The sequence below is a fragment of the Hyperolius riggenbachi genome, chromosome 4 (genome assembly GCF_040937935.1).
Source record: "Hyperolius riggenbachi isolate aHypRig1 chromosome 4, aHypRig1.pri, whole genome shotgun sequence".
NCBI lineage: Eukaryota > Metazoa > Chordata > Amphibia > Anura > Hyperoliidae > Hyperolius > Hyperolius riggenbachi.
In genome coordinates this window covers 127,045,859-127,117,947 of record NC_090649.1, presented here as the reverse complement: position 1 = coordinate 127,117,947, position 72,089 = coordinate 127,045,859, and the positions used below count along the sequence as shown (strand labels likewise).

At 44.6% G+C, this 72,089-nt stretch overlaps 1 protein-coding gene across 1 annotated transcript; it reads left to right on the top strand.

Moving 5' to 3' along the window:
• The first annotated feature begins 15,206 nt into the window (after positions 1 to 15,206).
• Positions 15,207 to 70,613, top strand: AP1S3 (adaptor related protein complex 1 subunit sigma 3). The gene is made up of 5 exons (XM_068279192.1): positions 15,207 to 15,301; positions 33,961 to 34,139; positions 58,570 to 58,678; positions 62,975 to 63,112; positions 70,086 to 70,613. The coding sequence occupies exons 1-5, from the start codon at positions 15,299 to 15,301 to the stop codon at positions 70,119 to 70,121; spliced, it is 465 nt and encodes a 154-aa protein (XP_068135293.1). The 5' UTR covers positions 15,207 to 15,298; the 3' UTR covers positions 70,122 to 70,613.
• The last annotated feature ends 1,476 nt before the right edge of the window (positions 70,614 to 72,089 follow it).

Sequence of the window (72,089 nt, the reverse complement as noted above, 5' to 3'; positions counted from 1 at the left end):
GCTGACAAGTTCTATAATAACCCTGGTGTTTACAATCCACAAACGTGCCCCACACCTATGCAACAAAGGGAGGCTTGCCAGCTGCCAACAATCCAAGTTGTAAGGTTTTTAGTACACCGTATTACACAAACCCTCTTAATGGTTGACGGACCACTTGCTAAATATTCCTCCTGCACGAGAATCACATAGCCGTGCTCCTCTTCACACACTCTCCACACGTAGATTGAAGCAGAATCATACTGTAGTACACTGTTTGTTATAAAAATCTCAAAAGTCGCTAAGATTGATAAAAAAAAAAAAGCCAAACTCACATCAGGGTCCCGTAGTATCACTGGGTACTTCAATCCTACCTGACCGGTTTCGCTTACTAGATACATACTGGATTAATTCTGCATCTGTACTTGCAGTCTCTTCTGTAGTCTGTATAGTTATAATTTAAAGGGAACCAGAGACGAAGCACACTCATGTATTTTACCATATATATCAGTGGGAACATTAGAGAAAACACCTACCCTGCTCTCTGTTTCATTTACTGTTCAGATTGCTTCCTATCAGCCCAGATAAAATCCCTGACTGAGAATTCAGTCTGGCTTTGCAATAATGACTCAGCAACAGTATAAGGATTCCTGAGCAGAGCCACAAGAGGGCAGGCTTGGGCTTGAAAAGACAGCACAGAAGACAGACTCACTCAGCTATAAAGATGTTTTCTCTAATGTTCCCTCTGATATATATGGTAAAATACACGAGGATGCTTCGTCTCTGGTTCACTTTAAGTAACTACGGCTTGGCTATATACCATTGAGGGTTTTTATTTTTCAAATAAAAATAAAGGCCTATTTAGGCTTATGAGCAGATGTAAATAAATATTAAGTTAGCAACTGTATTCTTTACATATACACAAAGAAATCCAGTCTAAAAATCCTTGCGTTAAAGTAAAAGAGGCAACAGGTTATCCTTCTTGACAGTTTTAGGGGCCGCTGCAGTAAATACCAGCTGAGCCCCGTTAATCATTTTCTAGAGCTTATCAATTAACATGAACTTTAGTGATTGTTCAGCTCTTCTAGTGCACACTGTTGCCTGGCAACTGGAAAAATAATGTATCCAATCAATTAAAGTCTATCTGCCAACTAGGCCACACAATTAAATTAGTATAAGCGACTAATAAAAAGTGTTCCGTTTAGTGTCAAGTTCTGCAAAAAGAGAGGAAATACAAGTGCCACAATCGTCTGTGTGGAACATTGCACTGCAGGCTTTCTCGGTCAGAGTTCCGTGCAGTGGCGTAGCTTAGGAGCTGTGGGCCCCAATGCAAGTTTTACCTTGGGGCCCCCAAGCACTCTATACATAACAATTGATACGGCGCACCAAAACCTGCAAAGGACAACTAAAGTGTCAGAGGTGCAAGAAGGGGATGGGGAGCAGCTTGTTAATGATTACCACTATTCAAAGTATCTGTAGAAGTGATTATTATGAGCACAGGATCAATAGAGGGCTAATACTGAAGTTCAGGGAGGGCCCTAGGGGGCCCCTCTGGCACAAGGGCCTTGATGCAGTCACAACCTCTGCACCCCCTATTGCTATGCCACTGGTTCCGTGGACGTTCTAGGTCGGGTAGCAGGGTGAGAAAGTTCAACATGTACCCTCTTGGCGCCTATGTCTCCTCTTCACTCATGCCATCCCAGGTTCTCTCCCTGCTTGTTCACCACTGACACAGTGATCACCTGATTTGGCACATTACTATCATGCTGTGGCGATCAACAACAAAGACCAGAGCAGAGGACAGCAGCAGATGTAGAGGGAATACAGAAGTCAAGCAGGTAAGTATAACCAATGTGCTCCTGCCATTCTATGCAGCATGATCAATATTGACATTAATTGTGCTAAGCCTTACATTATGGTCCAAAAATGTTATCAAATTACCAATAACCTCTATAGTTGTATGAATAAAGGATGTCGGTATTTTAGATGGAGAACAATGTTTTGAAATACTCTACAGATATTTGTTTGACCCAAACATAAGCTAGAAATACACTAGTGGATAAGGTAAAGATCTAGATCTACCTATTGATAATTTGCCACCTTGCTCTACTGTACATTAGATATCAGGGCAGCACGGTGGCATAGTGGTTAGCGCTCTTGCCTTGCAACGCTGGGTTCCTGGTTCGAATCCCAGCCAGGTCAACATCTGCAAGGAGTTTGTATGTACTCCCCGTGTCTGTGTGGGTTTTCTCTGGGCACTCCGGTTTCCTCCCACATCCCAAAAACATACAGAGAAGTTAATTGGCTTCTCCCTAAATTTGCCCTAGACTACGATACATACACTACATGATACATGCATAGACATATGACTATGGTAGGGACTAGATTGTGAGCCCCTCTGAGGGACAGTTAGTTACAAGACAATAAACTCTGTACAGCGCTGCGTAATATGTCGGCGCTATATAAATACTTGAATAAATACTGTAAATATCGGCAGAGATCTCCTCTAACACCATTCACACCACTGCAGCCACTAGCCCGATACTGCTCAATGTAGTAACAAGCAACACACACACGGATCCCAATTCAATTGAAATGAGCTTTTTTGGCATGACCAAAATATATACAGGTTTTGCCAAAGCAAAGACAAGACTTGAGGGTATAGGGTTGGCTGATGAGGGATCGAGATCTACCAAAGAATGGCTTTTGCCAATCAATACTTGATTGACAAAAGACTATGCATGTATTGAAGGTGATTTTGTACTATAAAGATGACTATATAGATTACTTAGATGCATTTTTTTTTTATGAATCGAATGTCTGATCTGTTAAGGATACCAAATGATGTATGCCTATCATTACTTAGCTGTATACTCTTCATAGGCCATCTCATTCTGCTAAAAGCTGAATGGAATGGAGGTATTGTCAGATCCAGGATGTATTTGGAATAAACTGGGCATTCATTTGATCCATATGCTCTGCAATTTTTATGTAGATAGGACTATTCTGTATTTGGGGGAACAGTTTATTAGCTACAGATTGAGACAGATTGTCTCTAAGGGCCCTTTTCCACTAGCAGTGATACAATCTGAATCACAAAACGCATGCAGTATGCGAATCGCAGTAGTAGGCAATGTAAAATAGAAATTGTGGAACACTATGGGCCTGTTTCCACTACATGCAGATTGGATGCAGAATGGACGCAGAAAAACGGACTACAATTAATGCCTATGAGAAAATCTGCATCAGAAAAATCGCGTTTAGTGGAAACAGGCCCACAGACATTCATTGGAGTCAGTTTTTCTGCTTCCATTCTGCATCCAATCTGCGTGTAGTGGAAACAGGCCCGATTTCCACTGATGCGTTTCGTTTTAGTTAGAAACACAATCACTTTCTTGTGTGATACCGTTGCGATTAATTCAAATATATAACGTGGGTGCCTTTGGGCTGACTGCTAGGGTCATCATTGCTGGATCTAGTCCAGCATGGCATCAGCCTATGTGGATAAATGTGTAGGAAAAAGTCCAAAATTTGATTCCCTTCTGTATCACGCCACATAATACCATAATTACACTGGCATAGGTGGCAGAGCTTCAATGCGTGAGCTGACCCGGCCCCCCCCCCCCATCCTCACTGATGCTGGGTTGCCTCCTTGCTCTTGTGTGAGGGAGTAGAGACCCTCTGAGATCCCTTCCACTCAACACTCTCGCAATCACCCATGGTCCCCCCCCCTCCCCACCCTGTAAAAAGTACGTGCTGGGGGGGGGGGGGGGACTTGGCTGATTGCAATTAAATGAATTGAAAAGAGTTAAGTTTTCTATAGTTGTAGCCTTCCATCAACTCCAAGTTTTCTTACCTCACCCAATTATGGTTTGTATAAGTAGGACACAAACCAAACTTTACTGGTTCCTCAGTGACACACACTGGTTCCTCAGTGTGTGTCATGGAACGTGACAATCCAGACAACGCTCAAGATACCATGACTTTCTTAATTTGTCTTACTATTGTGTGTGCATCTTGTCAGAGAAACTTGCCTAAGTAACCCTCACTTGAAAGGTAGTGGTAAGGATGGCTAGTGGTGAAGGTAATGGAAACCCTGATTGCATGCTACCGGAATGAAGCAGGTCATTTCCATCATAGCACTAGTGAAATGCTGCGCACCCCGCGCAAGAGTAATTCGGGGATCAGAGGTGGAATGGTATTTAACGCCGCCGGGGATTTGAGCAGCAGCATGGTGAGCGGCCATTCGGCTCACCCTGCGCCCAGATCACCATAATTTATAATACAAAGTTAAATAAAAAAAAAAAAAGTGGGGGGGAAAAGGCTGCTTGTCCCTAAACACATGTTGCAATTGAATGGTTAATAGCACAGGCATACACTGCCTCTATCAGACTGAAAAATGCATGCCCTGCATCCTAGACAAGTGCTAACATTTATTAAACTAGTATGAACTTTAGCTTCCAATATGGTTTGCATGCAAAGTATATTATACTAGACACTTGTGCCACGGTGAGGCAAACCTCCGGGCAAGTGTAACTATGTAACTGTCAGGTTAGCTGCTCCCAGTCCCTCCTCCTGAGTTTCCTGTTTGTATAATAAGTAGTAGCAGATTTGCATATGATTTGCATCTGGATTGAATGCAAAGTGTGCAGAAAATCTATTTACGTGCTTCACACTGAGCTGGTGGTCATTTCAGATGCAGCCTTAGTGGTATGCGCTGGCGTTCTCCTCGCTGTTCAACAAAATGTAAGTTACACATTTTTTTTGCTTAGCTGCTCCCAAGGTTTTAAATTTAGGTTAGGTCACTTGCCCGGAGGTTTGCCTCACCGTGGCGCAAGTGTCTAGTATAATATACTTTCCATGCAAACCATATTGGAAGCTAAAGTTCCTCCTAGTTTAATGTTAGCACTTGTCTAGGATGCAGGGCATGCATTTTTCAGTCTGACAGAGGCGGTGTATGCCTGTGCGATTAACCATTCAATTGCAACATGTGTTTAGGGACGCGCAGCCTTTCCCCCCACCTTTTTTTTTAACTTTGTAACTATGTAACTGTCAGGTTAGCTGCTCCTAGCCCCTCCTCCTGAGTTTCCTGTTTGCATAATAAGTAGTAGCAGATTTGCATATGATTTGCATCTGGATTGAATGCAAAGTGTGCAGAAAATCTATTTAGGTGCTTCACGCTGAGCTGGTGGTCATTTCAGATGCAGCCTTAGTGGTATGCGCTGGCGTTCTCCTCGCCATAATTTATAATACGTACGCTACAGAAAGCCCAGCATGTAGGAAGACTTGCATATGGTTTACAACACATTTGTATTGGACCTTATAATATGGGTCTTATGACAGCCGGTAAGCCTTTGTTATATCGGTGATGGGCAAATAATTGTATGCATTACACGTCATGGTGTTTGAGAAGCCTTGTTATATGCGCCGAGGAACATGTATCTGATGTTATCATGTTATCTGATGTCGGTCTTCTGTGGCTTACACTGTAGCTTCAGCTGAGCACCTTTTGGTAGAAGTTGCTCTGAAACTACTATACAGCAATGGAATAGCAGCTTTGTACATTGCCTACTCACATATGTGTTTTGCTTCCTGATAGATCCTTCTAAAGATTTCTGTTACGTTTTCCTGCTGAATTTAATATGGTTCTTCTCCTTTGTGTACTCTGTAAAATAATAACCCTTAGTGCTTGGAGAGATCGTGTGGAACTTGTTTGGCAGGATTGATTGAGGAGGATAAACAAGCTTGCTGTGCCTGACGCACGGTGACATCATCACTGTCACAAACCATGCAGCCAATTTACCTGAGCTAAAAATAATACAATTTCGAGCACAGACAGTGAATAGGAGGCTTGAGAACACATCACACAGTTGGAGATTCAACAGAAAAAGAAAAGAAAGGCTGACATGATTTTTGGAATCTTATTTCTGGGTCTGTAGACGTAGCAAGGAAATTGTTCAGCATGCCATCTGGATATTCCTTTTTTCCTGAAATGGCATCATAGCAAAAAAAACAAACACATTTTTCGCCATTTCTACCCTTTATCAAGTTCTGAGCTCTTGATTACGGACAGGTGTCTTCTAATGTTGCGAGTTATTTAATATGACACTGAATTGATTGAATAAAGGAATTGTTCCACATATCCATGCTGAATTATTGGAAATCTTTCTTGCTTCTCTTGAAATGAGACCCAATGTGGTTCTGGGGGTTTAATTAAAACTGTCATCAATAAGGACTAGCAGTAGTCTATTACATGCGAATACATACTTATTATTATTTAGTATTTATATAGTGCTGACATCTTCAGCAGCGTTTATTCAGGGGCGTAACTAGAAATCACGGGGCCCCCCTGTGAAAATTTGGATGCCCCCCCCCCTCCATGGGCCGGCTCCGGTCCATTTTGGGTGGCAGAAGGGGTCGCAGCATGAGGGGAGAGCATGGCCACCTACATCGCCAGGGAGGGGGGGCACTCCTCCCCCCCCCCACCTCAGGCTCTCCCTTCAGCGCTCCCCCTCCAGCATTAATAGGTGGCAGCAGGGCCGGGCCGAGGCATAGGCTGGAGAGGCTCCAGCCTCAGGGCGCAGTGTAGGAGGGGGCGCACAATTCATTCAGCTGTCATTCCTAATTGTGTATGAAGCAGAAAGAAATAAGAAAAGGGGATACATAGCAGTGACTGCAAGCCAGATAACTAGATATTAAGGTGTTGGAGAGGTTGTGGGCCCTGTGGCCCTCTTAGTCTAATAGCAATCAGTGTGTGACAGCTGGGGTGGGAGGGATGGAGGGGTGCACTTTAGTGTCTCACCCTTGGGTGCTGGAGGACCTTGTCCCTGCTCTGGGTGGCAGCAGCGGCGGGCAACAACACAGGCATACCTCTGTGTTCCACCGTGGAGATCCGATCTCTAAGTGCCACACGCTACTTCCTGATAAACAGAAAGTAGCATCAGACGCTTAGAGAGTGGAACATCTGGCGGTGGAACGCATGGAAGTATGTCTTAGTTCCTGCCCGCTGCTGCTGCCGCCACCTACTAATGCTGGACGGGGAGCGCTGAGGGGAGAGCCCGAGGTGAGGGAGGGGGTGAGTGCCCCCCCCTACCGATGTAGGTGGCCATGCTCTCCCCTCATGCTGCGACCCCCCTCCGCTCCCCAAAATGGCCCTGTGTGGGCCTTACACCTGCTGCCCCTATTGTTACGCCACTGTATATATTGTCTTGTCACTTAACTGTTCCTCAGAGGGGATCACAATGTAATCCCTACCATAGTCCAATGTCTATGTATGTATCGTGTAGTGTATGTATTGTAGTCTAGGGGAAATTTTAGGGGGAAGCCAGTTATCTTATCTGTATGTTTTTGGTATGTGGGAGGAAACCGAAATGCCCGTAGGAAACCCACACAGATACAGGGAGAACATACAAACTTTGTGCAGGTAGTTCCCTGGATGGGATTCGAACCGGGGACTCATCGCTGCAACCACTACACCACCATGCTGCCCAGAAGCAGGGATAGCCATATGGGGCTATCACACTGATTGTGGTGTGGCAGCTCCCGACGCAGTAATGCACTGAATACAATGTTAACGGTACGGCGTGCGTGTTTACAAGTGAGGCATACTTTCATGGTACTGTATGCCTCAATGTATGGTCGCACTGCAACGTTATGGTGCAATGCAAACTTCTGGGACAATTGTGGTGCTACTGAAGTACAATTGCATTGTACTTCAGAAGAAGTGTGAAAGGATCCTAAACCTATTACCTGCTCTACACCAAGTGATCATCTGTATCAATCAACTCAGAATGGTGATACTATGCACCACTCTAGGCTGGCCAGCGAGGGGCTCTGCTGCCTGAACAATACCAGCTGACATAGCACATGACATGGAGGGGCACCCAAAAGACGGCACCCAAATTACTTTAAAAAAGAGTAATTTGGCTGCCAGCAATAGCTGGCAGTCGAATTACATCGTTCCCCTGAGCCCATGGTTGCCTGGAGGGGGAATAGTAATTAATCTAAGCTGAACACCCCACACTACGGGATATCAACCTGTGTATCTACAATATGTATGTAGTGCTCGTCTCACCTTTCTATAGATATATCAAACAATTTGGTAGACCAAAGGGAGCTCATAGCAAAAGAATATAAATTTATTAATACACAAAGCAATGAATAGCAATGAATGCAGAACTGTCAACAATAAAAACACCCTCCCTAAAACCAAACCAGATCAATGGGGTAAATAGCATGTGTCCCTAATAGGAGTGCACTTCCTATATACTGGAGATTCAAGCATGCATAATATCTTCAGGCCCAATTGAACTGTAAAGTGATGGTGTGCAGCTGATCAGCCTCATAAGTGTGGACGATCTTCAGATTCCCCCCGTGTGCAGATAAGCACGCCTCTGTGTTAAACACTTACGCAGCCATTACTGACACAGGCAGTGTCAAACCTCCCCAGCGTCAGAGGAAATTCAAGCCAGCTATATGCAGTAGTGTTGGTCCACTCACGTGTGCAGCCTCGGGGCCCCGGCTGCCATTCAATTCCTCACTTCCCAGGCGGGACTCGTGGTGTGGCAGCTCTCTCCTCCGTAGGTTGCGGGGTGCGGCGAGTGTAGCCGTATGCGACCCGACCCTGGACCTTGGACCTTTGGAGGAAGGTTGCGGAGGCACGGGGGAAGCCACGCCTACCGGCCGAGGAGCGTCACCACCACGTAGCACGTGACGCGTTTCATCCAATCAGGATTTCATCAGACGTCTGATGAAATCCTGATTGGATGAAACGCGTCACGTGCTACGTGGTGGTGACGCTCCTCGGCCGGTAGGCGTGGCTTCCCCCCGTGCCTCCGCAACCTTCCTCCAAACAGCGGCAGCATCCAAGGTCCAGGGTCGGGTCGCATACGGCTACACTCGCCGCACCCCGCAACCTACGGAGGAGAGAGCTGCCACACCACGAGTCCCGCCTGGGAAGTGAGGAATTGAATGGCAGCCGGGGCCCCGAGGCTGCACACGTGAGTGGACCAACACTACTGCATATAGCTGGCTTGAATTTCCTCTGACGCTGGGGAGGTTTGACACTGCCTGTGTCAGTAATGGCTGCGTAAGTGTTTAACACAGAGGCGTGCTTATCTGCACACGGGGGGAATCTGAAGATCGTCCACACTTATGAGGCTGATCAGCTGCACACCATCACTTTACAGTTCAATTGGGCCTGAAGATATTATGCATGCTTGAATCTCCAGTATATAGGAAGTGCACTCCTATTAGGGACACATGCTATTTACCCCATTGATCTGGTTTGGTTTTAGGGAGGGTGTTTTTATTGTTGACAGTTCTGCATTCATTGCTATTCATTGCTTTGTGTATTAATAAATGTATATTCTTTTGCTATGAGCTCCCTTTGGTCTACCAAATTGTTTGAATAGTAATTAATGTCGCCGTTTTTCAGCTTCACCCTGCACCCAAACTTCCCAGTGCCATTTTTGCACGTATGCGGTAGACTTTGGGAAGGTAGGGGTGACCTATTGTCAATTCTGGAAGCCCCTCAACCTTCTTTATGGGTAACAAAAAATGAGTCCAAGTCATTTTAGATTACCTTTGTAGAATAAGGAATACTTCACCTCTTTTCACATATGCATTGCTTTACGGGAAGACTTTCAAACAGCGTGCTAGTAGGCCTGGGTCAACTGATTTCCCTAAAGTCCCACAGAATAACTAGGTGGAATATTGCACTTTTCAATGACGTGCGTGTGTGCGCACACGCGGCCATTTGTATTTCGTGCCTGGAGTACATTTCTAAAGCAGATTGGATAGATTATGTTCACAACACTTATGATAAGCCTGCATTTGTAGTTCTCTTTCTCAAGCTTTGTATTTTTCTAGATGCATTTGGTTCTGTTACTCATCTGAAGTGTCCTCTGACTCTACTGAATTTAAAGGCTAACTTTGAGCTAAGACTATGCGAGCAGAACTGAAATGCTATTCAAAGGCAAATTAAACAAATCTATTGAGACCCTTATAAATACTTTTACAATAACAGATGAGATATGTTATATTCAAATGCACTTTATTTTTCCCTGCAAAGGAAATGACTTGAGGACTGTGATTTGAATCCAATCTAGTTACTGCGGGTCACAATTTTTATGAAGCATTGCATAGAATTTCCTGAATTAGGTACTGTGTAACACATTTTCAAAAACAATTTGCATACATCATACCCATTCATAAGAAGAAGAGAGGGCAAAAGAATATCAATAGAGCTTCATTTTACTGATCTCAGGAACTTATACATGCAATAAGCCCAGTGTATAAACCTCGCCCAGTCCATCAAAAAAACAAAACAAAAAAAAACCCCATACAGACAACACCAAATGCCATTATCTATAATCATAACCCCTAATAACCCCTAACAATGCAATAGGCTAAAAGTTTTTTTTTTTTTATAGATATATATTTGCACAGAGGGAGATACAGGTTGTTTGGTAGTTGGAAATGGCCATTATTTCCCACAACGTAACAAGGCTCCCACAGTGTGATGTCAGGACCTAGGTCCTGACATCACACTGTGGGAGGGGTTTTACCACAATACCAGCCATACAAATGTCCCTGATGATCTATTCTAGAAAAGGTAAAGATTTCTCATGGCAAAAGGGCGATCTGCTACTGATTGGGATGAAATTCAATCTTTGGTTACAGTTCCTCTTTAATTCTGTTATTTCTACACATGTAGCAGACACTGATTCTAGTATATTATCTGTATGTGCTATTATTATACAACACTTAAATGCAATTAATTGTAATATCTCCATCTAAGATGAAATGGAAACCTTTTTCAGGAGACACAAACCTTTCCGCATTTGTCAAAACCACATCTAGTGCACAGCTAATTATATAACCCCTCTCCGCTTCTGCAAACACAGATTTACCCCTATCATAGTCCTTTTTTCATGCATACTCTTTGAACCTCCCACTGGGGCTCCCCATTGGTTCACTTCTGCACTGATTGGAATTTTCCCCAGGGAGCATTCTCATTGGTCCATGGACCCATAAGGAGCCCCAGCGGGAGGTTCAGCGAGTGACTGAGCGACCTCAAGTGGCCTTAACCACTTGCCGACCGCGCACTCATACCGCGCGTCGGCAAAGTGGCAGCTGCAGGACCAGCGACGCAGTATTGCGTCGCCAGCTGCAGGCTGATTAATCAGGAAGCAGCCGCTCGCGAGAGCGGCTGCTTCCTGTCAATTCACGCCGGGGGGCTCCGTGAATAGCCTGCGGGCCGCCGATGGCGGCTCGCAGGCTAAATGTAAACACAAGCGGAAATAATCCGCTTTGTTTACATTGTACGGCGCTGCTGCGCAGCAGCGCCATAAGGCAGATCGGCGATCCCTGGCCAATCAGCGGCCGGGGATCGCCGCCATGTGACAGGGGACGTCCTGTCACTGGCTGCACAGGACGGATAGCGTCCTGTGCAGCCCTGATCTCCGGGGGGGAGCAGGTAGGAGAGGGAGGGGGGAATTTCGCCGCGGAGGGGGGCTTTGAGGTGCCCCCCCCCGCCAGCCACATGCAGGCAGGAGAGATCGGACCCCCCCAGCACATCATCCCTCTAGTGGGGAAAAAAGGGGGGTGATCTGATCTCTCTGCCTGCTACATGATCTGTGCTGGGGCTGCAGAGCCCACCCAGCACAGATCACTCAACACAGCGCTGGTCCTTAAGGGGGGGTAAAGGGTGGGTCCTCAAGTGGTTAAGCCCCAGGTAAGAATAGAACCTGAGGTGGCTTTCATCTCAGCAGGTTCACTTTAAAGTGCACATGCTCAAAGGGGAAAAAGAGCTTCACTTACCTGGGGCTTCTACCAGACTTCCCCATCCCCTAACCTTAACCCTTCACCTTCTTAACTCTTAACCTTAACCCTTAATGTCCCCCTAATCTCCCCCCTTCCCCCTCCTTAACCCCTAAACTTAACCTTTAACATCCCTCCTCCTTAACCTGCCCTTAACCTCCCCTCTTAACCTTAACTCCTAACCCTTAACCCCTAACCGTAACCTCCACCTCCTTAACACCAAACATTAACCTTAACCATCACCTCCCCCCTCAACTTCTAACCTTAACCTCCCCCCTCCTTAACTCCTAACCTTAACCTCCTCCTCCTTAACTCCTAACCTTAACCCTTCACCTCCCCCTCAATTCCTAACCTTAACCCTTAAACTCCCCCCTCCTTAACCCATAACCTTAACTTCCCCCTCATTAACCCCTAACCTTAACCCTAACCTTTCACCTCCCCCCTCAACTCCTAACCTTAACCTCCCCTCTCCTTAACTCGTAACCTTAATCCTAACCCTTAACCTCCCCCTCCTTAACCTCCTTGTCCTCCTCCTTAATGCCTTTACCTTAACCCTAACCCTTAAGCCTCCTCCTTAACTCCTAACCCTTAACTCCCCCCCCCCCTTTACTCCTAACCTTATCCTCTCTACCCCCTCCTTAACCCTAACCCTTAATACCACCTCCTTAACTCCTAACCTTTATCCTAATCCCACCTCCTCCAAGGTTATGGAGGGGGAGGGTTAAGGTTAGGAGTTAAGGAGGGGGTTAAGGTTGGAGGTTAATGAGGGGGAGTTGCTTAAGGGTTAATGTTAGGGGTTAAGGAGGGTTAGGGTTAAGGTTGGGAGTTGAGGTTAGGAGTTAAAGAGGGGGGAGAGGTTAAGGTTAGGGGTTAAGGAGGGGGAGGGTTAAGGTTAAGAGTTAAGGAGGGGGTTAAGGTTAGGGGTTAATGAGGGGGAGTTGCTTAAGGGTTAATGTTAGGGGTTAAGGAGGGTTAGGGTTAAGGTTGGGAGTTGAGGTTAGGAGTTAGAGGGGGGAGAGGTTAAGGTTAGGGGTTAAGGAGGGGGAGGGTTAGGGTTAAGGTTGGGAGTTGAGGAGGGTATTAAGGTTAGGAGTTAAAGAGGGGCGGAGAGGTTAAGGTTAGGGGTTAAGGAGGGGGGCGGTTAAGGCTAAAGTTAGGAGTTAAGGGGGGAGGTTAAGGAGGAGGGAGGTTAAGGAGGGGAAGAGGGGTGGTTAAAGTAAAGATTTAAGGAGGCGGGATTAAGGGTTAGGGTTAAGATTAGGAGTTAAGGATGGTGGAGGTGAAGGGTTTGGGTTCACCACTTGAGGACCAGTGGTTTATACCCCCTAGTGACTAGGCCATTTTTTACAATTCATCACTTTGCCAATTTAACAATTAATTTCTTGGTCATACAACTTAGCACCCAAATGAATTTTACCTCCTTTTCTTGCCACTAATAGAGCTTTCTTTTGATGGTCTCTGATTACTGGTGTGATTTTTTTTTTTTTGTATTACCGGTAATTACAATTGAATATTTTTTTTAAATAAAAATACCTATTCCTTTTACTTTACCCTTCCCCCCTAAATTGGCCCCAGACAGCGATCCATACACTACACTACACATACACAGGCATCAACCTAGGTATGTGGTTAGATTGGGAGCCGTTAGGAGGAACAGTTAAGTGACAGGGTTGTCCCCTGTACAGCACTGTGCTAGATTGCAGCACTGTACACGTTTATTAGTTGTTGTTTTTTTCTTTATTTAACCCTGCCAGCTCTGATTGCGGCTGGCAGGCTGATGATGGATCCCCGCCGTGTTTACTGGCAGGGAACAGGGGAGCGCTCGGTTCCTGCTAACTCCGCCCACCACACTTGACGCCAGTAGGCGTTAGGCAGTCCCCAGAGAGCCATGCTCCCACAGCCCATCGGCGTCGGGAGCTGGTTAAGGTTACGGGTTAAGGAGGGGGGTTAAAGGAAACCAGAGACGAGTTAAGTTAAAAGTTTAATACATACCTGTGGCTCCCTCCAGCCCCATCCTCACGGATTGCTCCCATGCCGCCGTCCTTAGTCTTCTCCAGCTCCAGTACCGGGTCCCATAACTTCGGCCAGTCTGAGCAAGCGCAATGCCCTCTCTCCGTCTCTCTCCGACGGAGAATAGTACTGCGTAGACGCAGAATTTCTAGCTGCCAGAGAGAGATGGAGGGAGCGCTTGCTCAGACTGGCCGCGGAGGATTATGGGCGATGCGTGCGGATGGGGCTGGAGGAAGCCCCAGGTATGTATAAAACCTTTAACTTAACTCGTCTCAGGTACACTTTAAAGGTTACTAATTTTACTAAACAATTTAAAAAAATGTTTCCTGTGTTTTTAGTTATGTACAGTAATTTATTAAGTAAGTAAATGTGTCCATTTTGCACCTGATAGTCACAACTGAAAGAGATTATTGGCAGTAATCTCAGACATTGATGCTGCAGGGATTGAAACATTTTGTGTACACTTGCTGATGCTGAAGGGATTGAAATAATGTAACTTTTCCTTAACTGCCTGGACGGCATAAAGCATCTAGCGAAAAATCGTTCGAGCGATCAGAAATTCTGATTGGATTGGTTGTAAATAATCTCCATTGGTGTACACAATCGATTATGAACGAGAAAAAAATGTCGCCCGAATGAATTTTTGTCGAACGAAAATTTGGATTTTCTTGGTCGTGATAGATAGGAAGCAATGATTGGTTAGTTGATGGTGTAGTGAACAATTTTTCGTCCGATCAGAATTTCTGATTGCTCGAACGATTTTTTCGCTAGAAATTGGACCGTTAGTGGCCACCTTAAGTTTTCAAATTGAATGGTGGCTGTTAATGTCTTGATGTGTAGACCAAAGCAATTTTCCCAGTTTTCAATAATTTTTCTTTATAAGGTGGGAAAAACTGAACACCTGTGTGCTACATTGGTCACATTTTTTTTCAAATGTTACAATCAATCGGAAAAAATGATTGCAATTCTTGAACTGAAAAGAAATGTAAAAGTAAAACATTGTATAGTGTGTGGCCACTTTGGTGACAAGGAAAGGTTAGTGCGAGTGGAGACAGGAAAAGCAATGTAATAATGTATGGCAGTTCCAGAGGTATGACATACACTTCTATCTCATCACTGAACTGTCATAATGATCGGCATGAGATAAAGCGCAGCGAGTGAACCCAACACATAAACAGTGGGTGTAGCGGAGCACCAGCGTGCTTGGTACCGAGGGGCGGAGCACTTTTCCCGGCTCCTAGAATGTGGGCGAGGCCGCTCCAGCTTGTTGCTAAGAGCCAGGTAGATAAGGTCACGCACTGTTGCTAGGGTCACGTTGTCGGTGGGCTGAGACACATCTAGGCGTGTATGTCTTGGGCGTGACCAGCGGCGACAGGTGCATTAGTGGGCGGAGCGTAGTGGAGTTGGGCGGGGCGGCGGTGGTGAAGTGGCTCTTGCCGTCTCCCCTCTGTCGCTGTCACCTGTCTCTTCCCTTTCCGCCGGAACAGAGATGGTAAGGAGAGGCTTTGGGGGTACCTGTCACTGAGCTGTCACTGGGGGCACGCGGGTGGTGGAGGGAGGGCGGCTGTGATTGGTGGACAGGCGTACAGGGGGGAATGATCAGACTGGGGATCTGATGGATAAGTGGTAACCTGCGCTTTCTCTATTCAGCTCCACTGAGCTGAGGACTTGCATTCTCCCACCTGTGTGCCTGACTATAGGCATGCTCCATGCTAGCAGAGGCTGCACCTTGTGTGCCATTCAGGCCAGCTCGTACCTTTTTAGTGGCTGTCACAGCCCTCTGCCAGACTGACTATAGGGAAGCTTCAGCGAGGCTGCTGGAAGGTTACAATAGGACAGTGTTCTCTGCCTGTTTTCACTATAAAATAGGATTTACCATAATAGTGCTGCTGTGGCAGTTTTTGCATTTTCAATACTGTAAGGGCTGGTTCACACTAAGGCTCCCTGCACACTGCAAATCTGTTTTGCATTTCCGATTCCGATTTTCAATTCCGATTTTCCCTGAATGCAATCAATAGAAAAACAGAGGAAAAACCGCAGCATGCAGTAACGATTAAAAATTTGAATTGGATGTAAAAACCGATTAAAAATCGGAATTGGAAACACATGCGGTGTGCAGGGAGCCTAAGGGCGTGTTTGCCCTTTTTTCAAGTGCAGGCGATTTTCAAAATCGCCCTAAAAACGCTTGTGCAATGACTCCCTATCAGAGAGTTCACATCTGTGCAGTTTGTTTCCGTTCTGCTCAGCAAAGTGATGCCTGTACAATTTTTGAGGCGATTTTGCCTCAATGGAAGGTATAGGAAAAACACAAACGCTCACAAGATTGCTTTGTGCAGCGATTGCGTTTTTAAGAATAAATACATTATATTTATTTTTTTCCAGGTCAAAGAGTTCACTTCCCGAATTTAAAAACTGCACTGGAAAAGCGCTTAAAAAAGTGCGTTTATCAAAAATGCAGCGCGCAGTGGATTGGGAGGGGGATAAAACCCCTGCCGCACAAACTTGCAAACCGTTTGCGATTTTAGATGTGAACGAGGCCTAATTGAATGCACCCAAAGGACTATAGCTTTTCAAATTCCTGCGCTGTGATGTCAATAATTAGAATGTTCGCTCTTGTCGCATGGTTTAGTGAAGGGGATATTGGCTACCTTTAGCACTGCCTTCCACTAAACTCCCAGCTGTTGTATACTGGCTAAGCCTAAGCTTACTATACTGTCTAAAGCTGGCCACTAATGGGCCAATTTCTAGTGAAAAATCATTAGAGCGATCAGAAATTCTGATCGGATGAAAAATCGTTCACTACGCCATCAACTAACCAATCATTGCTTCCTATCTATCACGACCACCAAGAAAATCCAAATTTTCGTTCGACGAAAATTCGGGCGACATTTTTTTCACTCGTTCATAATCGATTGTGTCCACCAATGGAGATTATTTACAACTAATCCGATCAGAATTTCTGATTGCTCGAACGATTTTTCTCTAGAAATTGGACCGTTAGTGGCCAGCTTAAGTGATTGACAAAGCCTCAAGCTATGGACAAATGACAGATTTTGCCGTATCGGATGACAATGGTGTAAGAAAAAATAAAGTCACTGATATCGGGCATTTTTCCTGATCCATCTGGCGGAACAACTCAGACAATTGTAGATATTGTGCAGCCGGCCCCATGTGTACAATCTCAGTTAAATGACCTTTGTTCTATAGAATTTGCGCATGTTGTGCATAATGTCACTTCCCCTTATGCATCCAGTCAGAGCAGGATCATCCACCAGGCAATCTAGGCAGGTGATTGGGGTCTAGTAAATGTCAAGGGGCCCACCTGCCACCTTCTCTGACCCCTCTCTACTTCAGCTTACCAAAAGGACCACAATGGGGCTCCAAATCTACTACCTTGCCTAGGGCCCCATTACATATTAATCCATCTCTGCATGCAGTATTTGAATGAGTTGGTCGTTTGCAATATTGGTGTGCAGACAACGCCATTGCAAAGCCTCCTTGTTTTGTGTGTGTCGCTGTTAAAGTAGTTTCAGTGATGAGGCCCTGAGAAGCCATTTTCTGCTAGGAAAGTGTTTTATAGTTGGGATTTCTTATCAGCGAGGGTCACACTGTAGTCACTTCCTGTCTGAGTCAGGACTGAATCAACCACTTGCATACCTGATATTTAACTATTTCAGGCAGAGAAAGGGAAAAAAAGGAACACGGCATAGTTATTTGTGTGCAAGGCACTGTACATACCCATGTCTATCTCGTCATGTCACATGTCACCTCGGGTATCCTTTAACTACAAGCCCAAAGATGGTGGTATCCTCAGCAAAATGTGATGACCTTGACAGAGTTTGCCATGGATATGAGTTATTTGTGTAGAGGGAGAACAGGATTGGTGACAAGACGCAGCCTTGTGGGGTTTCAGTATTGGTGATCCTTGGTGGAGAGGAGATGTCACCCAGCTTGATCGCTTGGGACCTATTGGTGAGGAGTCTGTGATCCATAGGCGAAGGGTGGGATGGACATCAAGTTCTGCAAGTTTGTCTTGTAGTGGGCGAGGGTGGAGGGAAAAAACTAAAGTCCAGAAGGAGGATTCCAGTGTACAAGTCTAATCTATCGAGATGGTCAGTGACGAGTTCCAGGCAGATATCGATGATGTCAGTGGACCGGTTTGCTCTATGCTCGGTATCTCACTGCCCATCTCTAGTAACAACTGTTATTCCAACTCTATTGTTGGAAATACAACAGCCATGAAATACTGGTGTCAGAATGTCTAGAGGTTTGCATGAGATGAGGTAACAGCTGAGACACTGAAGAAACCCTGATGACCTCATTATTTAGCTCATTATAAGTCAAAAGGGACACTTAACTATGCTGACCATAACATGTGGCTGTCTCATTTTTCGCCTGCAGATTTAAACTGATACTCCACCAGCTGAAAAAATAATCAGTCCCTCCAGTTCATCTCTATACATTGCTAGGATTCATAGCAGACATTATTACAAAACTGCGTAGCTTTCTCCAAGTATATGATCACCCAATAGGGATGGTCAGTGAGATGCTGATCATTGATGTTAAGTTTGAATTCAAAATATTGAATTCAGAACACTGTAATACTGCAGTACAGGAGACTGCAGGACCATTTTAGTACCAAACAAGTGGACAGGGTCAAGAGGTGACAGCAATAGCAGACTGAGCTTCAATGACCAATGGTTCCATGGCAGGAGCGATAAGGACGATGGGGTGGAGCCTAGAAGTATACATTATTTGGGCAGGTAACTATTTTAATGTAAGCACTCCCCACCTTCCTCCCTCTGGTCTATGTCAGTGACAATACTGTGGACCTATAGGTGGAACAGGCCAAATGTAACCTATTCCAGAGCTGTGTTTCCTCTCTACAGCTAGTACCGTGGGCTTTCTGCACTTGTCTTCTGTTGATTAGTTCAAGTGACACTGAAGATAGTGAAATGACAGTCTTTGCCTGTTGTCAGGAATCATGAAAAGTTAATCCATGCTTAGGTGTTTAATTTGTCACTGGAGCTCACATGTCCGTTATGGCATAGCTGCATGTTGTTCCTTAGTGTGTTATGCACTTGGATACGTTTTATTCTCTTGTGGGCACCTTCCCTATTTTCTTGGTGATCACACACTCCAAAAATAACTCATAAATAAGACATGCTTCCCTTCACATAAAGCGGTTGGAGGGTTTTCTGGTCCATTTAGCACAGCACAGAAGCTAGTGATGGCCAAAAACAACACCTTTCCAGTGAATAAACTCAGACCTTACACCACTGCTAAGCTCATTTACACTTGGCTCTGGACACTTATCTCTGTTAAATAATTCTCAGTTTAAGGCTGGTTTCACACCAGGACGTTGCGTTTTAGGGGATGTTATGGTCGCATAACGTGCCCCTAACGCAACACCTGGTGCTCTCTAAGGTGGACGTCAGAGTGAGCCGCGTTGTGCAGCTCACTCTGGCGTCCGTGATGCGTACTCTTGGACGCATGCGGCATCACGTGGTCCCGCCCGGCCAATCGCCGCACAGAGCGGCCGCTCCAGGAAGTAAACACTGCATGTCACTGAGTGCAGTGAATATTAATTACCATGTGCTTGGCCGCTCTCTGCTCCTCCCCAACATTACTGCGCATGTCCAAGCAGTCTAACGCGGCTCTGCCGCTTACAAAGTACTGCATGCAGTACGTTGTGTAATGGCGCAGCGTTACTGTGTAACGCAACGTGGGCACTGTGAACGGCCCATTGATTTTTCATTGCTGTGCGGTGGGGTGCGTTACAGGCTGCTCTAACGTGTGCCTGTAACGTCCCACTGTGAAACCAGCCTAAAGCAGAACCAAAATCAAATGAAAAAGGCAATCCCAGGAAATAGCTAAGTCACCATGGTAAGAATGTTTACAGCTTGTCTCTCAAGCCTTGTACACACCCTAGATCGCACATACAAGATTCTGAGCTATGGGCCAAATCTGGCCTGCAGAGGCATCAAATTTACCACTCAAGTGGTTTCCCCACTTTGCATTACGTTTGGCCCACTCTAGACCACCAGGGAAACTATATTAGTGGTAAAGCCCTAGATTACCAGGGAAGACATAAGTGGGAGGGAGGAGGAAGCACTAGGTTAGCGCTGACTAGTTCAGCACTGCCATACGTCTCTTCCTCTTCAGCTCTTGTCTAAATATGAAAAAATGTGCAGTGTCTGCAAAAAGGTACCATACCGTTCTTCCTTCCTGCCATGTACAGAAAAGCTGTAGAGGATGGATACCAGCTATTGCTTGACTGACATAGGTTGGCAGATCTGATACATTGTTTTATGTGCAGCAAAATAGCCATGTGTAGTGGAAGGGGGCTAGTGTACACTTGAGAAGTAGGTATTGTTGTTGGTAACACCATTCTAAAATCTCGTTCACACAATGGATAAACTGCGGAGTTGAGTATAATTACTATTATTGTTTTATTTTTCCATGGGACACCATGGTTTGAATCCTAGCTGTAGGTAGTACCTAACTGGTAGGGAGTCCTTGAACAAGACTCCCTGCTCCAGATTGATCTACTGATTGTTCTAAGTGGCAGCAGCTCTCCAGCACTTTGAGTCCATCAGGAGAAAGGGGCTATACAGATGTTAGCATTTCATTTTGTTAAGTTTTATAGCGGGCTTTGTTGGAGCGCTTGCACGGCTTTGGTTTAGTGTTGCACAGTAATGTAGGAGTTTATTAGTGTAAACCTGTTGTGTTTCTCCTCTGGCTGACTTTGCTGCCTAGGTCAGCCTGTCATTGGCAGGATTATGTTTAGAAGTGTTTGTATTTAAATACTGGCGATAATATCATGTTAGTACATGACACATGCCAATTGAAGCTTTTAGTTGTGTGATAAATTTAACTTTTACACAAAAACATTTACGGTAACATCAAGCACTTTCCATCTGTTTATGTTTTGGCCAATTTTACATTGTACTACCGGCCATTAAAGAGCACCTAAAGTAAAAAAGACACTGCTATGCTGGACTCTATCCTAATTTCCAACAATCTTGAGAAAGACACCCGCAGGTGTCGAAACATGTCGATTTTTGATTGAGTGGGGCGCCCCTTTAATCAATTGGAATCTTGCTGCCTGGGATCCTGAAACTATAGCTTCTTGCCATAGCGGTGTGTGGAGAACTTTATGTGGAGAAGAGCTACATTGTGTGCGACACAGGCAGCTGGAACGCAGGACTATAGGAAGTGGAAGCAACTGGGACGCACGGAGGTGACGTCAGACACCTCAACCAGCCGACACGCGGAAGCTCGCAATACGGCTGCTTACACTACGAGCAGCGTGAGTCAGTAGCCGCTGCAACACAGAAACGGACCCCCGTGTGGACATATTCCGGTCGTGAGGGACTGGTTCTTTCTGGGGATACGTGAGTAATCGGCTAACTAGTTGTAAAGAGCTTCCAAGCATAGGAACTGCGCCCTTAAAAGTTCTGGTGTGAGGTCTGACTCTGTGGAAAGGACTCCATCCTGACATAGAGGTGATACTGTCACGGATATACGAGGGGACAAGGTCCCTATACATGTGGAGGAAAATCTTTTGAGTACCGGTTCATTGGAACGAGTTTTTTATTGCTTTTTATATCCTGGAAATTGTAATCGTTTTCATATATACATATGTGCATATATTTTTATAATTTTTATAGGTATATATATATATTTTTTTCACATTTTTTCTAAATCCCCAAAGGGTCATCAGAGGGTTTGGTATGAATATGGATGTGATAGATTGAATGAATGTATGGAGCATCGCTATTCATCCCCTTTGTGGTGTGCGCTCTTGATTGCGTGAAGATATAGATATTGGCAGATTTATGTGGTTGTATGTACGTGCATATATATATACTTTTTATATATCCTTTTAAATTTGGTTCCAATCAGGAATAAAATAAAGTAAAAGAAAAAAGAAAAAATTATTTAACCCTATATCTTGCGCTCCTCTATTTGTATTTTGATCTGATTTTCTTTTTGTGGGGGTAGGAGGTACTCCCACAATCTGAGGCAGCAGCAGGAAGTAATCTCTATCTCTCTTTTTGAGATTTGCATACATTTTTTGTTAATATACAGCGCCCCTTAGATTTTCTTTCTCTATCCTAATGATCGGATATGGTCGGAAATGTCCATTTCCAATTCCACAGAAATTTTCACCAATGTCAATTTCCAGTTGGCATTTTTTTTCAATTTCTGAGGAGTAATTTTTATTTGTCACTTTTTTTGCATCAAACAATTAAAAAAAATGACAAAATCGGAAAACCGATTTTCGTGATTGATCTAAAATTAACACAGTAATTTTTTTTTTCTTTTTTGAGCAGAAAAATTCTGCATTCTCTGGTTGGTCCAAAGCTTCCAATCATCTGTGATTTGACTAAAATTACTGAGTTGCGGTGAGTTCTGTGGAATTCTGATCTCCGAATCCTGATCGGAAATTTCCAGTCAGAAACATCGGCAGAGGCTCTGGCCTTCCCCACCTACATTGCCACGGGACGCCCCCAGTTCAGCAGCCTAATTATATATACACTCACTCACTCACTCACTCACTCACTCACTCACTCACTCACTCACTCACTCACTCCTGGTCAAGACAATCTACTGAACTCCAAAATGAATGTCAGAATGGGAAAGAGAGGTGATTTAAGCAATTTTGAGCGTGGCATGGTTGTTGGTGTCTGATGGGCCGGTCTGAGTATTTCACAATCTGCTCAGTTACTGGGATTTTCACGCACAACCATATCTAGGGTTTACAAAAAATGGTGTGAAAAGGGAAAAACATCCAGTATGCGGCAGTCCTGTGGGCGAAAATGCCTTGTTGATGCTAGAGGTCAGAGGAGAATGGGCCGACTGATTCAAGGTGATAGAAGAGCAACGTTGACTGAAATAACCACTCGTTACAACAGAGGTATGCAGCAAAGCATTTGTGAAGCCACAACACGCACAACCTTGAGGCGGATGGGCTACAACAGCAGAAGACCCCACCGGGTACCACTCATCTACACTACAAATAGGAAAAAAAGGCTACAGTTTGCACAAGCTCACCAAAATTGGACAGTTGAAGACTGGAAAAATGTTGCCTGGTCTGATGAGTCCTCGGTAGAGTCAGAATTTGGTGTAAACAGAATGAGAACATGGATCCATCATGCCTTGTTACCACTGTGCAGGCTGGTGGTGGTGTAATGGTGTGGGGGATGTTTTCTTGACACACTTTAGGCCCCTTGGTGCCAACTGGGCATCGTTTTATATGCCACGGGCTACCTGAGCATTGTTTCTGACCATGTCTATCCCTTCATGACCACCATGTACTCATCCTCTGATGGCTACTTCCAGCAGGATAATGCACCATGTCACACAGCTCGAATCATTTCAAATTGGTTTCTTGAACATGACAATGAGTTCACTGTACTAAAATGGCCCTCACAGTCCCCAGATCTCAACCCAATAGAGCATCTTTGGAATAGGCGCATTGTGCCCTGGATGTGCATCCCACAAATCTCCATCAACTGCAAGATGCTATCCTATTAATATGGGCCAACATTTCTAAAGAATGTTTTCAGCACCTTGGTGAATCAATGCCACATAGAATTAAGGCAGTTCTGAAGGCGAAAGGGGGTCAAACACTGTATTAGTATGGTGTCCCTAGTAATCCTTTAGGCGTGTGTGTGTGTGTGTGTGTGTATATACATATACATATACATATACATATACATTCTATCTCAATTTTTTTTTTTCTGTATCCTTGATTGCAGAACACCATCCACATCCGTCACTTCAGTCACTGTGCTGTGACTCGGCAGTAGAGAACATGAAATATTAATACGATATTGATTTGAGGTAGCAGGGATGTTTCTTCTAAAACTTTCCTGGGGGAAAAAAATCCTTATGTTTAAAAGACAGCATCACCAGCAGCACTGGACTCTGCAGTACCTACCAGAGATCACCACAGCTGTTGCCTGGAGGGCACAGCTCGGCATGGCCAGAAATCACTGCGTGGATCGCTGTTGCCTGGAGTACACAGCTCTGCATGGCCAGAAATCATTGTGTGAATTCCTGATGTGCCATCACAAGCAAGAGATTTTTCCCAATTGTGTTGTCACTGCTTAGTACTGCAATGACCAATCGAGTTATGACTGTTATAATGCAAGGCACAGTACCCTAGGTTTCTTGGAAACAGGCCCATGCGGACTGTGCGATTGCATTGAGTGCCATGCGAAGAGGCCAGTGGAGGGGGCACAGCAGCGGGGGAGAGCGGGCAGGTATAGCGCTACATCTCACCTTCAATCTCCTTCCTCCCAGGCATCTGTTTATAATAATCCGAACATTTGTATAGCGATATTCTCCTGTCGGACTCAAAGCGCTCAAGAGCTGCAGCCATTGGGACGCGCTCAAGAGGCCACCCTGCAATATTAGGGAGTCTTGCCTTGAACTCCTTACTGAATAGGTACTGACCCTAGCCAGGATTCGAAACCTGGTCTCCCATGTCAAAGGCAGTGCCCTTAACCAGTACTCTATTCAGCCACTTTTAGCCTAGAGACTGCCCTGCACAAGAATAAACTGTATTTTTTTTAAAGAGGATCTGTAAAGAACAAAAATACCTCTTGGAGGTACTCGCCTCGGGAGGGGGAAGCATCTGGATCCTATCGAGGCTTCCCCTGTCCCACGGCGGCAGCGATAGAGCTCCCCGAACAGCGGGATGTAAATATTTGCCTTCCCGGCTCCAGCGCAGGCGGACTAGCGGCTCTCCGCTCCAAAATATGCGGAAATAGCCGATCGCAGTCGGGTCTGCTCTACTGTGCAGGTGAAAGTCTCCTGTGCAGTAGAGCGGACCAGACTGCGATCGGGTATTTCCGCATATTTCCGAGCGGAGAGCCGCAACAGTGCCCCCACTGGAACGGAGAAAGGTAAATATTGCACAGCCTGACAAATTGCCGGCTGGGCATTCAGAGGGACTCTGCGAGACCACCGCGGGACACAGGAGGATGAGGAAGCCTCGATAGGATCCAGAGGTTTTCCCCTACCAAGGTGAGTACCCCGCAGGAGCACTTTTTTTTCTGTACAGAGTCTCTTAAATGTAATTGCTACTGTTATTTAACACAGTTTGAGGCCCTAATTAATGGAATACTATCGATTCACATATTTTTTTCAATTGACACAGGAATTGTTTGGGAAGTGCTGCTAAGTACTGGTGTATACATTTTAGTAGCAACTTCTTTGTTTACTGTTAGCAAAATACATTAAAAGTTTACTGACGCCAAAACTGACGGGAGACTGAGCCATGAGGAGAGGGGAAATTCCCCTCACACTTGATCAGTTAACTCTATGGCCCATATGCAATTCCAGTTTTCTCCTAGGAGATAATTTTTCATCTTCTATTTTAAATTTTCAACTGAAAAAGTACTGAGAAGTAAGTGCAAAAGTATTATCGAAATTATTTGGAGTATTTTCTTGCTTGCTGGTGGCTTAAAAGGCATTTTATTGACAAATTTAAAAATATCACCTAGGAGAAAACTCAGGTGAAAAAGTGAATTGCATATGGGCCTATGTGTAGCTCTGTGTGTGACAGAGAGAGACAGGACACAGGAGCAGCAGCTGTTGGGAGCTCTGTTTCTGACTGAAGTGTCTGAAGAGAGCAGAGGAAATGTAACTAATTGTCACAGCTTTTTCATATTGCTTTTGCTTTCAGAGTTTGATATGTTTGATATTTGCTTTCTGTAGTCTGATATGCAACTCTGGCTGTGCATTGAAGCATACACCCCTTCTGCAATTGATTTGTCCCAATATAGCTAAATCCTACCCACAATAAATTACAGCTTTTGCCTCTGATATTTAACATGAAAAGTAGGAAAATGTTTACACAGCTACTTAGACATTATTTGTACATTGTCTTTTTAGAACACTTGGGTATCGATAGTATTCCTTTAAGGCAAATGATTGTATTTCATAGACATTTAATCACAACAAAAAAAGTACATCTTAAATTGATATTGCATACAATTTTTTTTTTTTTTTTTTTTTTGTATAAAATGTTAAGGGGTGTTTTTTTTTTTTTTTTTTTTTTTTTTTTTTTTTTTTTTTTTTTCTTTGGTTTTTTTCCCTCCCCCCCCATCCACAAGCTGTTGGCAGTAGCAGGATCAAGTGTACATAGCATGCAGCCTGTCCACCTTCTTAGGGCTCATTCACACTAGAGGCGTTTTTATTTTGCGCTGGCGATTTTCAAAATTGCACTGAAAACGCGTGTGCAATGATTCTCTATGAGAGAGTTCACATCTGAGCGGTTCGTTTCCAATCCACTCAGCAAAGCGCTGCCTGTACCATTTTTGAGCCCTCAATGGAAGGTATAGGCAAAACGCTCACAAAACCGATTTGTGCAGCAATTGCGTTTTTTAGACTAAATACATTGTACTTCTGGGAGAGGGAAAAAAAAGCCTCTAAAAAAGCCCAACGTGGACGGACACGAGTGGAACGCAATGGGAACGAGGCCTCAAAGAGTATCCAAGGCAGATTGTATATAGATTATAGGACATAGAGGCATGTTCTCTGCCGAATGACATGCCTCTGTGTCCTTCTGGTGCGGCTGCCAGTCCCCCCTTGGCTCTTACCCTTACACGACCCACGCAGTATAACATTATTGCTATGGCGGTACCTAGTTTCAGAGCTTGGTGCTAAACGCTGTGCGCCAAAACCACCTGCTTTGCTTTTGCATGTGTACGACATTGTTAAAATTATCCATCATTAAAACCTTCATGACAAAGCTATGTAGCAGATTGATTCTAAAGTTTCTAAAGATGTTTATGTTGTGTGTTCACAGCTTACACACATGCAAGTTCAATTGGCCAAGGATGGGCCAATTTTTCCACCTCCATGTAGAATGAGGCCCAATAGATTTTGAATGCTTTGAGCAGGTAAACTCTCATATTACATGGAAAATTGGCCAATCAAAATTAGCTGTGTGTATACACCCTTTCACCTTAAGGTTCGTATACACGTCCGATAGAGATAGTTCAAAACAGGGGCCCAAAGTCCAATGAGTACCTTTAGGATTTCACAGGCCATTTTGCAACATTTGGTTTCAAGACTACTCCTCACGGTTTAGAGCCCCTAAAATGCCAGGGCAGTATAGGAACCCTACAAATGACCCCATTTTAGAAAGAAGACACCCCAAGGTATTCCGTTAGGTGTATGGTGAGTTCATAGAAGATTTTATTTTTTGTCACAAGTTAGTGAAAATGACACTGTGAAAAAATCAATAAAAATAAATTTCCGCTAACTTTTGACAAAAAATAAAATCTTCTATGAACTCGTCATACACCTAACAGAATACCTTGGGGTGTCTTTTTTCTAAAAAGGGGTCACTTGTGGGGTTCCTATACTGCCCTGGCATTTTACGGGCCCAAAACCGTGAGTAGTCTGGAAACCAAATGTCTCAAAATGACTGTTCAGGGGTATAAGCATCTGCAAATTTTGATGACAGGTGGTCTATGAGGGGGCAAATTTTGTGGAACCGGTCATAAGCAGGGTGGCCTTTTAGATGACAGGTTGTTTTGGGCCTGATCTGATGGATAGGAGTGCTAGGGGGTGACAGGAGGTGATTGATGGGTGTCTCAGGGGGTGGTTAGAGGGGAAAATAGATGCAATCAATGCACTGGGGAGGTGATCGGAAGGGGGTCTGAGGGGGATCTGAGGGTTTGGCCGAGTGATCATGAGCCCACACGGGGCAAATTAGGGCCTGATCTGATGGGTAGGTGTGCTAGGGGGTGACAGGAGGTGATTGATGGGTGTCTCAAGGTGTGATTAGAGGGGGGAATAGATGCAAGCAATGCACTGGCGAGGTGAACAGGGCCGGGGTCTGAGGGTGTTCTGAGAGTGTGGGCGGGTGATTGGGTGCCCTAGGAGCAGATAGGGGTCTAATCTGATGGGTAGCAGTGGCAGGTGGTGACAGGGGGTGATTGATGGGTAATAAGTGGGTGTTTAGAGGAGAGAACAGATGTAAACAATGCACTTGAGAGGTAATCTGACGTCGGATCTGCGGGCGATCTGATGGTGTGGGTGAACAGATTGCCCGCAAGGGGCGGGTTAGGGGCTGATTGATGGGTGGCAGTGACAGGGCGTGATTGATGGGTGATTGACAGGTGATCAGTGGGTTATTACAGGGGGGATAGAGGCATACAGTACACAGGGTGGGGGGTCTGGGGAGAATCTGAGGGGTGGGGGGGTGATCAGGAGGGAGCAGGGGGCAGTTTAGGGCATAAAAAAAATAGCTTTGACAGGGAGTGATTGATGGGTGATTAGGGGGGTGATTGGGTGCAAACAGTGGTCTGGGGGGTGGGCAGGGGGGGTCTGAGGGGTGCTGTGGGCGATCATAGGGAAGGGGGGGAGATCAGTGTGCTTGGGTGCAGACTAGGGTGGCTGCAGCCTGCCCTGGTGGTCCCCCGGACACTGGGACCACCAGGGCAGGAGGCAGCCTGTATAATAGGCTTTGTATACATTACAAAGCCTATTATACATAGGGGCAGCGGCGATCGGGCAGCTAGTAACCCGCCGGCGCTTGCGAACGGCCGGCGGGATACACCGCGAGGGGGGCGGAGCCTATCGCCGGCGGCTGATCGCGTCACGAATGACGCGATCGCGGCACAGCCACGCTAGATGCTGCCACCGATGGGCGTATTGTGGTCGTTTAGGCCCAGCCCTTGCCGCCGCCCATCGGCTGGGGGCGGTCCTTAAGTGGTTAAGTCAAAAGTCGGATCTGCATGCTTCTTTAGGATCTATGATTAAATGATTTTGAGGCCGAGGATCAACAGGACAGCCGGACAATTTCCATTGTTTAGAAGGAAACACATATGGCAGCCTCCACATCCCTCTCACTTCAGTTGTACTTTCAGTACTCAATTGGCAGTATGACAGCAGACTCTGTTTAAAGTTAGACATGTTGCATGCTGTAGGCCTGACAGAATTTAAATTCCCAACCAAATGAACAGGAAACGCAAAGGGTTTCTATTGTTGAAAGTGGTGGCAGGTTTACTTTAGCTATGGTGTAGGAAAGTCTTGAAACTTTCTTTGTTTCCTGGTAGAGATACTGTATTTGGTTTAGCTGTTTGCCAATATTTTAACACAATAGGCTCTGATGGTTTGGCTAACACATGGTTTTCTAATAAATATTTATGTTTAATTTATTTTGCTAAGGTGTGACGGGGTTTTTCATGCAAGTTGTGTCACATTTTCTAAGCTTAGAGAAAGGGAAAGAGAAAATATTTTCTTCCTCTATTATGTTTACGTTTTACGCAAGAACCAGGATGAGATGGCTTCTAATCAAAGTTACCTTGAAGTGAACTTGAGGTGAGAGTGTTATGGAGGCTGCCATATTCATTTCCTTTCAAACAATACGAGTTGCCTGGCAGCCCTGCTGATCTTCTGGTCAGTAGGGTTTCAATTGCACACCTGAAACAAGCATGCAGCTGATCTTGTCAGATTTGTCATAGACCTGTCATAGTGTGCAGCAGAAACGGTTTACACATCCTCCGGGTGTCATCCTTTTCTATGATACGGGTCAGGTGACAACTCGCGGAGCTGTAAAAGGACATCGCACAACAACTGGGAGCTGCAGGAAGTGAAAAGGACGGCGCTCGTAGGATGCATAAGTAGCTTCTTCTGCACACCACCACTCAGTTAGTTGGGAACACCCCCGTTGTGTCCCGCCAGGCATGCAGGATGCCTGAGTACCAGTTAAAGGGACCCTGAGCAGTGATTACAAATACCTGGGGCTTCCTCTAGCCCACTGTAGCCTGCAAGGTCCCTCGCTGTCCTCTGGCTCCCCTCCGTGGTCCCGCTGGTGGCTCCGGCAGGAGTGTGACTTTGGCAAAAGTCGGGCATGCGCAGTACAGGAACCTGGCCGTCCTTCACCTGTGGCATCATCATGTGTTGCCGTAATGGTTGTGTGCGGCACTGTCTTTCTTGTACTGCTCATTCGCAGGACCCTTACGGCGACTCACATGATGACGCCACAGGTGATGGACAGCTGGGTCCCTGTACTGCGCATGTGCAACTTTTGCCAAAGTCACGCACGTACCGGAGCCACCAGCGGGACCACGGAGGGGAGCCAGAGGACACAGAGGGGCCTAGAAGGCTACGGTGGGCTGGAGGAAGACCCAGGCAAGTCCTGATTTTCATTCTTAATCATTACTCAGGGTCCCTTTAACCAGGATTCTACTGTAATAATAATGAACTCTGCCACCCAAATTATACACTGGGCATCACTATAACCGCAACTAACATTGTGGTCTATGGGGCACTCAAATTACCAGCTTGACAGGGGTGCCCAAATTGCCTGCTTCGCTCCCATTGTCCTCCCGACACAGGAAGGTCTGCGTTATATATGGAAATGACACCGTGTGGCAGGGCACTTTTTCTGTGCACTAAAAACTCCATATTTACACATTATTTTCCCCTGGGAAAAACGGCTCCTTTTTTCCTTTTTGTTAAGCATTCAGATTTGATGTAAATTAACATTTTCAATTGACTGAGAGCATTGTATTTACGGTAATAATAAGAATAGCCATGATTACATACAATTTCCTATTTATTTTTTATGTGCTTACTTGCTTAAAGTGTTCTGCAGTTATTTCCCTCAATTTCCCTTTTTTTAATGCACTGTCATTTTTTCTTTAGCAATCTCCTTTGAAAGTGAAGCTAACCATGCATTTTATGTGAAAATGCCTCATTTTCCTCAGTAGTGTTTCCTTTGTAAGCCTTCCGGGTCTGTGTGTGGGGCCTGTCCCCGTGATTCATAGCTTAGGTTGGAACGCTGAGCTCCTTTCATACTGTATTATTAAACTGTCGCCATATAAGATGGGAGTTCCTCATGTGTGAAGTTATGAAAGACTTAGAAATAATGACATTCTGCCTCACCTTAGCTTTTTCTAATAGTCTGGTTCTGCTGAGGCAGCAAGTGTGAACTGTAACCTTATTTCATCTATGCCGTCATATTTTCTAAGCGGGATGCTGAAGAACGGTTAGTGCACATCATATAACTCCTAATGGACCAAATGAGGCCCAGCAGAATGCAAATATTAGGTAGTCTAGTTATTGTTGGTGTAGTCTACGCATCTAGTAAACCAGAGTTCCCCCAACCCTGTCCTCAAGGCCCACCAACAGTGCATGTTTTGCAGAAAACCACAAACATGCACAGGTGAGGTAATTAGTGTCTCAGCAGAGCTGACTGCCTACCTTTGTGGATTTCCACAAAACATGCACTGTTGGTGGGCTTTGAGGACTGGGTTGGGGAACACTGTACAGTATATGGTGAAATGTAGATAACAGAGCTGTGGAGTCAGTCAGAAGAAATTTTTGGGTCTTTCGTAGGGATGATCAATGAGATGCAAATATTTAATTCAGAATGATATAAATATATGCAGCTTGGAAATGGACCAATCAAAAAATAAAACCTGGGTGGGACTTGATTGGTCCATTTTCAAGCTGCATATATTTGCATAAAATCTCGGAAATACTGGTATTTGCATCTCATTGAACATCCCTAGTCTTTGGAGCTGGCAAACATGTCCCAACTCAGGTATATTTAAATTCATGTCATAATAAAGTCATGTCAAAATAATTATCATAATAAAGTTCTTCCCTGCTGTAAGAATTAGGGCTTGTTCACACTATGAGCGCTTTGAACTTTTTGTTTAAGCACTAGCATTTTTTATTTTTTTTTTAAAGCGCCTGTGTAAATAATTCCAATGTGAGTGTTCTAGCATGAGCGTTGAGCTTTTTTTCCAATCACAAATGCGGGTCCTGCACCATTTTTTTTTTTTTTTTTGTGAGCGCTTTTCATTAAATATTACATTAAAAATATTCAGTTCCTTGTCAAAGAGTTTACTTCCTGATTTTAAACAGAAACCTCTAATTGCAAAACAAAAGTGATTACAAAAATTGCAAATCAATCAAACAACGGTAAAATTGCTTCAAAAAGTGCTCAGCGCTTGTGCTTACGATTTATAATGTTAACTAATGCCGGGAATACACAATGCGTTTTTGCGTTCGTTTTTGCCGTCGTTTTCGCTTTGGATAGATTCTACTCTCGATTCACTGCTTGATTCCCCTCTCGATTCCTTATCTTTTCTTATCAATTACATTCACTTGAATGAGGAGAATTGAAACGAAAGTAGAATCGACCAGATCCGACAGGTTGGAATTTATCTATCGAACCCATCTATCTAAAGTAAAAACTTAACGTGTATTCCCAGCATTAGCCTAAAGCTCAGTGTGTAGTTGTTTCACTAGTTAAGGCTCATACACACATCAGACCATAGTCTTTTTGGAAAATGAAAGATCACAGACCAATTTTACCCCCTTCCATGTGGTATGAGAGCCATACCTACACAGTCTATTCTATGGAGCTGTACTCCCCATCAGACAGAAATCTTTGCAAGATGTTGCACACAAAGATGCTGTGTAGACATTCAAAAGATCAGTATCTGCAAAAGATCTGTTCCTGCAAAAGATCTGTTCCTGCAAAAGATCCGTTCCTGCAAAAGATCCGTTCCTGCAAAAGATCCGTTCCTGCAAAATGCATTCATAGTCTGATATCTGCAGATCATCATACACACCTTGTTTAACAGACATTCATCTGCAGATCAGGTCCACCAGGATGGATTTTCAGATCTGCAGATGAATGTCAGTTAACCACTTGCCGACCGCGCACTCATACCGCGTGTCGGCAAAGTGGCAGCTGCAGGACCAGCGACGCAGTTCTGCGTCGCCGGCTGCAGGCTAATTAATCAGGAAGCAGCCGCTCGCGCGAGCGGCTGCTTCCTGTCAATTCACGCCGGGGGGCTCCGTGAATAGCCTGCGGGCCGCCAATTGCGGCTCGCAGGCTAAATGTAAACACAAGCGGAAATAATCCGCTTTGTTTACATTGTACGGCGCTGCTGCGCAGCAGCGCCGTAAGGCAGATCGGCGATCCCCGGCCAATCAGCGACCGGGGATCGCCGCCATGTGACAGGGGACAGCCTGTCATTGGCTGCACAGGACGGATAGCGTCCTGTGCAGCCAAGATTGCCAGGGGGGACAGGGATGAGAGGGAGGGGGGGAATTTCGCCTCGGAGGGGGGCTTTGAGGTGCCCCCCCGCAACACACAGGCAGGCAGGAGCGATCAGACCCCCCCCCCAGCACATCATCCCCCTAGTGGGGAAGAAAGGGGGGCGATCTGGTCGCTCTGCCTGCACCCTGATCTATGCTGGGGGCTGCACAGCCCACCCAGCACAGATCAGCTAAACCAGCGCTGGTCCTTAAGGGGGGGTAAAGGGTGGGTCCTCAAGTGGTTAAACAAGGTGTGTATGATGATCTGCAGATCTCATAGACTATGAATGCAATTTGCAGGAACGGATCTTTGGCAGGAACAGATCTTTTGCAGATACTGATCTTTTGTGTCTGTTCAGCATCTGTGTGTGCAGCATCTTGCATAGATTTTTTTTGCTGATGGGGAGTTCAGCTCAATAGAATAGACTGTGTGGCCTGGAACCCACTGAAATCAGCAAACGCAAAACGCAACCGCTAGCGTTTTGTCTGAGCAGTTTGCAAGCAGATTCATGCGCGTTTTTGGTTGTGTTTTGCAACATTGTATTTTTTTGCCCAGCGGGTGCGTAGCGTTTTGCGTTTTTATCCTGATTGGTCCTGTGAATTATTTTTCATTTTGTTACAGTGTGCTGAACCGCAAAACGCTAGCAAAACCGCTCAGTTTAGGTTTTGCTGAGCGTTTCCGCTAGCGGTTCAATACTTTACATTGAAGCGCTAATGCTCCCAAAATGCTGCAGGTCCTGCGTTTGCGTTTCTGGGAAACGCAAATGCTCCTGTGGAAGTTGCCCCATCCATTAACATTAGCCCAGCGTTTTGGCAAACTGCTAGCGTATCGCAGTGCTGCCAAAACGCTGCCAAAAGCGCTCCTGTGGGTTCCAGCCCTAAAGGTATGGCTCTCATACTACATGGAAGGGGGTAAAATTGGTCTGTAATCTTTCATTTTCAAAAGACTATGGTCTGATGTGTGTATGTGGCCTTACTCTAGTCCAGCTGAGCTATTATGCAGCTTGACATGTATCGGTATGCATAATTTTTTTAATCTGTTTTTGTGGTCTCCTCCAGATTCGTTTTTTGCTGCTCTTCAGCCGGCAAGGGAAGCTACGACTGCAGAAATGGTACATCACTATACCTGAAAAAGAGAAGCGCAAGATATCGCGGGAGCTGATGCAAATCATTCTTTCTCGGAGTCCGAGGACCAGCAGCTTTATTGACTGGAAGGATCTAAAACTTGTGTACAAGAGGTAAGGTCTCATTCCATCTTTTAGCCTTTCCTGTTTCATTGTCCATAAGATGGACAAAAACAAAGGCGTTCCTCGTTTTCCCTGTGCTTTAATGTGGATATGAACTCTCTAAAACTGAAATAAGTAAGGCTACATTACATGCAACCTCACTTGAATCTCCACTCTGGAGGAGTTATATCTGCACTCCATCCAATAATAATGGGGTCCTGATGCTTCAGCCAATCCAGACTAGCCTTTTTTTGTATTTATGCCCATGCCATGTGGTGAGAGGTTTAACTGCTCTACTAAAACTAGGGGGGGGGGGGGGGGGGGGGAACCATCCCTCCCTCCCTCCCTCCCTCCCTCCCTCCCAGGATTCATTTTACAGTCCTCCATCAATAGAGCTTGCAAACGATGAGAGGGAACTTTGTTTCCTTTTAAACCATGTCAGTTGCCTGGCAGCCCTGCTGATCTATTTGGCTGCAGCAGTGTCTGAAATACACTAGAAGCAAGCATGCAGCTAATCTTTTCAGATCTGACAATAATGTCAGAACCACCTGATCTGCATATGCTTGTTAAGGGTCTATGGCTGAAAGTATTAGAACCAGAGGGACAGCAAGACAGCGAGGCAACTGGTATTGCTTAAAAGGAAATAAATATAGCAGCCTCCATATAACTCTCACCTTGAGTTCACTTTAATCAATGTACATTGCCAGGCTGTTCTGCTGATCTGCCTCTAATTCTCTTAGCCATAGACCGTGAACAAGCATGCAGATCTGATGCTCTGACTGAAGTCTCTCTGGATTAGCCAAATGCTTGTTTCAGGTTTCGGACACTACTGCATACAGAGATCAGCAGGAGTGCCAGGCAACTGGTATTGTTGAAAAGGAAGGCCATATGGCGGCCTCCATATCTCTTTCATTTCAGTTGTCCTTTAAATGAGCTGATTCACATGAGTCCTATCCCAGTGTGCACTGAGCCAATCGGCTTTTGCTAAGCATACAGATAATGCAACTTGGCAGACTCCTTGTAGACAGAATAGTGAAAGATATGTTAAATCTAACAAAGAGCTCTTTCCTGCTCTGCAGGAAGTAAGTTGATAATTTAACCACTTCACCTCCAAGGGTTTTTCCCTTTAAAGAGAACCCGAGGTGGGTTCTAAGAACCCTATTAGCACACAGAGGCTGGGTCTACATATAATGCCCAGCCTCTGTTGCTATACTGTCTTCCCCAGGCCCCCCCTGCTCTCTGCTGTTCCCCATAAATCACACAGCCGTGCTAGCGACATCGTTAGCCGGCTGTTTACATCTCCACTGTCACTCTCACCGCTCCCCCGCCTCCTCTATATCCCCGCCTGCGTCCCTTCCCTCCCCGCTGATTGGAGGGAAGGGACGCAGGCGGGGATATAGAGGAGGCGGGGGAGCGGCGAGTGTGACAGTGCAGAGGTAAACAGCCGGCTAGCGATGTCGTGTAGGTGTAATGTTACTGTTTGGTCCCAAGATGTCCTCACGCATTACTTCCTATTGCGTACCTATAGTACCCTAAATAGGAATTAATGCATGGGTTCCGACAGACGTAAACAAATGATTGCAGCATCTCATTGATGCCTGCAATCATTCACACGGGGACAGAGATTAATGATTGGGAACTGCGTTTCCATTCATTCATCTCTCCTCTAATGATCCGTGGCAATAAGGAGCGCGGGGAACAGGCAGGAGTGCGCGGTGGCAAGGGAGGTATAAAGGTGGCCACTAACAATCCAATTTCTAGCGAAAAATCGTTCTAGCGATCAGAAATTCTGATCGGAAGTGAAATATTGTAATACATTGTTCACTACACCATCAACGAACCAATCTTTGCTTCCTATCTATCACAACCAACAGGAAAATCCAAATTTTGGTTCGACAAAAATTCATTCGGACGACATTTTTTTCACTCGTTCATAATCAATTGTATCCACCAATGGAGATTATTTACAACCAATCCGACCAGAATTTCTGATCGCTCAAACAATTTTTTGCTAGAAATTGGACAGTTAGTGGCCACCTTTTAGCTATATCCCTGCAAGGGGCGTAATTACTCGTCTCGGGGGAGGTGAAGGGGTTAAGTTGCATGTAAACAAACTTGAACTGCTTGTTTTGGGCAGAAATGGACTAAGATGAAATTGGGGGGAAGTTAATTACCCAGAATTCCGTCGGCTTCTATGCTTCCCAAGTGCCTTGCACGTGGCCTATGGGAGGCGTTGCAAGACTCAATACCGTGCACTTCGTTCTTCAAGCCGGAAGGAGGAGGTTCGCGGTATTGAGTCTTGCAACGCGTCCCATATGTGTTTGGGACACATAGAAGACGTTTGGGACACATAGAAGTCGACTGAATTCTGGGTGATTAACCCCCTGTCTCCAATGCACACAGCTGAGGCAATTAAGCCTCATTTGAATCACGAATTCGAGTAGGTAACTACTCGTTACAACTCGTGAGCCCATCACTGTTCCCGACATACTCTTCTGACTTCCAATCATGCTATTACATGTGATTCAGGTTCAGAGGATACTGTCAGTGGTGCAGTGCCACCCGGTGATGGAAGAGGGGTGATGTAAGAGACTCTTCCATCACCAGGTGGTGCTGCACCGATGACTCTATCTTCTGATCCCCGATCACATGTAATAACATGATTGGAAGTCAGAAGAGAATGTCTGGAGTGTATTACTGCAGGTGGATGAAGAGAAAAAGCCGGTCCAGCGTCTGCATGTCCTCAGTAGGCAGAACAGCGAGATCTGCTGGCTGAAGTTAAAATGAGTGCAGCATCTTCAAAAAAAAATATTTAATATAACTGGTTAAAGAATGGGTCGATTGGAGGTGCAGGTTTTTCTATAGATACGATCATATCTAATATTGGGAATAGTTTGGATTTTTTTTCTAAACACTATTTATTAATTAAACACTTCTGCTCTTTGAATCTGAGTGTTCTCATTGAAATATGACCATTTGCTAAAAATTGTACTGTTAATGGCCACCTTAAAGCAGAACTAAGGACTACCTAAAAAAATAAGTGTTTCACTTACCTGGGGCTTCTGCCAGCCCCTTGCAGCCGACCGGTGCCCGCGATGTTTCAAAACAATCCTCTGTTCCCCCGCCGCGGCTCACTTTCACTTCTTGCAGTGGGTGTCCACTGCGCCTGCGCGGCCCTGGCTGCGCTCGTCCTCGTTCACGCTCCCGTCGCCAGGAGCATATTGCGCAGACGCAGTAGAGATTTTCTCGTACCGTGCCTGCGCAGGACACTCCTGGCTACGGGAACATGTAAAAGGATAGGCGTGGCCAGGGCACAGTGGACGTCAACTTCGAAGTCGGCTTCCACTGCGTGACGAAAAGTGAGTCACGGCGGGGGGACCGGGGGATCGTTTTGAAAAAGTGTGGGCACACTCTGCTGCAGGGGGCTGGCAGGCTGGCAGAAGCCCCAGGCAAGTGAAACTCTTATTTTTACTTTATTTTTATTTTTTTTTTGTAGGTAGTCTTCAGTTCCGCTTTAAATGAAAATTATGTTGAACTTCTGACATCTATTATGCTGACAGTTTGAGTGATTCCACTCAGATGAACTGTCTTCTAGGCTAAACTGACTGTCCAGTAAAGTGCTTCAAACTGGAAAAACATCTCATTGTTATTATTGGTCTTTCCACTTCCTCCTTGCCATACAGGTTTCTCTCTGTGATGTCACTCCTTGTTCTGGGAACCAGACTTGTTTATACTGATAACAATGTCCTCCTAGGTTGTAATTATTATAATTACTGCATTACTATTATTGATATATTAAGCATCTGATCTACTGCAGTGTTGCACAGTTTGAGTATGTAATCAGGCTGTAACAGTAATGCCATTATTAGGGTTTCTCTAAAAATAGGACTACTTGACAGAAGGTTAAATAAAAGTACATGTGGATACAGTATGGGGACACTTGGCAGTAGTAGTTGTACTGATCACAGAAGTATGGAAACATTGAAATATGTGAGTTTTCAGCAGACCTGAATCATCCACAAGCAAATTCTAGGCAGTTGCCTAGGGCCTGGAGAGAAAAAAAAGCCATCTGACCATCAGCAGGGGACAAAAACTGCTATTTTGCATAGGGACTCATTTCATCTTAATCCATTTCTGGTTCTCAATCAGGACTACACACGCTGTTCTGTTCTGATCACTTCTGCAGCAATGTACTGCTGGCTACAGTTTTACTGAAGACAAGCAGTTTTTTATTTCTTTGCGTGCATTTGCTCACATAGTTTTGCGTGCGCTGACACTGAGCGTTGATTCCATCTGCAGTCGCTCTGAAGTTAATGACAGGTTAATATGCTTTTGTGAAAACAAACATTGTCTGTTGCAATGGAGTTGCAATCCCTTTCTTGCAGGCTGCATATCATTGTCTGCCCTTTCCTGCTGTCAGCCTGTGATTAATTACCATTCACCTGTGTGGGAATCTGCATGTCTGCTCCCATTGGCTGACCTTAGTATAAAGGACTGCTTCCTGCAGTGCTCCATGGGCTATCATGGTCTCAGATTCAGTCTGTTTCTCTGTCCGAGCCCCCTCCGTTTCTAGATCTCGTGTGGACTGCACTGACTCCTGCGAAGGGGTCAGTGAGTCCTTCCAGTTCAGCTCTTGTTATCAGCAATTGTTACTTTGCTAGTCTTGCATCATATATTGGTTCATCGCCAATATAAACGCATACTAGCGCGTTTGTTATTTGCCTTGTATTCGTGTTACGTTAATACATCAGTGTCGCTGATATATATACGTACTCGAACTGTTTATTTCCTGTGTTCAGTCAGTTAGTTTCCAGCACGTTTTGGTAGGTTGCGCGTATCGTGATCACCCGTGCTTAGCTAGTTCAGTCCTGTTTCTAGTCCTGCTCCAGTTCTTAGTTAGTGTTCCTTGCTTATGTCATATATCGGTTTATCGCCGATATATACATATGTCAGTTAGTCGTTTGTAGTTCATTGATAGCTGTAATCGTAATTTGCTAGGAAATCCTACCTATTGTATATTTGTGTTTATTGCGTCTGTCTTCTTTGACTCTATTTTCCCGACTACTCTGTCCTGTCCTTGTGAGGCATGCCACCGCTGCAATCGCATTGGCTGCCTCATTCCAGTCTGTCTTGTCTTGGACGTTTGCTGTCACTTAAGCAGTGACTAGTTAAAGGGGAACTGAAGAGAGAGGTATATGGAGGTTGTCATGTTTATTTCCTTTTAGACAATACCAGTTGCCTGGCAGCCCTGCTGATCCTCTGCCTCTAATACTATTAGCCATAGCCCCTGAACAAGCATGAAGCAGATCAGGTGTTTCAGTGGTTCAGACTTATAAGTCAGATCTGGCAAGACTAGCACCATGCTTGTTTCTGGCTTTAATCAGATACTACTGCACAGAAATAGACCAGCAGGGCTGCCAGGCAACTGGTATTGATTTAAAAGGAAATAAACATGACAGCCTCCATATACCTCTCTCTTCAGTTCCCCTTTAAGCAAACGTTCATTCTGTTACCTGTCCTGATCTTCTGAGTTCTGGTTTATGCGCTCAGCGCTACCTTGCGCTGAGCCACTACAGTGGAAGGATTGTTTGTGGCTGTTCGGATCTACGCCTGCTCTGTGCGCCACATTTCCTGTTGGAGTCAGTCCTCTCCTCCACTAAACTGGGGATATCCTGGTTCCTTGTGCTAGCCTGTGTACCTCCTTCACGTCAGAATCCACATTGGGCTTGATTCACAAAGCGGTGCTAACCTACTTAGCACGTCTAAAGTCTTTAGACGCGCTAACCAGGGTGCTAAGTAGGTTAGCACCGGATTTCTCAATCAGATCGCGCGCTAACTTTGTGCGCGCAAAGTTTTACGTGCGCAAAGTTTTACGCGCGCTAAGTCCCATAGGCTTTAATGGGCACTTCGCGCGGAGCGCCCTGCGCTCTGTGCAGTACGCGCGTAAAGTTTTACGCGCATAAAGTTTTGCGCGCGTAAACTTTTTATGCGCGAAAAGCTTGTTTAGACGTGCTAAGGGGGTTATCACAGGCGTGCTAACAGTTAGCACCGCTTTGTGAATCAAGCCCATTGTGTGCTGACTGTGGAGGATATACCACCAAGCTTAACGCACGCTATGACTGGGGACCATTTTAGTCCAATACACATGAGCCTTTGCCTGTCTGCCTGTGTGATATTTTACTTGTAAAGTGGATGTTAACTTTCAGTGAACAAGTTGTGGCACCTTTCCATTTCATATTGTTCTGAAAACGAAATCTTGCTCAAGGTTTTGAATGTGTTTAAAGTAAGCATATCATAAATGTTTTCATGCCAAATGTATTATATTATATAAGAATTATTTCCCCCTCCTCCTCGGTCTCATTGTTGATTAGAGGAGAGAGAGGAGAGGAGACCGGCACTGCAATCAGCTATTTATTCCATGCTGTAAAAGGTGCATACAAAAAATCACTTTCACTGTGTAAAGTAGTAGACATACCAGGTGGATGAAGCAAGGTGGGTAGCGGTGGGTGCTGGGCACTGTGGGCCTGACGGCCGTCTCGCGCAGACGTGCGCTTCAACGGAGGCTCTGATGCGGGCTGGGTGCTGGCCGGGAGTTAAATACATACCGTGGTCAGCATACGGCGTTTCCGCGCCGATAGACCGCCCACTTCCTCCTATCGTCTCCAATCCCGCGCTGGAACGCATCTGCGCTCCAGCTGGGACTTCCTGGAGGGCGACATTTCCCCTCTACGGCTGCCTGAGCAGTCCACACTTATTAGGTGGCTGCTAAATGCTATTGCATGTGGATGGCAACCCGAGAGCGGATGTGCGCCATCTTGTGGCCATTATTGGAAAAGCAGTGCAATAAAAATATAAAAGTAAATCGTGTCAAACCTTTTAGTGATTAAGGGCAGAAATCTGCCTATGTGTTACTTAAATATTGCACAAATCACATAATAAAACAACTTGGTGACCTAGGTGTAGGCTGAACGTTTTAAAGTGCACTATATACGTGAATAATTTAATATATTAAATATATTGCATACTATGCATTCCTGGGTGGCGTGCCAGGGTGGAGGTAGTGGCTAAAAATAAGGACAGCAATAAGCTGCACTTATTCAAATTAAAAAGCTGGGGGAGGCAGAGCGGGAAAGGGATCTACTGGATGCAAGGACTACACAACTATTATAAGTACTGGCACAGTAGCTTAATATTCTGAACACAAGAGGAAATGCGGACATGGGAAATAGGATAAAATCACATTGGAGGCATAGCCTCCAATGTGCCATAGAGGTAGGTGCTAATATTAAAAGGGGTCTAACAAAGGGTTGGGGGTCATGGGCTCAGACAGCAGACATCTATACATGTACAGTTATGGATCCAAGAAGCATGATAAGTCCACATAGTCGTTGAGGCCCAGTGCACCCATTGCATCCGAACGTATTAGAAGGACTTCCTCCCTTTTGAGTTTCTTTTCTCTATCTCCACCCCGAGACTGGGGGGGTACTTGCAGAATACTTGCAAATGTCATTAGCCTGGGGTTTCCTTAATGCGCTTCTCTCATATGTCTGATCAGTCGTGGTGAACCATGCCCTGATTTGATGGAATTGAAATGTTCTCTGAACCTTCTACTTACTGCTCTAGTGGTTTCCCCTATGTAAAATCGACGACAGGGGCACCACACAACGAATTCCGTTTGGCAGGTGTAAAAGGATCTAACCGAGCGACGCAGTGGCCCCAGTTGATAACTAGATCCGCTGAGCATTTGCGAACAGGAGATACAGTGGCCGCATCTGTGGTTCCCCTGTGGTCGAAACTGAGCCAACCAAGTTTCTGTTCTGGGACTCTGGAACTCACTTCTACTAACATAGGAGCCTATTGTAGGAGCACGCCTGAACGAAAATGTGGGTCCATCATCCACGAGGCTTTTAAGTAGAGGGTCTCTGGTTAGGATCTCCCAGTTCTTTCTAATGACACTTTTGATCTGTTCCGCCATTACTGTAAAGTCAAATGAAAAAAGGGTTTTGCCTGTAACGTTAAGGTCCTTCCTTCGGGTGTCTCTTATTAATGTTTCCCTATACAAACATTTCACTCTTCTAAAGGCATCTTGCACTACTTTGGCTTCATACCCTCTCGCTATTAATCTCCTGCATAGTGGCCCTGCCAGCTCCCCACTCAAGATTGTGTACCTGCTGCAGTGCCAACCTGCACACTTCTTTTCGCTACAACTCATTGTTGATTAGTCAGGCTGCCAATCACAGTGATGGTAAGACATGGGACTGCAGTGGGATGCAATAGTTTGGGCAACCTTGTTAATCGTCATGATTTTTCTGTATACATTGTTGGTTGTTATGATGAAAAATGTCAGTTAAATATCTCATATAGGAGACACACACAGTGATATTTGAGAAGTAAAATGAAGTTTATTGGATTTACAGAAAGTGTGTAATAATTGTTTAAATACAATTAGGCAGGTGCATAAATTTAGACTTTGTTGTCATTTTATTCACTCCAAAACCTTTTAGAACTAATTATTCGATCCGGGTCGGGAAAGGTGAAGAAATAAATTTAGGAAGCTGTGAATGTTGTGTCTGTTTGTCTGGGATTGGTTTTTCTTTTTTCTTTTCAAATGTGGAAGTCGACGTACTATGTGAGTTGTAACTTTAATCAGGCAGAGAAATGGTGATAAGAGATGTTTATCAGATAAACGAGGAGATCACATCTTTAAAGTGGAAGATATTTGTATAATCTGGAATTTAGGTGATGGAGGTGATATATTCCACAATGAAGTGTACAATGTATGATTATTGCCTGAAAGATTTACTATGTATATCGGCTTAATTAAGAGATGTTAGTTGTAAATATTTTTATGGAATTGTATGAAACTTTTTCTATGAATTTTTCTATATATGAATAAAGAGAGAATTTAGTTCTTTTTTTTTAATTATTGGAACTCAAATTGGCTTGGTAAGCTCAGTGACCCCTGACCTACATACACAGGTGAATCCAATTATGAGAAAGAGTATTTAAAGGGGTCGATTGTAAGTTTCCCTCCTCTTTTAATTTTCTCTGAAGAGTAGCAACATGGGGGTCTAAAAACAAGTCTCAAATGACATGAAGACAAAGATAGGTCACTATCATGGTTTAGGGGAAAGATACAGAAAGCTGTCTCAAAGATTTCAGCTGTCTGTTTCCACAGTTAGGAACATATTGAGGAAATGAAAGACCACAGGCTCAGTTCAAGTTAAAGGGACACTTAAGTCAAACAAAAAAATTGAGTTTTACTCACCTAGGGCTTCCAATAGCCCCCTGCAGCTGTCCGGTGCCCTCGCCGTCTCCCTCCGATGCTCCTGGCCCCGCCGGCAGCCACTTCCTGTTTCGGTGACAGGAGCTGACAGGCTGGGGACGCGAGTGATTCTTCGCGTTCCCAGACACATTAGCACCCTCTATGCTGCTATATGGTATATGATATATGCTATAGCAGCATAGATGGCGCTATTGTGGTCAGGAACGCGAAGAATCACTCGCGTCCCCAGCCTGTCAGCTCCTGTCACCGAAACAGGAAGTGGCTGCCGGCGGGGCCAGGAGGATCGGAGGGAGACGGCGAGGGCACCGGACAGCTGCAGGGGGCTATTGGAAGCCCCAGGTGAGTAAAACTCATTTATTTTTTTTTTGACTTAAGTGTCCCTTTAAGGCTCAAAGTAGCAGACTAAGAAAAATCTCGGATAGACAGAAGCAACGAATGGTGAGAACAGTCAGTCAACCCACAGACCAGCACCAAAGACATACATCATCTTGCTGCATATGGAGTCACTGTGCATCGTTCAACCATTCGGCGCACTTTACACAAGGAGATGCTGTATGCGAGAGTGATGCAAAGGATGCCCACAGCACAAACAGAGCGGCTTGAGGACATTTGGACAAGCCAGCTTCATTTTGGAATAAGGTGACTGACGAAACTAAAATTGAGTTATTTGGGCATAACAAGGGGCATTATGCATGGAGGAAAAACACAACATTCCAAGAAAATCACCTGCTGCCTACAGTAAAATATGGTGGTGGTTCCATCATGCTGTGGGGCTGTGTGGCCAGTGCAGGGACTGGGAATCCTGTTAAAGTTGAGGGATGCATGGATTCCACTCTGTATCAGCAGATTCTGGAGACCAAAGTTCAGGAATCAGTGACAAAGCTGAAGCTGCACTGAGGCTGAATCTTTCAACAAGACAACTCTAAACACTGCTCAAAATCCACTAAGGCATTCATGCAGAGGAACAAGTACAACATTCTGGAATGGCTATCTCAGTCCCCAGACCTGAATATAATTGAAAATCTGTGGGGTGAGTTAAAGAGAGCTGTCCATGCTGAGAAGACATCAAACTTGAATGAACTAGAGATGTTTTGCAGGGCCGGTTTAAGCAACAATGGGGCTCCAGGGCAAAATAAACCTAGGCCCCCCCCCCCCCCCCCAACATATACCCCGGAACAAAAATCGGCATTAGGGGACATTTTTTGCAGCTGGTATAGTCAGGGTGTGAAGTCCCAGTCGATCTGGGCTCCACATTCTGGTTATCCCAGCCTGCATGGGGGACAAGGGGTTAAAAATAATTTAAAAAAAAAGATTCCCACTCTCTAAACATAAAAAAAAAAATTGGGAAAATAGGAAAAAATGCCAGGGATCTTCATACAGCCATATTGCGGCTGTATAGCGATCCCTGGCCAAAGCGCTGCGACTGCGTATAGACCCCCTGGAAACCCCATCAGAAAATTTAAAATTACACTACCGTTAGGTTTGCTACTAAAAGTGACATTTACCGCATTTAAAAGTATACTTTTTTCCTTCGAAACTTTAAAATCGATTTTCTCAAAAACGATAAGGCCGATTTGAATTTTTTTTCCTCTTGTAGCCACTGGGGGCCCCTACAAGCTCTGGGGCCCTGGGGCAGCTGCCTCCTTTGCCTCTATGGTAGCGCCGGCCCTGATGTTTTGTAAAGAGGAATGGTCCAAAATACCTTCAACCAGAATCCAGATTCTCATTGGAGCCTACAGGAAGCGTTTAGAGGCTCTAATTTCTGAAAAAGGAGGATCTACTAAATATTTTTATTTCATCTCTTGTTTGTGATGTCCAAATTTTTTGCACCTGCCAAATTTAGTTTAAACAATTATTACACGTTTTCTGTAAATCCAATAAACTTAATGTCACTTCTCAAATATCACTGTGTGTGTCTCCTATATGATATATTAAACTGACATTTTTTTATTGTAACAACCAACGATTTATACAGGAAAAATCATGACAATTAACAAGGCTGTCCAAACTTTCGCATCCCACTGTATGTGGCTAAGTGAGCAGCACGGTAGCGTAGTGGTTAGCACACTCACCTTGCAGTGCAGGGTCCCCAGTTCAAATCCCAGCCAGGGCACCATCTGCACGGAGTTTGTATGTTCTTCCCGTGTCTACCCTCTTTCCTTGAAAATAAGACCTACCCTGAAAATAAGCCCTAGCTGGAATTTTGAGCATGCTTGAAATATAAGCCCTACCCCGAAAATAAGCCCTAGCGGAAGTTAGAGGAGGAAGAGGCAGCTAGAAAGTGGGGACACAGTGGTGCAGTGCCAATCGGGCACTGATCCTGTCATCCCAGCACACAGCAAGGTTATCAGCTGTGGGCAGGGAAGACAGGGCAAGTGCCTGATCAGTAAATCCATGAACATCACAGTACAAAGAAACAGGAAATGTTCTGCTGAGAGACACTTTCTAATAGAAATATAAGACATCCCCTGAAAATAAGCCCTAGCACATCTTTTAGAGCAAAAATTAATATAAGGCACTGTCTTATTTTCGGGGAAAGACTGTATGGGTTTCCTCCGGGTACTCCAGTTTCCTCCCACATCCCAAAAACACACAGATAAGTTAATTGGCTTCCTCTACATTGGTCATAGATTACAACAACTATACCACATGATTCATAGATACAAATATGGTAGGGATTAGATTGTGAGCCCCTTTGAGGGACAGTTAAAAATGACAAGGCAATATACTCTGTGCAGTGCTGCAGAAGATGTCAGTGTCCTATAAACATTAAATAATAACAATAAGGGCGTGGCCGGCCATGGAGCTGTGAGGAAGCATGTCTCTCCAGCTCTCCCTTCACCTCGCATAATCCGGCATTATCCTGCTGTCCAAGCCAGCTCACCCGTCCTCAGTCTAGTCCCTGAGGCTGAGGGAATCGCAGAGAACTGGCGGGATGGCGGCAAAGGGGTCTGAAAAGGCGTCAAGCCCAGCAGAGAAGCTTGCGCGATTTGCCCGCACCGGGATCATGACAGAGCAGGCTGAACCCAAAGCGGCAGCTAGCGCCAACGCAGAAAACCAGCAGCCATCCGAAGCAGCAGCTCACTCCTCGGGTAAGACTCACCCAACACATACCCCACTGCCCAAGAGAGAAAAGAATAAGGGGAAAAAAGCAGGCCACAATGTAGATACAGTGAGTGAGGAAGGCATGGAGGTGGAAGAACAGGCCGCAGAGGAGCCGACTAGGGCAGAGATTATGGCTGCTATAAAGGGTTTGAAAGCATCAGTTACTATACAACTGGACTCTATATAAGCAGATCTCTCTTTTGTAAAGCACGATCTGTCCAAAGTAAAGGACCGTACTACAGAGGCAGAACGTAGAATTAGTGACCTTGAGGGCTCGGTGGCCCCTGTGCAGCAGAATTTGCAGAGTGTAACAAAGTCATCAGACTCAAACTCTCTTCTAAACTTGATGACCTGGAAAACAGGGCCCGAAGGTGCAACCTAATGCTAGTAGGAGTTCCTGAGAAAGCTGAGGAAGAGCACCCACAGATCTTTTTTGAGAACTGGTTTAACCACTTGCCGACCGCCCACAGCCCATGGGCGGCGGCAAAGTGGACGCCTAAAGGACCGCAATACGCCTTCAGGCGGCGCGTCCTTTAGGCATGCCGGGGGAGCGATCGCGTCATTGATGACGCGCGCTTCCCCCGGCAACTGGCTCCGCCCACCCGCCGTAACATCCCGCCGGCCATACGGAAGCGCCGGCGGGATGTTAACCCCGCGATCGCCGCTACAAAGTGTATAATACACTTTGTAATGTATACAAAGTGTATTATACAGGCTGCCTCCTGCCCTGGTGATCCCAGTGTCCGAGGGACCACCAGGGCAGGCTGCAGCCACCCTAGTCTGCACCCAAACACACTGATCTGCCCCCCCCCGCCCACTGATCGCCCACAGCACCCCTCAGACCCCCCCCTGCCCACCCCCCAGACCCCTGTTTGCACCCAATCACCCCCCTAATAACCCATCAATCACTCCCTGTCACTATCTGTCAACGCTATTTTTTTTTATCCCCCCCCCCTGCCCCCTGCCCCCTCCTGATCACCCCCCACCCCTCAGATTCTCCCCAGACCCCCCCCCCAGGCCCCCCCCCCCTGTGTACTGTATGCATCTATCTTCCCTGATAACCTGTCAATCACCCGTCAATCACCCATCAATCACCCATCAATCACCCATCAATCACCCCCTGTCACTGCCACCCAACAATCAGCCCCTAACCTGCCCCTTGCGGGCAATCTGATCACCCACCCACACCAATAGATCGCCCGCAGATCCGACATCAGATCACCTTCCAAATCCATTGTTTACATCTATTCTCTCCTCTAAACACCCACTAATTACCCATCAATCACCCATCAATCACCCCCTATCACCACCTGTCACTTTTACCTATCAGATCAGACCCTAATCTGCCCCTTGCGGGCACCCAATCACCCGCCAACACGCTCAGATTGCCCTCTGACCCCCCCTTATCAATTCGCCAGTGCATTAATTACATCTGTTCTTCCCTGTAATAACCCACTGATCACCTGTCAATCACCTGCCAATCACCTATCACCCATCAATCACCCCCTGTCACCCCCTGTCACTGCCACCCATCAATCAGCCCCTAACCTGCCCCTTGCGGGCAATCTGATCACCCACCCACACCATTAGATCGCCCGCAAACCCGCCGTCAGATTACCTCCCAAATGTATTGTTTACATCTGTTATCTTCTCTAAACACCCACTAATTACCCATCAATCACCCATCAATCACCCCCTATCACCACCTGTCACTGTTACCTATCAGATCAGACCCTAAGCTGCCCCTTGTGGGCACCCAATCACCCGCCCACACGCTCAGATTGCCCTCAGACCCCCCCCCCCTTATCAATTCACCAGTGCATTAATTACATCTGTCCTTCCCTGTAATAACCCACTGATCACCTGTCGATAACCTGCCAATCACCTATCACCCATCAATCACCCCCTGTCACTGCCACCCAACAATCAGCCCCTAACCTGCCCCTTGCGGGCAAACTGATCACCCACCCACACCAATAGATCGCCCGCAGATCCGACATCAGATCACCACCCAAGCGCAGTGTTTCCATCTATTCTCTCCTCTAAACACTCACTAATTACCCATCAATCACCCATCAATCACCCCCTATCACCACCTGTCACTGTTACCCATCAGATCAGACCCTAATCTGCCCCTTGCGGGCACCCAATCACCCGCCTACACGCTCAGATTGCCCTCAGACCCCCCCTTATCAATTCGCCAGGGCATTATTTACATCTGTCCTTCCCTGTAATAACCCACTGATCACCTGTCAATCACCTATCAATCACCCATCAATCACCCCCTGTCACTGCCACCCATCAATCACCCGCTGTCACTGCCACCCATCAATCAGCCCCTAACCTGCCCCTTGCGGGCAATCTGATCACCCACCCACACCAATAGATCGCCCGCAGATCCGACGTCCGATCACCTCCCAAGTGCAGTGTTCACATCTGTTCTCTACCCTAAACACCCACTAATTACCCATCAATCACCCCCTGTCACTGCTACCTATCAGATTAGACCCCTATCTGCCCCTAGGGCACTCAATCACCCGCCCACACCCTCAGAATGCCCTCAGACCCCAGCCCTGATCACCTCGCCAGTGCATTGCTTGCATCTATTCCCCCCTCTAATCACACCTTGAGACACCCATCAATCACCTCCTGTCACCCCCTAGCACACCTACCCATCAGATCAGGCCCTAATTTGCCCCGTGTGGGCTCCTGATCACTCGGCCAAACCCTCAGATCCCCCTCAGACCCCCTTCCGATCACCTCCCCAGTGCATTGATTGCATCTATTTTCCCCTCTAACCACCCCCTGAGACACCCATCAATCACCTCCTGTCACCCCCCTAGCACTCCTATCCATCAGATCAGGCCCAATACAACCTGTCATCTAAAAGGCCACCCTGCTTATGACCGGTTCCACAAAATTCGCCCCCTCATAGACCACCTGTCATCAAAATTTGCAGATGCTTATACCCCTGAACAGTCATTTTGAGACATTTGGTTTCCAGACTACTCACGGTTTTGGGCCCGTAAAATGCCAGGGCGGTATAGGAACCCCACAAGTGACCCCATTTTAGAAAAAAAGACACCCCAAGGTATTCTGTTAGGTGTATGACGAGTTCATAGAAGATTTTATTTTTTGTCAAAAGTTAGCGGAAATTGATTTTTATTGGTTTTTTTTCACAAAGTGTCATTTTTCACTAACTTGTGACAAAAAATAAAATCTTCTATGAACTCGCCATACACCTAATGGAATACCTTGGGGTGTCTTCTTTCTAAAATGGGGTCACTTGTGGGGTTCCTATACTGCCCTGGCATTTTAGGGGCCCTAAACCGCGAGGAGTAGTCTAGAAAACAAATGCCTCAAAATGACCCGTGAATAGGACGTTGGGCCCCTTAGCGCACCTAGGCTGCAAAAAAGTGTCACACATGTGGTACCGCCGTACTCAGGAAAAGTAGTATAATGTGTTTTGGGGTGTATTTTTACACATACCCATGCTGGGTGGGAGAAATTTCTATGTAAATGGTCAATTGTGTGTAAAACAAATCAAACAATTGTCATTTACAGAGATATTTCTCCCACTTAGCATGGGTATGTGTAAAAATACACCCCAAAACACATTATACTACTTCTCCTGAGTACGGCGGTACCACATGTGTGGCACTTTTTTACACCCTAAGTACGCTAAGGGGCCCAAAGTCCAATGAGTACCTTTAGGATTTCACAGGTCATTTTGCGACATTTGGTTTCAAGACTACTCCTCACGGTTTAGGGCCCCTAAAATGCCAGGGCAGTATAGTAACCCCACAAATGACCCCATTCTAGAAAGAAGACACCCAAAGGTATTCCGTTAGGAGTATGGTGAGTTCATAGAAGATTTTATTTTTTGTCAAAAGTTAGCGGAAAATTGATTTTTATTGTTTTTTTCACAAAGTGTCATTTTCCACTAACTTTTGACAAAAAATAAAATCTTCTATGAACTCACCATACTCCTAACGGAATACCTTGGGGTGTCTTCTTTCTAAAATGGGGTCATTTGTGGGGTTCCTATACTGAACTGGCATTTTAGGGGCCCTAAACCGTGAGGAGTAGTCTGGAAATCAAATTTCGCAAAATGACCTGTGAAATCCTAAAGGTACTCATTGGACTTTGGGCCCTTTAGCGCAGTTAGGGTGCAAAAAAGTGCCACACATGTGGTATTGCCATACTCGGGAGAAGTAGTACAATGTGTTTTGGGGTGTATTTTTACACATACCCATGCTGGGTGGGAGAAATACCTCTGTAAATGACAATCTTTTGATTTTTTTACACACAATTGTCCATTTACAGAGTTATTTCTCCCACCCAGCATGGGTATGTGTAAAAATACACCCCAAAACACATTGTACTACTTCTCCCGAGTACGGCGATACCACATGTGTGGCACTTTTTTGCACCCTAACTGCGCTAAAGGGCTCAAAGTCCAATGAGTACCTTTAGGATTTCACAGGTCATTTTGCGGAATTTGATTTCCAGACTACTCCTCACGGTTTAGGGCCCCTAAAATGCCAGGGCAGTATAGGAACCCCACAAATGACCCAATTTTAGAAAGAAGACACCTCAAGGTATTCCGTTAGGAGTATGGTGAGTTCATAGAAGATTTTATTTTTTGTCACAAGTTAGTGGAAAATGACACTTTGTGAAAAAAACAATAAAAATCAATTTTCCGCTAACTTTTGACAAAAAATAAAATCTTCTATGAACTCACCATACTCCTAACGGAATACCTTGGGGTGTCTTCTTTCTAAAATGGGGTCATTTGTGGGGTTCCTATACTGCCCTGGCATTTTAGGGGCCCTAAACCGTGAGGAGTAGTCTGGAAATCAAATTCCGCAAAATGACTTGTGAAATCCTAAAGGTACTCATTGGACTTTGGGCCCTTTAGCGCAGTTAGGGTGCAAAAAAAGTGCCACACATGTGGTATCGCCGTACTCGGGAGAAGTAGTACAATGTGTTTTGGGGTGTATTTTTACACATACCCATGCTGGGTGGGAGAAATAACTCTGTAAATGGACAATTGTGTGTAAAAAAAATGAAAAAATTGTCATTTACAGAGATATTTCTCCCACCCAGCATGGGTATGTGTAAAAATACACCCCAAAACACATTCTACTACTTCTCTTGAGTACGGCAATACCACGTGTGGCACTTTTTTGCAGCCTAACTGCGCTAAGGGGCCCAAAGTCCAATGAGCACCTTTAGGCTTTACAGGGGTGCTTACAAATTAGCACCCCCCAAAATGCGAGGACAGTAAACACACCCCACAAATGACCCCATTTTGGAAAGTAGACACTTCAAGGTATTCAGAGAGGGGCATGGTGAGTCCGTGGCAGATTTCATTTTTTTTTGTCGCAAGTTAGAAGAAATGGATTCTTTTTTTTTTTTCTTTTTTTTTGTCACAAAGTGTCATTTTCCGCTTACTTGTGACAAAAAATAATATCTTCTATGAACTCACTATGCCTCTCAGTGAATACTTTGGGATGTCTTCTTTCCAAAATGGGGTCATTTGGGGGGTATTTATACTATCCTGGAATTCTAGCCCCTCATGAAACATGACAGGGGGTCAGAAAAGTCATAGATGCTTGAAAATGGCAAAATTCACTTTTTGCACCATAGTTTGTAAACGCTATAACTTTTACCCAAACCAATAAATATACACTGAATGGTTTTTTTTTTTTATCAAAAACATGTTTGTCCACATTTTTCGCGCTGCATGTATACAGAAATTTTACTTTATTTGAAAATTGTCAGCACAGAAAGTTAAAAAAATCATTTTTTGCCAAAATTCATGTCTTTTTTGATGAATATAATAAAAAGTAAAAATCGCAGGAGCAATCAAATAGCACCAAAAGAAAGCTTTATTAGTGACAAGAAAAGGAGCCAAAATTCATTTAGGTGGTAGGTTGTATGAGCGAGCAATAAACCGTGAAAGCTGCAGTGGTCTGAATGGAAAAAAAGTGGCCGGTCCTTAAGGAGTAGAAAGACTGTGGTCCTCAAGTGGTTAACCTCCTTGCTGGTTATCCCGAGCTCAGCTCAGGGTAACCTGTGCAAGAGGATTTCTCAGGCCCCGCTGGGCCGATTTTCACAACTTTTCTTTGCTAGCTGCGTGCATATCTCGATCGCCGCCACTCGCCGCTACCCGCCACGCCGCCCCCCCCCCCCTCCAGACCCCTTGTGCAGCCTGGCCAGTCAGTGCCAGGCAGCGCTGAGGGGTGGATCGGGGTTCCCTCTGACATCCCGATGTCCATGACGTCAGTGACGTCATCTCACCCCGTCGCCATGGCGACGGGGGAAGCCGAGCAGTAAATCCCCCGTTATGAACGGGGTTTCCTGCTTGCAAAGAGCGCCGGCGGCGCTCGGAGTAGGTAGGGAGATGCCGCTTGTCAGCGGCTATTATATAGCTAGCGCTAGGCTAACTACATGAATTAAAAAAACAAAGTGCTGCGCCGCCCCCTTGCCGACATAGTTGGACCTTGCAGTCTCTGCAGCCTATGTTATAAAAAGAGCTCACAGAGCCCCAGAAGGCCCACCTAAACCTGGAGCTACTCCACATCCTATTGTTATGACATTTCTCAATTACAGACACAAAGTGGCTATTCTTCGTGAAGCCAGGAATGAGCAGGATTTGTTTATAAATGGTGTAAAAGTTGCAATATACCAAGATTTTTCACTAGAAATACAGGAAAGAGGAGCTGCATTTATCCATGTTAAAAAGAGATTGCGTGAAAATCTGCATGCTGTTCCCGGTCAAGCTGAAAGTTATGCATAACAACAAAGCTCATTTCTTCTTCACTGCGGAAGAGGTTTCTCAGTGGCTGGATGAAAAAGGACTTGCTGCATGAGATGGAACGTTTCCTTTTCCCTCTTTTTTTCCTATGTGCTCCTGTGACTTTCATACAGTTCACCATTCAGATCAATTTGCACTGCTACTTACTCGCTTATTTCTTTGTTTCATACCAGTTTGATTCAGATGCCTAAAAGTATTAAACTTTGACTATTATTGTGTGATTCACCACTTATAGACATGTCCATTGGGTTTACAGTATTCATAGGAACTGAACTGCACCCATGGTAAAATACTCTGCTTTTCAATGGAAGCTGAACGGGCCACACATCCTGACCTCTGTCTAGGTGAACTTTCCTGTTTTCCTTTCTCAACCGTAAATGTCATGTCTGAAAACTGTATAAGATAATTAAGAGCGATTAAAGCTCAACGGATCCTGAAAGCAGATATTAAGGTTAATTCATCATGTGTAATGCTCAGTCAACATTGGACTGTTCCTCGGCCTGATTTAAATATTGCAAATTGGTGATTTCTATGAAAATCTGAGAAAGTTATCCATGTTGCTATGCAAATTTTACTACAGTTTCTGAAGTTCTGATCTGAGTGAGATAGTATTCAGCTACTTGTTATGGAGAGTTTCACAGGGCACACAATTTTAGCCTACATATGCACACTTTTTTTATCTTTTCAATAAGTTCTCTCTATCTCATTTTCCCTTGTTAAACGTGTTGAAGATGAATGCGTGTATGATTCTATGAATAACCTTATTTGCATACAGATTTAATCCTCAGGTATACAGGTTCTCTTGGACCTACAGTCTACAAAGGGACAAGTGTTATTGTTTATTATGCTGGTGTTACGAGTATTCTACTTAGCGAGGGTGGGGGAGGGCTGGCCAGAATGTACACCCAGTCTAAGTAAGTTCGGGGAATGAAACTTCCTGGAGTTGGGGTCAGGGAGTCGGGTTGGTTAGGGGAAGTTAAAGGGGTAAGTAAAAGGGGGGGGGGGGGGGGAATAGGAGGACCCTACAATACTACGCAGTTCTATACACTTATGATTTAGAATTTCTGTCCATGACTTCAGTGACCTTCAATTTTTACCTTTTATGATGACTGGGGATAATCTTCGTATAGTATCTTGGAATACCAGAGTTCTCAACAATGTTATAAAACAGAGGCTAGTGTTTGATTACTTAAAGAAATTAGAGCCCCACATTATATGCTTACAGGAAACTCACTTGACAGGTGAGAGAGTACTCTCCCTAAAAAAAAAAAAAAAAAAAAAAACCCTGGATCTCTAGCTACCATGTTTCCCATTTCTCAATTTTTTCCAGAGGGACGGCGGTATTAATAAGCAAAAAATTCTCTGCCTCTATAAGTGATGTTCAGGTTGACACAGTGGGGAGATACACAATAGTAACACTCTGCATAGAAGGCAGGAAATTAACGGTGGTGTCCTTATATATTCCCCCGCCATTCTTGGCCTCAGTCCTTGATGCCTTGTCTGTTAAACTTTGCGATCATCTAGACAATCCAATTATCGTTACAGGTGATTTTAATGCGGTTATTGATCCGCAGAAAGACAAACTAAACAAAAGTTTGCGCTCCTTCCCAGCACTAATTGATTGGATGAAGGGATTTGAGTTGACGGATATATGGAGATGGCGTTTTCCTGAAAGTTCAGACTTCTCCTGTTATTCAGGTCAATTCAAGTCTATGTCACAAATTGATGTGTATGGGTACTAGAGATCTTCTACCACTAGTTGAAGGGATTAAATATCTTCCGCATGGCATCTTCGACCACTCCCTGACTATATGTGATCTTTAATGCTATGCAACACAACAGAATGGGGTGTGGAAAATGGGACCATGGTGGCTAGAAGACCAAACTATTTTAATGCCCTGTTTAGAAGCTATAGAGAGGTATTGGGTTGAAAATCTGGGATCAGCGGATATGAATATATGTTGGGACGCTGGGAAAGCAGTTTTGAGCGGGGCCTTCAGGGAATCTATGTCTATTATAAGATAAATGACCAAGCATTGCATGAGTACACTGAAATGAAAGTTACAGAAACTAAGACTCAGTTGATACTAGCTCCAGGTCCAGACACTTACGGGGCATGGGCATTGGCTAGGAGAGCACACGAGCTTGCCTTGCTAAGACGTGCCAAACGTAAGGAGATTATCTTCAAACAGAGAGAATTTGAATTTGGGAATAAAAGTAGCAAGGTCCTGTCATATCTACTGAGGTCAAATTATTGCCAGGGAGTTTTACAACTTTTTTACATGGACTTGTACACTAACAGAACAGGTGACGCTGCAGATCCTTTATCCTCCTTTCTGGAGGAGATCGATCTGCCTTGTCTGGATGAGTCGGCCAGGGAGGCTTTGGATTCATCTATTTCAGAGGAGGAAATTGCAATTGCCCTGTCCTCATTTAAAAAGGCCAAATCACGAGGCTTAGATGGTCTCCCTGTCGAATTGTATACCAAAAGTAGGAAGATTTCTGTGCCTCAATTGGCTAGGATGTTTGCTCACTCTCTCTTTCAAAAGGCGTACTTCCAGACTCTTTATATGAAGCACTTATTATTTTATTGCCTAAACCAAACAAAAGTCCTGATCTATGTGAATCATACAGACCTATTTCTCTTATTAATACTGATGCCAAAATTTTAGCTAAGGTCCTAGCCAATCATCTCAATCAATATATTTCAAAATTGGTTCACGAGGATCAAACAGGCTTCATGCCAGGTAGATCCACCAAATTGAATATTCGGCGTCTTTTCTCCAATATCCAATTTCCTCATGGCAATGCAGGTTTCAGGGTCATAGTTTCACTCGACACTCATAAAGCCTTTGATACAGTCGAATGGCCATATCTGAGGGCTGTACTGAAAAAGATGGGGTTTGGGGAAAAGTTTAGAAAATGGTTTGATATCTTGTATGATCATCCTAGGGCTAGGATAAGGGTTAACTCACACATCTCCGACCCTTTCTTAATACAAATAGGAACGAGACAGGGATGCCCTTCATCCTCACTTCTCTTTGCATCGGCAATGGAGTCGATTGCGGAATGGATCAGAAAATCTGAAGTTATGGAGGGATTTCAAGTGCGTAAGTTGGAGGAGCGTATTTTATTATATGCTGACGATGTTCTGTTATACTTGGCAGGCCCGGGCCCCTCCTTAGTAGAGGTATTTTAATATTTATGAATCATTCCGGAAAGTCTCGGGCCTGAGAGTGAACTGGTCTAAATCCATTCTCTTCCCATTAGACCGTGATGCAATTGGTAGGATTCATCCTTCATCCAGGCTGATGGGGGCTGACTCCTTTAGATATCTTGGAATAAATGTATCAAGAGAAATAAGAGATTATATTCAGCATAACTTAACTCCTTTGCTTGAAAGCTCGGGTGATAGATTTTAAAACCTGGGGCAGGCTTCCATTAAATGTTGTTGGTAGAGCTACTACAGTCAAAATGGTCTATGCCCCCAAACTCCTTTATATGTTACAAATGTCTCCAATACAAATTCCCAAAAGCTTCTTTAAGCGTGTTGATTCAATGATAGCCAGATATATCTGAGGAGGCTCGATGCTGCGCTTGGCGTTGAGTACACTACGGCGCTACGCATGCCAACGTCATTTGGGGGCCTGGCCCTACCCAATTTTTATCTCTATTACCTTGCCGCTCAGTTAACATACATCCAGAAATGGATGAGTGCAGACAGGGTAGATGCATCTATGAACCTGGAGGCTGACATTGCCACTTCATATGAGGATTTAAGTAATGTAATCTACAGAGGAATAGCCCCACGTACGGAAGGTTCCGATCTTAATACTTCAGTCAAGATTTATCATGCAGCATCTAAATTGTTTCCCCAATCGGATAACATTATCTCCCCCAGTACTCCTCTTTAGGTGAATCCGAGGCTACCTGAGCTCCTAAAACTAGAAGATTATCAGTTCTGGTTCAAGCATGGGATGAAATCCGTTAACCATATTTTTGTAAACGGGAATTTGAAATCATTTGCTACACTCAGATCAGAATGCGGGCTGCCGAGACATTCACTATTTTACTATTTTCAACTCGGTGATGCTGTCAGGGTACAGTGGGGTACCTCTGGGGTCCTCATTGAGCCTTCTGAGTTAGAGCTGTTGGTGCTGAATAAAGATCAAACTAAACAAATTTTGAGATATTACTCAACCTTACCACAAAAATATGGTTTTCACAGATATGAGAAAGCAAAAACCAAATGACAGACTGAGTTTTTACATTCTCAGAATCAGATTGGTCTGAATTTAAATCGCATTATATCTCCACTGTTATAAGCGCTAATGATAAAATAATTCAAATAAAATGGTTCCATCAAACATACTATACTCCTGCCAGATTGTCTAAAATGAGTCGGGACAGCAGCTCGGGATGTTACAAATGTGGACTCCTAGGGGCAGACTTTATCCACTGTATTTGGAATTGCGATCTAGTCCAAAAATGTTGGGAATCTATAACGCAATTCTTGGCAACGCCCGGTCGATCTATCATTTAAGGCAGCCATGTTGGGTATTACTGATAATGCCACATGGAGCAAACATAAGCAGTTATTTCTCAGAATTGCCTTTTTCTATGCCAGAAAGTCTCTATTATTAAAATGGAAAACGCCTAATATTCCTACGTTGGATAATTTTAAATCTTTGGTTAATCAGAATTTACCTCTGTATAATCTCACATACCAAACTAGAGGTTATCCGGCAAAGTTTGATAAGGTATTGGAATTTATAGACGGAGAATTGTAACACAGTTATTCCTGGCTTGGACATTACAATCCGCGTATCCGATTTACATTTGAAACGCCTAAATGTATATGTTGCTGTTTTTGATGGTATTGAGGGTTAGAAGTCAAAGATCTAGCATAAAACTGAGTGTATTAATGCCTGTGTATGATATTTGTCAGTTGTAGTTGTAAGGGCCCCGGGTGTTTGGGGTGTGGGGAGGGGGTAAAGGGGTGGAGGGTGGTACTAAACTTTGGGAATGTTTTTTATCTGTATTTGCAAAACTTCAATAAAAATTCTCCTTAAAAAAAAAAAATAACAATACTGCAGCACAAAGCATGACTTTTCTGGAGACAAAAATAAAAAGGTTTGCTTGTCGAAGCCTTATTTTTGGGTCATAAATAGCCAGTTTTTTACTGCACTTACTGTATAGTATTCCCCCCCCCCCCCCTCTATTTGTAGGTACGCCAGTTTATACTTCTGCTGTGCCATAGAGGATCAGGACAATGAACTGCTGACACTGGAGACCGTCCATAGACTTGTGGAGCTGCTCGATAAATACTTTGGAAATGTAAGAGAAAAAACACACACACCACACACTTAATTGAACTAAATTCTTTATTTTGACGTTATTAAACTAAAATTTTACTTAAATCGGAATCAGCCAGTGTTTTTCCTCTGTTCCAATAGGTCAGCTACACTATTATAAGATCACGGGTGTCTTTATTTTAGGCAGAAAAACATGCCCTGAAAAGACAATTTCCAGCTTTTTTTTAAATAAATCCCACTCATAACGGCCAAGTGAAAGATACAATAGTGACAGTTTAGAAAAACAAAATATACAGGATACCCCCAAATAGTAAACTCAATGAGGTGTAACTAGTTATCTTTCTCATTGTTTATGCTAATAGTCTTAAAGTGACACTGAAGCAAAAATAAACTTATGATGAATTGTATGTGTAGTACAGATAATTAATAGAACACTAGCAGCAAAGAAAAGAGTTTCAATTTTTATTTTAGTTATATAGCGTTTTCTTTTAATAACATTGCATCATTCTGTTATATTTACAGTTTACAAACCACACACTGTATTTTTTAAGCGATGAAACAGAGCAGAGCTAATGACCATTTGAACTGCCCTGAAGTAAAACCCCATCTAAAGCTGCCGCTCGTGATATAGATAGATAGATAGATAGATAGATAGATAGATAGATAGATAGATAGATAGATAGATTGATTACATTTCAGAAAATAGGACTGTCTCTGACCCAAGTTGGGTCGGAGAGCTCAGAGCAGCTATTTTGCATAGATAACAACTCACTCAGGTATCATTCCCCTATTGTGGTTGAAGCAGAGAGAAATAAGAAAAGGTGATACATGGCGGCGAATGCAAGCGAGATAATTAGAGATTAAAGGTGTCCACTAACGGTCCTATTTCTAGCAAAAAATCGTTCAAGCGATCAGAAATTCTGATCGGATTGGTTGAAAATAATCTCAGTTGATGGGCACAATTGATTGTAAATGATTATAAAAAAAATTGTTCGACTAGATTTTTGTCAAACCAAAATTTGAATTTTCTTGATTGGTTGTGATAGATTGGAAGCAAAGATTGGCTCATTGATGGTGTATTGAACGATTTTTCCTTTGATCAAAATTTCTGATCACTCAAACGATTTTTCGATAGAAATTGGACCGTTAGTGGCCACCTTAAGTCTATAGCAATCAGTGTGTGACAGCTGGGGTGGGCTGAGTGGAGGGCTGCACTTTGGTGTCTCAGCCTCGGGTGCTAGAGGACCTTGTCCCGGCTCTGCTGGAAACAATATGAGACTCTGGTCTTTGCTACTAATGTTCTATTTCTTAGCTGTATTACACATACAATTCATTATATCATAAGTTTATTTTCACTTCAGATTAAGCTACATACACAGGTTGGGTTGAACTTGGCTAGCGCTGGCTGATGGACTGTCTAAGGCGAAAATCTAGCAAATATCTAGTGTGTGTACAGTGGCTGCCTGGCGTCCCCTAAAGATCTGCCATGCCAAATCTTGAGTGACCCCTGATGTCCAAGTAACCCCTGAGTGAACTGTTTTTCCCACTCACTCAATCCAAAAACCCGCTCTGTTGTACATTGCTTGTTTTCCTCTGCGCCCCTTCATAAGATGCTTCACTTGTCTACAGGCTAGTGATGCTTCTTTACAGCATCAAGCCCTGTCACCCATAGGATCGATCTTGATCCCTGCTGGGTGACAGTCCTCATATGTGTGCACGAGGCTTTACTTGTGATCAATTGTAAGCACGTGGGTAGTGCAGTATAAAGTAGCCGTCCCTGGAGCATTCCAGTGCTTGGAAGTACAATTGAGGGCAAACAACTATGGGTGTCAGCACTGTCAGAAGATCTCCGAGATAAATCTAGAGATAGCTATAAGTCAGAAAGCATTTCAAAGGCTCTCTCTATCCATAGAGGAGCACGGTAAAGTATATAACTAAGAAGTGAAAGGTGTTTAATAAAGCTAGGACACTTCCTGTATCATACCTGTTCCTCCAAACTGAGTGGAATAACTAGTAGGAAACTGGCTAAGGAGGCTACCATTAGGCTTGGGTCCACTTATTACAGTATTCTGATGTTCTCAGCAATAACATTCACACACACTCATACTATAGTGAAAACATACTATGGTGTGTTAATGCATGATACAGTTGTCGCATTTATATGAAGTCATTAAAGAGGAACTGTTGTAAAAAATATAATGACTATTATTATTATTATTATTATTATTATTATTATTATTATTATATATGTTTTTACAATATTCATTTATAAATTATTTATTTCAGTGTTTTTGCCCATTGTAAAACCTTTCCTCTCCTTGATTTACATTATAAAATGTATCACAGGTTGCAGAATTCCGCTTAGCTAATCAGCCTAAGCTAATCATCACCGGGGGGGGGGGGGGGTTGTGCTGCATTCAATATACATTGTTTCTGATAGTGAAACCAGTAAAAGTGCGTATCCTAAATAGTCGACTGCATTTTACTATACAGTCATGGCCGAAATTCCTGGCACCCCAGAAATTTTTCCAGAAAATCAAGTATTTCTCACAGAAAGGTATTGCAGTAACACGTTTTGCTGTACACATGTTTATTCCCTGTGTGTGCATTGGAACAAAACAAAAAAAGGGAGGAAAATAAGCAAATTGGACATAATGTTTCCCAAAGCTCCAAAAATGGGCTGGACAACATTATTGGCACCCTTTCAAAATTGTGGATAAATAAGATTGTTTCAAGCATGTGATGCTCCTGGGGCAAGTAACAGGTGTGGGCAAATTAGGAATCACGCCCAAAAGCAGATAAAAGGAGAGAAGTTCACTTAGTCTTTGCAGGATATTCCATATAAAACATCCAAATACACTTTAGCATATACACTGTAAAATATACATAAATGGAGAGCAATGAGATTTACATAAGGCCTCTCTTTTATGTATATCAAACTATAAGTGCGTTGTACAGTGCGTATGCTACGCTAGGGTCCGTGCTAGTGATGCCCACTCACCCGCGCTAGCAATCAATGCCTCCACTATGTTACTGCTGCCCGTTCCTCGCCCCTGCTAGCAGTCATTGCCCCCAGTCTGCGCTGGCAAAGTGCCTGCCCATCCTGCTTGTGGTGATGTGCCTGTCCATCCTGCTTGTCCACATGCGGCAAAACCGCAGCGGTAGCACTCACCCATCCATCCATGGTGCTCGTTTCTTGCTACCGCTGCGGTTTAACTGCAGTTGCCGGGGAAATGTTTGCTAGCGACGGCGAGGAACCGGCAGCAGTAACATAGAGTGGGCATTGATTGCTAGCATGCACTTACGTAAAGGCTAGCACAGACAGAGGGGTCTCTAACAAAAACGGGGGGCACAGATTGCTAACATGGATGGGGGGGCCTTGTTAACATAAATGGGGCACAGATTGCTAGCAAGTCCTGGGGGAGGAGCGCAGGGATGCGCGTACTTCCCTGCTTGAATGGCGGAGCTCCGCTCTGTCAACAGTCTGCCAGCCGCGATCGTTGCTGGCAGACAGAAACGATAGTAAACGGCCGTTTGTTTTCGTTGTACAGTGCTGCGATCTACCACAGTGCTGACCTGGGGACAGCCTTGTCACTTGGCTGTCCCCTGAAGCGGCTCAGCACGCAATCCCCTCTCCTAGGCTGATGCCTATGAGAGAGGATTGCCCTGATTGGATCTCAGGGGGAGGGAGGGAAAAAAATGGATGTTTTTATCCAAAATTAAAATAAGTAAATAAAAAAACAAAACAAAAACAGAACATGGCAGCAGCGATTAGAGCCCACCAACAGAAAGCACTGTAGGGGGGCAGACTCCTTTGGCTGCTAACTTGTATGGCCGTGCAAAAAACTGTTAAAGCTGCAGTGTGCTGAATTGGAAAAAATAGCCTGTTCACTAGGGGGGTGTAAGCATGTGGTCTTTAACTAGTTACCATAAATAGGGGACACAGATTGCGAACATGGATGGGGGGCCTTCATTACCTCATGTTTTCATGTAACGTTAAACATTGTTTAGGGAGGAACCATAAGACACACCCGCACCATGGACGCACCTAATTTTTAGTATTTTTTTCCTGGTTTTTATGTCTTCTTAATCTAGGTGCGTCTTATAGTCCGGAGCGTTTTATAGTCCGAAAAATACGGTATATGTCAGCCTAGGAACTTAGAAATTGTGGATTAATATTATTTTGAAAAAATAAAAATAGAACCTATAACAAAGTGCCCCAGTATGAAATATGCAACCACAATCAATTTGTAGGTTCCCCCGGGTAAAAGAAGCAAAGCAACTATATTTAACATGGAACTGTCTTTATTCCCTCTAGGTCTGTGAGCTGGACATAATATTTAACTTTGAGAAAGCATATTTCATCTTGGATGAGTTTCTGATGGGTGGAGAAATTCAGGAGACGTCCAAAGAGCTGGTGGTGAGATCCATTGAGGACTCGGACATGTTACAGGAGGTAATTGGCACAGACTCTGCTTTCTGGTTGACCTTGTATGCCAACTCTGCTGTTTCATCCCATGACATATGAGCTGGGCAACTGTTTACTTTTCAAATGTCAGTTTGTCTTTTGTCTGTAATCTAAGCAAACTCTGCATAATTTGGACTTTAACTGTGCTGTGTTCTTTTCATTATAGAGTTTTATTATTACACATTTCCTTGGCTAAGTCCTATTCGATCAGGAAAACCATCAATAGCTACCTGATATCAACTGTTTATGTGCTAAACAACTTGTACCATTCAACATCTGTTCAGATTTCAGCAGAGATGTTATATTGATGCTTCTCTTTTCTCCTCTATGCCACTGACTTTGTACTCTCTATACTACAAAGCTGTGTACTGCTCCCGCCTGCCCCAAACTGCTACTGCTTGCTTTGCATGATCATGTAGTTTAGACCGCATGGAGGTGGAGCTCAGACCAGTGGCGGACACAGCCAGCATCGGGCCCCTGTGCAAAATTCCAATTAGGGGCCCCAGCGCGCCACTGCAAAAAATGGGCGTGGTTACAACCAATGGGCATGGCAATGACCAGATGAGGGCGGAGCTAACTAATTTAACGTGAACCCGAAGTGAGAGTGATATGGAGGCTGCCATATTTATTTCCTTTTAAACAATACTTGTTGCCTGGCTGCCCTGCTGATCTATTTGGCTGCAGTAATTAACTGAATTACACCAGAAACAAGCATGCAGCTAATCTTCTCAGTTCTGACAATGTTGTCAGAAACCCCTGACCTGCTGCATTCTTGTTCAGGGTCTATGGTTGAAAGAATAAGAGGCAGAGGAACAGCATGGCAGCCAGGCAACTGGTATTGCTTAAAAGGAGATAAATATGGCAGCCTCAATATTATTCTCACCTAAGGTTCCCTTGAAAAGTACAATGCAAAGACAGTGGGCCCAAGTTTTGGTGACCCTTTCCCCAGAAAATTCACATAATTGTGCAGGTTTTCTCAAGAAAATACACATAATGTGAGCAGATTTGCCCAGAAAATATGTTCAATTATGTCGGCAGATTGTACCAGAAAATACATTCAATCATGTCGGCAGATTTGACCAAAAAACACGTTCAATCATGTGGCAGATTTGCCCAGAAAATATATGCAATCATGTCGGCAGATTTGACCACAAAATACGTGCAATCATGTCGGCAGATTTGCCCAGAAAATACGTGCAATTATGTCGGCAGATTTGACCAGAAAATACGTGCAATCATGTCGGCAGATTTGACCAAAAACACGTTCAATCATGTGGCAGATTTGCCCAGAAAATACATGCAATCATGTGGGCAGATTTGCCCAGAAAATACATGCAATCATGTGGGCAGATTTGCCCAGAAAATACATGCAATCATGTGGGCAGATTTGCCCAGAAAATACATGCAATCATGTCGGCAGATTTGCCCAGAAAATACCTGCAATCATGTCGGCAGATTTGCCCAGAAAATACCTGCAATCATGTCGGCAGATTTGCCCAGAAAATACCTGCAATCATGTCGGCAGATTTGCCCAGAAAATACCTGCAATCATGTCGGCAGATTTGACCAGAAAATACGTGCAATCTTGTCGGCAGATTTGACCAGAAAATACGTGCAATCATGTCGGCAGATTTGCCCAGAAAATACGTGCAATCATGTCGGCAGATTTGCCCAGAAAATACGTGCAATCATGTCGGCAGATTTGCCCTGAAAATACGTGCAATCATGTCGGCAGATTTGCCCAGAACATACACCTGCTAATATAAAAAAAAAAAAAAAACATTTACTCACCTGCAGCAGCAGACCTCCGGACCTAGCCTCCATCCGGTGCGCAGCTCCCGTGGGTAGGTAGGTAGCCTGGTGGGTGGGTAGGTAGGTGGGTGGGTAGATGGGTAGGTAGCCGGGTGGGTAGGTAGGTAGCCTGGTGGGTGGGTAGGTAACCGGGTGGGTAAGTTGGTTGCCGGGTGGGTGGGTAGGTAGGTAGGTAGCCTGGTGGGTGGGTAGGTAGTTAGCCTGGTGGGAGGGGTGGGTAGGTAGGTAGCCTGGAGGGTAGGTAGGTAGCCTGGTGGGTGGGTAGCCGGGTAGCTGGTGGGCTAATAGGTAGCTAGCCGGGTGGGGGGCCCAACTCCAATCCTCCCTCCCTCACCTCGGGGGAGGGGGGGCCTCCCTCCTAGTACGCGCAGCAGAAGAGCGGGAGAGCGGCAAATATAGAAAGTCTCCGGCGGTTCCAGCAGGCGCTAGAGGTTCAGCCACCTGGTCTACGCTGTCTCCTCTCCTCTGTATGCCGCTCGCTACTTCCTGGTTTAGTAGCGAGCAGCATACAGAGGAGAGGAGACAGTGTAGACCAGGCGGCTGAACCTCTAGCGCCTGCTGGGACCGCCGGAGCCTCCCTATATCTGCCGCTCTTCCGCCACATGAGGGGGGGCCCCGAGGTGAGGGGGGGTATAGGAGTCAGGGCCCCCAAGGGAAAAAATAATAAAAAAAAAAACAGCAATACTTAATGGGCCTCTAAAGCAACGAAACTTCAGGGGCCCTAGTGCGGTGGCACGGCCGTATGTCCGCCCCTGGCTCAGACTGAGATACCTGAGAGCAGTCCAGCCTACAACAATACAAGAAGTGGCTGGTAAAGGGGCTGCTGAGCAGTTATTTGAAGTAATTTTATCTGGGTGAAAAAAGATGCTAGAAGCAGTAATCCCAATCCTAGCTCGGGGTAACAGCCAGGGGGTATATGGACACAGCACAGCAACAATTATAACACCCCTCCCCTTGGGTCTAGGGATTCGCTGCCCGTCTCCTCTGTGTACTCCAAGGCTCTCTATCCCTTGGGTGAGATAGCCGTTTGTCACATGACGACAGATGGTGATCTTACCATAGAGGTATAGTGCCCCCTGGAGGACAGGAGGGAGAATTGCAGCACTGGATCCCGGGTAGGTGAGTAATGTGCAGGGCTACTGCAGATTTCTCTGGAGGTCTGATTGTCGTCGTCCCCCCCCCCCCCCCCCCCTGCTTTTCGGGTCTATAAGCTAAGGACAAAATTGTACTGCTTTTAAACTCTAAATTCAGGAAAGGATCGTACCGCCAGGGAGGTTAAGCTGCCTTCATACCCAACTCCACCCCCACACCAGTCATCTTCTTGGGGAGATCCTTAAAGAGACTCCGTAACAAAAATTGCATCCTGTTTTTTATCATCCTACAAGTTCCAAAAGCTATTCTAATGTGTTCTAGCTTACTGCAGCACTTTCTACTATCACAGTCTCTGTAATAAATCAATGTATCTTTCCCCTGTCAGACTTGTCGGCCTGTGTCTGGAAGGCTGCCAAGTTCTTCAGTGTTGTGGTTCTGCTATGAACTCCCCCTTCCAGGCCCCTCTATGCACACTGCCTGTGTATTATTTAGATTAGGGCAGCTTCTCTCTTCTCTCTTATCTTTTACAAGCTGGATAAATCGTCCTCTGAGCTGGCTGGGCTTTCACATACTGAAGAATTACAGACAAGGGCAAAGCTGTTTGCAGGAAGAGACGAGCAGCCTGAAACTTCAGTGCATGAGAACAGGGGGAAAGAAACACACAAATGATCTCTTGAGATTCAAAAGGAAGGCTGTATACAGCCTGCTTGTGTATGGATGTATTTTCTATGTGTGGACATACTGTACATCAACCTACTTCCTGTTTTGGTGGCCATTTTGTTTGTTTATAAACAAACTTTTTAAAACTGTTTTCAACCACTTTTAATGCGGCGAGGAGCGGCGAAATTGTGTCAGAGGGTAATAGGAGATGTCCCCTAACGCACTGGTATGTTTACTTTTGTGCGATTTTTAACAATACATATTCTCTTTAAGAGACTGAATGACCCTGTGACCACTCAAGTACAACTCCCTTTATCCAGAGAGTGGGCTGCAGATTGTAATTGTTAACCACTTGAGCCCCAGAGGTTTATACCCCCCTATTGACCAGCAGGGCCAGCGCTACCATAGAGGCAAAGGAGGCAGCTGCCCCAGGGCCCCAGAGCTTGTAGGGGCTCCCAGTGGCTACAAGAGGAAAAAAAAAATTCAAATCGGCCTTATTTTTGAGAAAATCGATTTTAAAGTTTCAAAGGGAAAAAAAAATACACATTTAAAAACCTGCCGACTTTAATGGTTAATAGAAAATCCACCTTAAATGCTAGAAACCCTACATTTGCAGGATATGTTAAAGAGTTATAGTTATAGTTTTTGAGAAAATCGATTTTTAAAGTTTTTTTGAAGGAAAAAAGTATACTTTTAAATGCGGTAAATGTAATTTTTAGTAGCAAACCTAACGGTAGTGTAATTTTACATGCATCAAACGAAAGCACAATACATTTCCTGACTGGGTTTCCAGGGGGTCTATACGCAGCCGCAGCGCTTTGGCCAGGGATCGCTATACAGCCGCAATATGGCTGTATGAAGATCCCTGGCATTTTTTCCTATTTTCCCAATTTTTTTTTTATGTTTAGAGTGTGGAAATTAAAAAAAAAAATTATGTGGGGTCCCCCCTACTGAAACTTTTTAACCCCCTGTCCCCCATGCAGGCTGGGATAGCCAGAATGTGGAGCTCCGACCGATTGGGACTTCACACCCTGACTATACCAGCTGCAAAAAAGGTCCCCTAATGCCGATTTTTGTTCCAGGGTATATGTGGGGGGGGGCCCCAGGTTTATTTTGCCCTGGGGCCCCATTGTTGCTTAAACCGGCCCTGTTGACCGGGCCATTTTTTACAATTCGGCACTTTACAACTTTAACGGTTTATTGCTCGGTCATACAACTTGGCACCCAAATTAATTTTTACCCCCTTTTTCTTCTCACAAATAGAGCTTTCTTTTGAAGGTATTTGATTGCTGCTGCTATTTTTAGTCTTTTTATTATATTATAAAAAGTTTTTTTAAAAAATTGTGTAAAAAAAAAAAAAAAAAAATTCTCCCCCACCCTAAATTGGCCTTAGACTAAGATACATACACTACACGATACATGCATAGATGTATGACTATGGTAGGGATTAGTTTGTGAGTGCCTCCGAGGGACAGTTAGTGACAGCGTCTGTACAGCATTGCGTAAAATGTGTGCGCTATATAAATTCTGTATAATTAAATATAAAAGATAAACGGCCTGCCAGTGCCGATCATTGGCTGGCAGGCTGATGGCTGTTGTCCGCTGAACACACTGATGGGTGTGAGCGCTAGCTCCGGTCAAATCTCATTCCTCGTGAGATGATGCATATATGCGTCACGGAGGAACAAGAGCGCCAATCTGGGTTAGGCAGTCTGCAGCTGGTTAAAAGATTTGTAAATGCATACATAAATTAGTACAAATATAGTTCATTTCCTCATGGGGGATTATCAGACTTTTCTTATTTTCGAAAGTACCTTGCAGTTGCTCAGTCCAACTGCTAATATAAATCCTTTCCAGGGAGTGCTTTTGTAAAGAATGAAGGAAATGCTGAGAATCCCCCATGAGGTGATGGACTAGATTTATACTACCTACTATACGTGACAGTGAAGTGGTAAAAAGTAATTTATTATATATATATATATATATATATATATATACCGTACATATTATATGCACCTATTGTAAATGTTACAATTTTTCGGGATAGTGGCCCTTTAATAAAGCATAACTTATGCATATGACTTGTATCCGAGACAAGCAGAAAGGACCCCACCATAGTCTGTAATGTGAATTACGGCTATAGTGGCATTCAGAGGGCAATTCCGAAAAAACTGTGCAATTCAGCCACCTGCAATACCTGGCAGCCAAATTGCAACCTACCCCTGAGTCCATAACTGCCTGGAGGGGGAATAGTAATTAATGCGGGGGGAGGTCACAAGTGCGTACATGCGAAAAAGGGTGCCCTTTTTGCATTTATGTAGAGAAAACAAAGGCAAAGGTCCAGAACCTCTGATAGTGTAGTACCTTAGACAAATGGAACAATCTAGTCTATCAAATTTATACTCGCAAAATTGGGTTGCCACCAAGGCAACCACTGAGATCACAGGTGGGGAAATTAGACCCGACCCTACTCGGGATAAAAGTCGCTCTCTGTAGTGGTGTAAGCATTATAGTATTTGAACAGTAAAAATTCACTTTATTTGTGGCTCCAACAAGTTGTTGGAGCTTGGCTTGTGTAAGTCTACTGTGGGAGGGAAGTCCACCACTACCTTCCTTTTTTAAAAGTTTTTTTTTTTTAAACCTTTTATTCTACAATTGGTGCCTCTGTTATACTGTTTACACCACTTTTTGCATGTATGCACTTGTGACAACCCCCGACTCTTTCTTTTTGTTCTATGTTGGAAGACTCCATGGAGTGTATGTGACTGTCAGTTGGCTTTGCAGTGAGTGCAATAGCTGAGTGAAACTGGGAAAAATGTAGGAATAATTTGCTATGACCTTCCTCGAGAGATACTAGTTAAAGAGGAACTCCAGTGAAAATAATGTCCTAAAAAAAAGTGCTTCATTTTTACAATAATAATGTATAAATGATTTAGCCAGTGTTTGCCCATTGTTAAAGCTTTCCTCTCCCTGATTTACATTCTGAGATTTATCACATGGTGACATTTTTACTGCTGGCAGGTGATGTCACTGGAAGTAGCTGCTGCTTGCTTTTTTGGCAGTTGGAAACCGCTGTAAACAGCTATTTCCCACAATGCAATGAGGTTCACAGACAGGAAACTGCTAGGACCATGGTCCTCACAGTTTCCTGTGGGAGGTGTTTCACCACAATATCAGCCATACAGAGCTCCCTGATGATCCGTTTGAGAAAAGGAATAGATTTCTCATGGGAAAGGGGGTATCAGCTACTGAGTGAGATGAAGTTCAGTTCTTGGTCACGGTTTTCTCTTTAATATTAGGTCCAGTATGTTAATAACAAACGAAGTGCCAGATTTGTGTGGAGCTGATCAGCACATTCATGTTGTACGTGTAATGACCGCCTTTATTTTATTTCCAGACGATGGAAGAATATATGAACAAACCAACGTTTTGAGCTGGGGAACAGATCTGCCTGTAACAGGAGCAGACTATCTATGCTGAGGGTTTGTTTGGACAGCACAGACTCCAGGTAACCTCTATGAAGAGACAGCACTGCTGGGAGGGGCACCTGCCAAACCTGCCACAGGGACCAGGAATCATGAGGGACATAATTACCAAGGCTACCTTTCTGAACCCTTTGCAGCAATATGGACCTAAAGCACACCCTGTGCACAGGGATGACATGTATGCAAGGAAAAACTTGCTTTTTAAATGACAAATAAAATATTTTTATATGTATATTTTGGGCTCTTGTAATACAGACGACAGCTGTCTGGCTGAAGGTGTTTATAGAAAATACTTGTTTTCAAATTATGTGTTTTATTAATAAGTGCACTTTTATAGCAGTCATCATAGAGTGGCATTACAGCTAAACTAAAAAGCACAATGTAATACAACTGTATATGCATTAAAATCATTAAATACATTTTATATGCAGTGTGTAGAAGTACCTAATTCTGCCTTGTGTGATCCCTTAAAGAGGAACTCCAGTAAAAATAACGTAATGAAAACAGTGCTTAATTTTTACAATCATTATGTATAAATGATTTAGTCAGTGTTGCTCATGGTAAAATCTTTCTTCTCACTGATTTACAGTCTGAAATTTATCATATGGCGACATTTTTACTGCTGGCAGGTGATGTCAGTGGAAGCAGTTGCTGCTTGCTTTTTTTGGCAGTTGGAAACAGCTGTTATTTCCCACAATGCAACAAGGCTCCCACAGTGTGATGTCAGCATCTCAATGCTATGAGGTGCTGACATCACACTGTGGAAGGGGTTTCACCACAATATCAGCCATACAATGATCCGTTTTGAGAAAAGGAAAAGATTTCTCATGGGAAAGGGGGTATCAGCTACTGATTGGAATGAAGTTCAGTTCTTGGTTACGGTTTCTCTTTAACCCTCCTGGCGGTTTATCAAAATCCGCCAGGGGGCAGCAAAGTCATTTTTTTTTATTTATTTTTTTTTCATTTAGCGAGACAAGGTCTCACTACATGATAGCCGCTGCTCAGCGGCATCCCCCCCAGCCCCTCCGATCGCCTCCGGAGATCAGGAGATCCCGTTCAAAAAAGCAGGATCTCCTGGAGGGCTTCTCCCATCGCCATGGCGACGGGCTGGATGACGTCATCTACGTCGTGACGTCAAAGGGGACTCCGATCCACCCCACAGCGCTGCCTGGCACTGATTGGCCAGGCAGCGCACGGGGTCTGGGGGGGGGGGGGGCGGCCGCGGCGCGACGGGTAGCGGCGGCGATCGCATTGCACACGCAGCTAGCAAAAATTTCCTCTTGCTCCCACTGTTCTTCTTAACATTTCCAGCAATTTTGGTGTTTTTAACTTTTAAGGGGGCTTTGCTATTCACAGCTAGAGTTGGGCCGAACGGTTCGCCTGCGAACGGTTCCATGCAAACTTCCGTGGTTCGCGTTCGCGTCCCGCAGGCGAACGTTTGCGGAAGTTCGGTTCGCCCCATAATGCACCATGGAGGGTCAACTTTGACCCTCTACATCACAGTCAGCAGGCCCAGTGTAGCCAATTAGGCTACACTAGCCCCTGGAGCCCCACCCCCCTTATATAAGGCAGGCAGCGGCGGCCATTACGGTCACTCGTGTGCCTGCATTAGTGAGAGTAGGGCGAGCTGCTGCAGACTGTCTCTCATAGGGAAAGATTAGTTAGGCTTAGCTTGTTCCTGGCTGCATACCTGTTCTGTGAACCCACCACTGCATACCTGTACTGTGAACCCACCACTGCATACCTGTTCATTGAACCCACCACTGCATACCTGTTCATTGAACCCACCACTGCATACCTGTTCTGTGAACCCACCACTGCATACCTGTTCTGTGAACCCACCACTGCATACCTGTTCAGTGAACCCACCACTGCATACCTGTTGTGTTCAGTGAACCCGCCACTGCATACCTGTT

Excerpts from the sequence above, each read along its gene's own strand:
- AP1S3 (XM_068279192.1), top strand. Across the intron at positions 58,679-62,974 it reads TCGATAAATACTTTGGAAAT|GTCTGTGAGCTGGACATAAT; the intron begins GTAAGAGAAAAA and ends TATTCCCTCTAG. Across the intron at positions 63,113-70,085 it reads ACTCGGACATGTTACAGGAG|ACGATGGAAGAATATATGAA; the intron begins GTAATTGGCACA and ends TTTTATTTCCAG.